Here is a 72,089-nt window from a genome sequence, read left to right as displayed (position 1 = left end):
TACCAGTACTGAGTCAATGTGCAGGGTACCAGGTAGTGGAGGTAATAATGAGTACCAGTACTGAGTCAATGTGCAGGGATACCAGGTAGTGGAGGTAATAATGAGACTATAAGGAGTACCAGTACTGAGTCAATGTGTAGGGGTACCAGGTAGTGGAGGTAATAATGAGACTATAAGGAGTACCAGTACTGAGTCAATGTGCAGGGATACCAGGTAGTGGAGGTAATAATGAGACTATAAGGAGTACCAGTACTGAGTCAATGTGCAGGGTACCAGGTAGTGGAGGAAATAATGAGACTATAAGGAGTACCAGTACTGAGTCAATGTGCAGGGATACCAGGTAGTGGAGGTAATAATGAGACTATAAGGAGTTCCAGTACTGAGTCAATGTGCAGGGTACCAGGTAGTGGAGGAAATAATGAGACTATAAGGAGTACCAGTACTGAGTCAATGTGTAGGTATACCAGGTAGTGGAGGTAATAATGAGTACCAGTACTGAGTCAATGTGCAGGGTACCAGGTAGTGGAGGTAATAATGAGACTATAAGGAGTACCAGTACTGAGTCAATGTGCAGGGATACCAGGTAGTGGAGGAAATAATGAGACTTTAAGGAGTACCAGTACTGAGTCAATGTGCAGGGATACCAGGTAGTGGAGGTAATAATGAGACTATAAGGAGTACCAGTACTGAGTCAATGTGTAGGAATACCAGATAGTGGAGGTAATAATGAGACTATAAGGAGTACCAGTACTGAGTCAATGTGTAGGGATACCAGGTAGTGGAGGGAACAAGGACTACCAGTACTGAGTCAATGTGCAGGGTACCAGGTAGTGGAGGTAATAATGAGTACCAGTACTGAGTCAATGTGCAGGGATACCAGGTAGTGGAGTTAATAATGAGTACCAGTACTGAGTCAATGTGCAGGGATACCAGGTAGTGGAGGTAATAATGAGTACCAGTACTGAGTCAATGTGCAGGGATACCAGGTAGTGGAGGTAATAATGAGTACCAGTACTGAGTCAATGTGCAGGGATACCAGGTAGTGGAGGTAATAATGAGTACCAGTACTGAGTCAATGTGCAGGGTACCAGGTAGTGGAGGTAATAATGAGTACCAGTACTGAGTCAATGTGCAGGGATACCAGGTAGTGGAGGTAATAATGAGTACCAGTACTGAGTCAATGTGCAGGGTACCAGGTAGTGGAGGAAATAATGAGACTATAAGGAGTACCAGTACTGAGTCAATGTGTAGGGGTACCAGGTAGTGGAGGTAATAATGAGAATATAAGGAGTACCAGTACTGAGTCAATGTGCAGGGGTACCAGGTAGTGGAGGTAATAATGAGACTATAAGGAGTACCAGTACTGAGTCAATGTGCAGGGATACCAGGTAGTGGAGGTAATAATGAGACTATAAGGAGTACCAGTACTGAGTCAATGTGCAGGGATACCAGGTAGTGGAGGTAATAATGAGTACCAGTACTGAGTCAATGTGTAGGGGTACCAGGTAGTTGAGGTAATAATGAGGCTATAAGGAGTACCAGTACTGAGTCAATGTGCAGGGATACCAGGTAGTGGAGGTAATAATGAGGCTATAAGGAGTACCAGTACTGAGTCAATGTGCAGGGATACCAGATAGTGGAGGTAATAATGAGACTATAAGGAGTACCAGTACTGAGTCAATGTGTAGGGTACCAGGTAGTGGAGGTAATAATGAGACTTTAAGGAGTACCAGTACTGAGTCAATGTGCAGGGTACCAGGTAGTGGAGGTAATAATGAGACTTTAAGGAGTACCAGTACTGAGTCAATGTGCAGGGGTACCAGGTAGTGGAGGTAATAATGAGACTATAAGGAGTACCAGTACTGAGTCAATGTGCAGGGGTACCAGGTAGTGGAGGTAATAATGAGACTATAAGGAGTACCAGTACTGAGTCAATGTGTAGTGGTACCAGGTAGTGGAGGTAATAATGAGACTATAAGGAGTACCAGTACTGAGTCAATGTGTAGTGGTACCAGGTAGTGGAGGTAATAATGAGACTATAAGGAGTACCAGTACTGAGTCAATGTGCAGGGGTACCAGGTAGTGGAGGTAATAATGAGACTATAAGGAGTACCAGTACTGAGTCAATGTGTAGGGATACCAGATAGTGGAGGGAACAAGGAGTACCAGTACTGAGTCAATGTGTAGGGATACCAGATAGTGGAGGGAACAAGGAGTACCAGTACTGAGTCAATGTGCAGGGTACCAGGTAGTGGAGGTAATAATGAGTACCAGTACTGAGTCAATGTGCAGGGATACCAGGTAGTGGAGGTAATAATGAGACTATAAGGAGTACCAGTACTGAGTCAATGTGTAGGGGTACCAGGTAGTGGAGGTAATAATGAGACTATAAGGAGTACCAGTACTGAGTCAATGTGCAGGGTACCAGGTAGTGGAGGTAATAATGAGACTATAATGAGTACCAGTACTGGGTCAATGTGTAGGGATACCAGGTAGTGGAGGTAATAATGAGACTATAAGGAGTACCAGTACTGAGTCAATGTGCAGGCATACCAGGTAGTGGAGGTAATAATGAGACTATAAGGAGTACCAGTACTGAGTCAATGTGCAGGGTACCAGGTAGTGGAGGAAATAATGAGGCTATAAGGAGTACCAGTACTGAGTCAATGTGCAGGGATACCAGGTAGTGGAGGTAATAATGAGACTATAAGGAGTACCAGTACTGAGTCAATGTGTAGGTATACCAGGTAGTGGAGGTAATAATGAGTACCAGTACTGAGTCAATGTGCAGGGTACCAAGTAGTGGAGGTAATAATGAGACTATAAGGAGTACCAGTACTGAGTCAATGTGCAGGGTACCAGGTAGTGGAGGAAATAATGAGACTATAAGGAGTACCAGTACTGAGTCAATTTGCAGGGATACCAGGTAGTGGAGGTAATAATGAGACTATAAGGAGTACCAGTACTGAGTCAATGTGCAGGGGTACCAGGTAGTGGAGGAAATAATGAGTACCAGTACTGAGTCAATGTGCAGGGTACCAGGTAGTGGAGGTAATAATGAGTACCAGTACTGAGTCAATGTGCAGGGTACCAGGTAGTGGAGGTAATAATGAGTACAAGTACTGAGTCAATGTGCAGGGTACCAGGTAGTGGAGGTAATAATGAGACTATAATGAGTACCAGTACTGAGTCAATGTGTAGGGATACCAGGTAGTGGAGGTAATAATGAGACTATAAGGAGTACCAGTACTGAGTCAATGTGCAGGGATACCAGATAGTGGAGGTAATAATGAGTACCAGTACTGAGTCAATGTGTAGGGTACCAGGTAGTGGAGGTAATAATGAGACTATAAGGAGTACCAGTACTGAGTCAATGTGCAGGGGTACCAGGTAGTGGAGGTAATAATGAGACTATAAGGAGTACCAGTACTGAGTCAATGTGTAGGGATACCAGATAGTGGAGGGAACAAGGAGTACCAGTACTGAGTCAATGTGCAGGGTACCAGGTAGTGGAGGTAATAATGAGTACCAGTACTGAGTCAATGTGCAGGGATACCAGGTAGTGGAGGTAATAATGAGACTATAAGGAGTACCAGTACTGAGTCAATGTGTAGGGGTACCAGGTAGTGGAGGTAATAATGAGACTATAAGGAGTACCAGTACTGAGTCAATGTGCAGGGTACCAGGTAGTGGAGGTAATAATGAGACTATAAGGAGTACCAGTACTGAGTCAATGTGCAGGGGTACCAGGTAGTTGAGGTAATAATGAGACTATAAGGAGTACCAGTACTGAGTCAATGTGCAGGGTACCAGGTAGTGGAGGAAATAATGAGGCTATAAGGAGTACCAGTACTGAGTCAATGTGCAGGGATACCAGGTAGTGGAAGTAATAATGAGACTATAAGGAGTACCAGTACTGAGTCAATGTGCAGGGTACCAGGTAGTGGAGGAAATAATGAGACTATAAGGAGTACCAGTACTGAGTCAATGTGTAGGTATACCAGGTAGTGGAGGTAATAATGAGTACCAGTACTGAGTCAATGTGCAGGGTACCAGGTAGTGGAGGTAATAATGAGACTATAAGGAGTACCAGTACTGAGTCAATGTGCAGGGTACCAGGTAGTGGAGGAAATAATGAGACTATAAGGAGTACCAGTACTGAGTCAATTTGCAGGGATACCAGGTAGTGGAGGTAATAATGAGACTATAAGGAGTACCAGTACTGAGTCAATGTGCAGGGGTACCAGGTAGTGGAGGAAATAATGAGTACCAGTACTGAGTCAATGTGCAGGGTACCAGGTAGTGGAGGTAATAATGAGTACCAGTACTGAGTCAATGTGCAGGGTACCAGGTAGTGGAGGTAATAATGAGTACAAGTACTGCGTCAATGTGCAGGGTACCAGGTAGTGGAGGTAATAATGAGACTATAATGAGTACCAGTACTGAGTCAATGTGTAGGGATACCAGGTAGTGGAGGTAATAATGAGACTATAAGGAGTACCAGTACTGAGTCAATGTGCAGGGATACCAGATAGTGGAGGTAATAATGAGTACCAGTACTGAGTCAATGTGTAGGGTACCAGGTAGTGGAGGTAATAATGAGACTATAAGGAGTACCAGTACTGAGTCAATGTGCAGGGTACCAGGTAGTGGAGGTAATAATGAGTACCAGTACTGAGTCAATGTGCAGGGATACCAGGTAGTGGAGGTAATAATGAGACTATAAGGAGTACCAGTACTGAGTCAATGTGTAGGGGTACCAGGTAGTGGAGGTAATAATGAGACTATAAGGAGTACCAGTACTGAGTCAATGTGCAGGGTACCAGGTAGTGGAGGTAATAATGAGACTATAATGAGTACCAGTACTGGGTCAATGTGTAGGGATACCAGGTAGTGGAGGTAATAATGAGACTATAAGGAGTACCAGTACTGAGTCAATGTGCAGGGATACCAGGTAGTGGAGGTAATAATGAGACTATAAGGAGTACCAGTACTGAGTCAATGTGCAGGGTACCAGGTAGTGGAGGAAATAATGAGGCTATAAGGAGTACCAGTACTGAGTCAATGTGCAGGGATACCAGGTAGTGGAGGTAATAATGAGACTATAAGGAGTACCAGTACTGAGTCAATGTGTAGGTATACCAGGTAGTGGAGGTAATAATGAGTACCAGTACTGAGTCAATGTGCAGGGTACCAAGTAGTGGAGGTAATAATGAGACTATAAGGAGTACCAGTACTGAGTCAATGTGCAGGGTACCAGGTAGTGGAGGAAATAATGAGACTATAAGGAGTACCAGTACTGAGTCAATTTGCAGGGATACCAGGTAGTGGAGGTAATAATGAGACTATAAGGAGTACCAGTACTGAGTCAATGTGCAGGGGTACCAGGTAGTGGAGGAAATAATGAGTACCAGTACTGAGTCAATGTGCAGGGTACCAGGTAGTGGAGGTAATAATGAGTACCAGTACTGAGTCAATGTGCAGGGTACCAGGTAGTGGAGGTAATAATGAGTACAAGTACTGAGTCAATGTGCAGGGTACCAGGTAGTGGAGGTAATAATGAGACTATAATGAGTACCAGTACTGAGTCAATGTGTAGGGATACCAGGTAGTGGAGGTAATAATGAGACTATAAGGAGTACCAGTACTGAGTCAATGTGCAGGGATACCAGATAGTGGAGGTAATAATGAGTACCAGTACTGAGTCAATGTGTAGGGTACCAGGTAGTGGAGGTAATAATGAGACTATAAGGAGTACCAGTACTGAGTCAATGTGCAGGGGTACCAGGTAGTGGAGGTAATAATGAGACTATAAGGAGTACCAGTACTGAGTCAATGTGTAGGGATACCAGATAGTGGAGGGAACAAGGAGTACCAGTACTGAGTCAATGTGCAGGGTACCAGGTAGTGGAGGTAATAATGAGTACCAGTACTGAGTCAATGTGCAGGGATACCAGGTAGTGGAGGTAATAATGAGACTATAAGGAGTACCAGTACTGAGTCAATGTGTAGGGGTACCAGGTAGTGGAGGTAATAATGAGACTATAAGGAGTACCAGTACTGAGTCAATGTGCAGGGTACCAGGTAGTGGAGGTAATAATGAGACTATAATGAGTACCAGTACTGGGTCAATGTGTAGGGATACCAGGTAGTGGAGGTAATAATGAGACTATAAGGAGTACCAGTACTGAGTCAATGTGCAGGGATACCAGGTAGTGGAGGTAATAATGAGACTATAAGGAGTACCAGTACTGAGTCAATGTGCAGGGGTACCAGGTAGTTGAGGTAATAATGAGACTATAAGGAGTACCAGTACTGAGTCAATGTGCAGGGTACCAGGTAGTGGAGGAAATAATGAGGCTATAAGGAGTACCAGTACTGAGTCAATGTGCAGGGATACCAGGTAGTGGAAGTAATAATGAGACTATAAGGAGTACCAGTACTGAGTCAATGTGCAGGGTACCAGGTAGTGGAGGAAATAATGAGACTATAAGGAGTACCAGTACTGAGTCAATGTGTAGGTATACCAGGTAGTGGAGGTAATAATGAGTACCAGTACTGAGTCAATGTGCAGGGTACCAGGTAGTGGAGGTAATAATGAGACTATAAGGAGTACCAGTACTGAGTCAATGTGCAGGGTACCAGGTAGTGGAGGAAATAATGAGACTATAAGGAGTACCAGTACTGAGTCAATTTGCAGGGATACCAGGTAGTGGAGGTAATAATGAGACTATAAGGAGTACCAGTACTGAGTCAATGTGCAGGGTACCAGGTAGTGGAGGTAATAATGAGTACCAGTACTGAGTCAATGTGCAGGGTACCAGGTAGTGGAGGTAATAATGAGTACAAGTACTGAGTCAATGTGCAGGGTACCAGGTAGTGGAGGTAATAATGAGACTATAATGAGTACCAGTACTGAGTCAATGTGTAGGGATACCAGGTAGTGGAGGTAATAATGAGACTATAAGGAGTACCAGTACTGAGTCAATGTGCAGGGATACCAGATAGTGGAGGTAATAATGAGTACCAGTACTGAGTCAATGTGTAGGGTACCAGGTAGTGGAGGTAATAATGAGACTATAAGGAGTACCAGTACTGAGTCAATGTGCAGGGATACCAGGTAGTGGAGGTAATAATGAGACTATAAGGAGTACCAGTACTGAGTCAATGTGCAGGGATACCAGGTAGTGGAGGTAATAATGAGACTATAAGGAGTACCAGTACTGAGTCAATGTGTAGGGGTACCAGGTAGTTGAGGTAATAATGAGACTATAAGGAGTACCAGTACTGAGTCAATGTGTAGGGGTACCAGGTAGTTGAGGTAATAATGAGACTATAAGGAGTACCAGTACTGAGTCAATGTGCAGGGATACCAGGTAGTGGAGGTAATAATGAGGCTATAAGGAGTACCAGTACTGAGTCAATGTGCAGGGATACCAGGTAGTGGAGGTAATAATGAGACTATAAGGAGTACCAGTACTGAGTCAATGTGCAGGGATACCAGGTAGTGGAGGTAATAATGAGTACCAGTACTGAGTCAATGTGCAGGGATACCAGGTAGTGGAGGTAATAATGAGACTATAAGGAGTACCAGTACTGAGTCAATGTGTAGGGGTACCAGGTAGTGGAGGTAATAATGAGACTATAAGGAGTACCAGTACTGAGTCAATGTGCAGGGATACCAGGTAGTGGAGGTAATAATGAGACTATAAGGAGTACCAGTACTGAGTCAATGTGCAGGGGTACCAGGTAGTGGAGGTAATAATGAGACTATAAGGAGTACCAGTACTGAGTCAATGTGCAGGGTACCAGGTAGTGGAGGTAATAATGAGACTATAAGGAGTACCAGTACTGAGTCAATGTGTAGGGATACCAGATAGTGGAGGGAACAAGGAGTACCAGTACTGAGTCAATGTGTAGGGATACCAGATAGTGGAGGGAACAAGGAGTACCAGTACTGAGTCAATGTGCAGGGTACCAGGTAGTGGAGGTAATAATGAGTACCAGTACTGAGTCAATGTGCAGGGATACCAGGTAGTGGAGGTAATAATGAGACTATAAGGAGTACCAGTACTGAGTCAATGTGTAGGGGTACCAGGTAGTGGAGGTAATAATGAGACTATAAGGAGTACCAGTACTGAGTCAATGTGCAGGGATACCAGGTAGTGGAGGTAATAATGAGACTATAAGGAGTACCAGTACTGAGTCAATGTGCAGGGTACCAGGTAGTGGAGGAAATAATGAGACTATAAGGAGTACCAGTACTGAGTCAATGTGTAGGTATACCAGGTAGTGGAGGTAATAATGAGTACCAGTACTGAGTCAATGTGCAGGGTACCAGGTAGTGGAGGTAATAATGAGACTATAAGGAGTACCAGTACTGAGTCAATGTGCAGGTATACCAGGTAGTGGAGGAAATAATGAGACTATAAGGAGTACCAGTACTGAGTCAATGTGCAGGGATACCAGGTAGTGGAGGTAATAATGAGACTATAAGGAGTACCAGTACTGAGTCAATGTGTAGGGATACCAGATAGTGGAGGTAATAATGAGACTATAAGGAGTACCAGTACTGAGTCAATGTGTAGGGTACCAGGTAGTGGAGGTAATAATGAGTACCAGTACTGAGTCAATGTGCAGGGTACCAGGTAGTGGAGGGAACAAGGAGTACCAGTACTGAGTCAATGTGCAGGGTACCAGGTAGTGGAGGTAATAATGAGTACCAGTACTGAGTCAATGTGCAGGGATACCAGGTAGTGGAGGTAATAATGAGTACCAGTACTGAGTCAATGTGCAGGGATACCAGGTAGTGGAGGTAATAATGGGTACCAGTACTGGGTCAATGTGCAGGGATACAAGGTAGTGGAGGTAATAATGAGTACCAGTACTGAGTCAATGTGCAGGGATACCAGGTAGTGGAGGTAATAATGAGTACCAGTACTGAGTCAATGTGCAGGGATACCAGGTAGTGGAGGTAATAATGAGTACCAGTACTGAGTCAATGTGCAGGGTACCAGGTAGTGGAGGTAATAATGAGTACCAGTACTGAGTCAATGTGCAGGGTACCAGGTAGTTGAGGAAATAATGAGACTATAAGGAGTACCAGTACTGAGTCAATGTGCAGGGATACCAGGTAGTGGAGGGAACAAGGAGTACCAGTACTGAGTCAATGTGTAGGGTACCAGGTAGTGGAGGGAACAAGGAGTACCAGTACTGAGTCAATGTGCAGGGTACCAGGTAGTGGAGGTAATAATGAGTACCAGTACTGAGTCAATGTGCAGGGATACCAGGTAGTGGAGGTAATAATGAGTACCAGTACTGAGTCAATGTGCAGGGATACCAGGTAGTGGAGGTAATAATGGGTACCAGTACTGAGTCAATGTGCAGGGATACAAGGTAGTGGAGGTAATAATGAGTACCAGTACTGAGTCAATGTGCAGGGATACCAGGTAGTGGAGGTAATAATGAGTACCAGTACTGAGTCAATGTGCAGGGATACCAGGTAGTGGAGGTAATAATGAGTACCAGTACTGAGTCAATGTGCAGGGTACCAGGTAGTGGAGGTAATAATGAGTACCAGTACTGAGTCAATGTGCAGGGTACCAGGTAGTTGAGGAAATAATGAGACTATAAGGAGTACCAGTACTGAGTCAATGTGCAGGGATACCAGGTAGTGGAGGAAATAATGAGTACCAGTACTGAGTCAATGTGCAGGGTACCAGGTAGTGGAGGTAATAATGAGACTATAAGGAGTACCAGTACTGAGTCAATGTGCGGGGGTACCAGGTAGTGGAGGTAATAATGAGACTATAAGGAGTACCAGTACTGAGTCAATGTGCAGGGATACCAGATAGTGGAGGGAACAAGGACAGGTACAGAGCCTTCAGAAACTATTCACACCCTTGTGAGGTTTTCCACATGTTGTTGTGTTACAGACATTTACATTTACATTTAAGTCATTTAGCAGACGCTCTTATCCAGAGCGACTTACAAGTTGGTGCATTCACCTTATGATATCCAGTGGAACAACCACTTTACAATAGTGCATCTAACTCTAAGGGGAGGGGGGGGGGTTAGAAGGATTACTTTATCCTATCCTAGGTATTCGAGGTATCCTAGGTACTCCATTAAGGCTGATGGGGTGTGAATACTTACTGAAGGCAGAGTAAGTAACCAAACAACTACCTCTTTACCTACTGTATTTATTTATTTATTTAGCTCCTTTGCACCCCATTATTTCTATCTCTACTTTTTCTATCTCTACTATCTCTACTCTACTTTTTTTTATTTTTTTACTTGCTATATTGTATTTACTTCGCCACCATGGTCTTTTTATATTTTTATTTATATATATATATATATTTTGTTTGCCTTCACCTCCCTTATCTCACCTCACTTGCTCATATTGTATATAGACTTATTTTTCACTGTATTATTGACTGTGTGTTTGTTTTACTCCATGTGTAACTCTGTGTTGTTGTATGTGTCGAACTGCTTTGCTTTATCTTGGCCAGGTCGCAATTGTAAATGAGAACGTGTTCTCAACTAGCCTACCTGGTTAAATAAAGGTGAAATAAAAATAAAATAAATAAAAAGTAGGGGTAAAATGGGATAGAGACGCAGAGTAGCAGCAGCATAGTGTGTCTATGTGAGAGAGAGAGAATGTGTGTGTGTGTGTGTGTGTGTGTGTGTGTGTGTGTGTGTGTGTGTGTGTGTGTGTGTGTGTGTGTGTGTGTGTGTGTGTGTGTGTGTGTGTGTGTGTGTGTGTGTGTGTGTGTGTGTGTGTGTGTGTGTGTGTGTGTGTGTGTGTGTGTGTGTGTGTGTGTGTGTGTGTGTGTGTGTGTGTGTGTGTGTGTGTGTGTGTGTGTGTGTGTGTGTGTGTGTGTGTGTGTGTGTGTGTGTGTGTGTGTGTGTGTGTGTGTGTGTGTGTGTTCATAGAGACAGTGCAAACTAAAGGAGGTCAATGCAAATGATCTGGGTAGCCATTTGATTCACTTTTCAGCAGTCTGATGGATTATGGGTAGAAGCTGTCAGGAACTTTTTGTCCCCAGACTTGGCGCTCCTGTACCACTTGCCGTGTGGTAACAGAGAAAACAGTCTATGACTTGGTTGGTTGGAGTCGTTGACCATTTTTAAGGCCTTCCTCTGACACCGCCTGGTATAGAGGTCCTGGATGGCAGGAAGCTTGGCCCCAGTGATGTACTGGGCCGTATGCACTACCCTCTGTAGCGCATTACGGCCAGATGCCAAGCTGTTGCCGTACCAAGCGGTGGTTCAGCAAGTCAAGATGCTGTCAGTGGTGCAGAACTGTTTGAGGATCCCGATGGCCAAATCTTTTCAGCCTCCTGAGGGGGAAGAGGCGTTGTCGTGCCCTCTTCACGATTGTCTTGGTGTGTTTGGACCATGATAGATCCTTAGTGATGTGAACAACGAGGAACATGAAACTCTCGACCTGCTCCACTACAGCCCCGGCGATGTGAATGGGGGCGTGCTCGGTCCTCCGTTTCCTGTAGGCCACGATTAACTTCTTTGTCTTGCTCACGTTGAGGGAGAGGTTGTTGTCCTGGAACCACACTGCCAGGTCTCTGACCTCCTCCCTATAGGCTGTCTTATCGTCGTCGATCAGGCCTACCACCGTCGTGTCGTCTGAAAACTTCATGATGGTGTTGGAATTGTGTGCGGCCATGCAGTCGTGGGTGAACAGGAAGTACAGGAGGGGATTAGGCACGCACCCCTGAGGTGCCCCTGTGTTGAGGGTCAGCATGGTGGACGTGTTAATGCCTACCCTCACCACCTGGGGGCGGCCCGTCAAGAAGTCCAGGATCCAGTTGCAGAGGGAGATGTTCAGTCCTAGGGTCCTTAGCTTAGTGATGAGCTTGGAAGCCACTAACGCTGAGTTGTAGTCAATTAACCACATTCTCAGGTAGGTGTTCCTTTTGTCCAGGTAGGAAAGGGCAGTGTGGAGTGCAATATAGATTGTGTCATCTGTTGATCTGTTGGGGCGGTATGCAAATTGGAGTGGGTCTAGGGTTTCTGGGATAATGGTGTTGATGTGAGCCATGACCAGCCTTTCAAAGCATTTCATGGCTAAAGATATTTGTGCTACGCTGCGATAGTCATTTACACAGGTTACCTTGGTGTTCTTGGGCACAGGAACTATGGGGTCTGCTTGAAACATGTAGGTATTACAGACTGTGTCAGGGAGAGGCTGAAATTGTCAGTGAAGACACTTGCCAGCTGGTCAGCGTATGCTCTGAGTATGCGTCCTGGTAATCCGTCTGGCCCTGCGGCTTTGTAAATGTTGACCTGTTTAAAGGAGTGTGATCACACAGTTGTCCGGAACAGCTGGTGCTCTCATGTATGGTTCAGTGTTGCTTGCCTCGAAACGAGCATAGAAGGCATTTAAAACCTGTTTGGGAAAGGGGGCAGTATTGTCACCTCCGAATGAGAAGCGTGCCCAAAGAAAACTGCCTGTTACTCAGGCCCAGAAGCTAGGATATGCATATAATTGGTAGATTTTGGATAGAAAACAGTTTCCAAAACTGTTACAACAATGTCTGTGAGTATAACAGAACTGATATGGCAGGCAAAAACCTGAGGAAAATCCATCCAGGAAGTGCTATTATTTTGAAATGTGTGTTTTTAAATTGAAAGCCTATCCACCATATAAAGGTATATGACCCAGATTGCGTTCTCTATGGCTTCCACTAGCTGTGAACAGTCTTTAGACATTGTTTCAGGCTTTTATTCTGAAAAACGAGGGAGAATGACCACTTTCAATGAATGGACAGTGGAAAGTCCCAGAGGTGTTTGGTGCGCACGACCTAGAGCGCACCTTTCGTTGTTTTTCTTTTATATTGACGACGCTATTGTCCGGTTGAAATATTATTGATTATTTAGACAAAAAACAACCTGAGGATTGATTATAAACATCGTTTGACATGTTTCTACGAACTTTACTGATACTATTTGGCTTTTTTGTCTGCCTGTTGTGACCGCCTTTGAGCCAATGGATTACTGAACAAAACGCGTCAACAAAACTGAGGTTTTTGGATATAAAGAGGGACTTTATCGAACAAAACATTTATTAATTTAACATGGAGTCTTGTGAGTGCAACCATATGAAGATCATCAAAGGTAAGTGATTAATTTTATTGCTATTTCTGACTTTCGTGACTAGCACGCCTTTCCCAAACAGGTTTTAAGCTCATCTGATAGGCTCGAGTCACAGGACAGCTCCCAGCTGCTAATTGAAATATATTTGTAGACGTGCAAACAGCAATTTTCAAGCAAGGAGACAGAGAGGAGCTCTGGGAGGTGGGAATCAGATGAGGTTTTCAACTGAGACTGTTTGTGCATGTTCCACCAAAGAAGCCCAGCTGTTAGCTGTCATGCCGTGTAAATTTAAAGAGTGACTGCCTTTGAAAACGGCATCTATATGAGACAGAAACAGTTATTCTAGTGTCAAAATTGACAAAAAAGTGTAAAATCAGGAAAATGTTTGGTCAAAGTCAGTCTGGTCTAAAATGGAGTTTGGAACATTTGTGCGTCACAATGGGCTCTGACGAAGGCCGTGAGACCGATACGTAAAGCTTATTAAATATCGGTGATACTATCAAGAGCAGTGTGCGGTTTCCTTTTTCCTTCATCTTGCATCACAATGGGTAAATGAAGGTTGGGTTTTGATTTGACGATGTTAATTTTCCAACTAACATGGGGTGAACAGCTGAGGTGATTGCTCTCTATCTAATAGCATAGTCAGTGAGACAGACCTGCACAGCAGTTCTGACTTTGTTTACATAAGACATTTCATGCATTTTTTTACTTGAGAAATACTGCACCAAACACCTTAGTAACTGTACAATTGCTCAACTAAAACATCCTCAGCAAAAACTTGAACATGTATTACAGATTTCTTAAGTATTTTTACATTTTTTATTTAACCTTTATTTAACCAGGTAAGACCTATTGAGGTTAAAAACCTATTTTGCGAGGGCGGCCTGGCAAGAATGCAAAACAGGGAAATAGTAGCATGTACATAGAATATTACAGGAAAATACTAAATAAACACAAAAGACAAAGTGTCACAAGTTACAGATACAATCGAAGATTAGAAACCACTGCAGCTATCACAAACAGTGTTGTCGATCAGGGTCTTAGAAACAGGCAATGACACAAACTCCCCTAAACTCGAATATCTTTTGAAGGGGCATTATGGGAAAAAGATTGCTTTCCCCATCTCAGTTCTAGCCTTTGGAACAGACAAGGACAGCAGAGACTGTGAAGGAAGACTGTATTGAGTGACTGATCTGGTCAGTAAAGAACAGAGATACGATGCTTTGTCCACAAAAGTGTACCAGTGCTTTAGCTTCCTGGTGGAGAGAGCGGTCCATTGCCCCACAGCATACAAATCACAGTGATGGGTAAGTGATCTAGCATTGGTAATACATCATAAAGCTCCATGATAGACTTTGTCCAGAGTTTACAAGGTACTTGCTGAGGCCTGCATATAGACAATATCACCATAATCCAACACTGATTAAAAAAAGTGCTTTGAACAAGATCCTTTCTGACTAACACAGAAAAGCAAGATGTGTACCTAAAAATAGAAACCCAATTTCAACTTCAGTTTCTTGGTCAAGTTAACAAATGTGCTGTTTAAAATTCAGCTTTTCATCAAACCAAATCCCAAGATACTTATAGGAGGTGACCCTATCTATTTGCTTGCCTTTTATAGTTAAAATCTGCAAGTGATTCCATCTGTTTGCTTTTATAAATGTTGTTTTCCAAGTTTCAGTTGGAAAAGCTGCCTTTGAATAACATCAGAAGCCAACTGTAGGTCCTGAAAAGTCTTCTCAATATTAGATTCATTATTGGGGATTTTGAAAAAGTGAAATAGGCTTCTTACAGTGTCTCATGAGGGACAAACATCATGAACCAAACGCAGAATCAGTCAGGAAACAGGACTGAATTCATATTTGTGGTCCCGTGTGGCTCAGTTGGTAGAGCATGGCGCTTGCAACGCCAGGGTTGTGGGTTCATTCCCCACGGGGGGACCAGGATGAATATGTATGAACTTTCCAATTTGTAAGTCGCTCTGGATAAGAGCGTCAGCTAAATGACTTAAAATGTAAAAATATTTTTATATTTTACCTTTATATAACTAGGCAAGTCAGTTAAGAACAAATTCTTATTTTACAATGACAGCCTACCCCGGCCATACCCTAACCCGGATGACGCTGGGCCAATTGTGCGCCGCCCTATGGGACTCCCAATCACGGCCGGTTGTGATACAGCCTGGAATCAAACCATGGTCTGTAACCATGGTCTGCCTCTATCACTGAGATGCAGTGCCTTAGACCGCTGCGCCCCTCCGGAGCCCCAGGACTGAAATCAAATTTTTCTAATTAGCGACAGAAAAACACATGACAATCGGCATGTTAGTCTTTAAATGTCTTTATTTTATCGCTAGGTAGCAAGATTTTTTTTCTTCTTTGTAATACGTTTTTGTAATTTATTGTTATTCAGACACTGTAGGTCCAACATTGTAGTCTGATGCTAGCTACCAAAATCAATTAGGTAAAGTTATTTTGCAAACTATTTTTAAGCTAGATAGCTTGATTCTGTATGGATTCATAGCTAGCTAGCATAATCATCGGACAGTTAATCATTCACCTGCTAAGACCTAGCAACTGACATACATCCCATGATTTATTGATCACCTAGTTATCTCTGGAGTTTGTTCAGCTTTGAACATCGGGCTGCATTCTGTGAATCTCTGCATTCTGTGAATCTCTACATTCTGTGAATCTCTGCATTCTGTGAATCTCTGCATTCTGTGAATCTCTGCATTCTGTGAATCTCTACATTCTGTGAATCTCTGCATTCTGTGAATCTCTACATTCTGTGAAACTCTACATTCTGTGAATCTCTGCATTCTGTGAATCTCTACATTCTGTGAATCTCTACATTCTGTGAATCTCTGCATTCTGTGAATCTCTGCATTCTGTGAATCTCTGCATTCTGTGAATCTCTACTGCCTTTTTGATTCATGTCAAACCCTGCCTATCTGAACAATTTACAACTGTCCGTCCGTCCGCCCCCCCCCCCCTCTCCAGGCTGTAATCCACTCCCAGTTAGACAGGGGTCTGTTCAGCCTCCGTCAGCTCCACGATGCCCATGGGGAACATGAAAAAACATCCAGAACTCTCCGGCAGAAGTTTGTAATGACTGGAGGTAAAGCATCAACAACCACTGAGAACCTAAAGGATGTCAAATATGCAGGGATGCAACACAGTCAGCTAGGCTCAGCCGTGGTGAACCTGAAGAATACATTGGGGATAACAAGTATTTGATACACTGCCGATTTTGCAGGTTTTCCTACTTACAAAGCATGTAGAGGTCTGTAATTTTTATCATAGGTACACTTCAACTGTGAGAGACGGAATCTAAAACAAAAATGCAGAAAATCACATTGTATGATTTTTAAGTAAATAATTAGCATTTTATTAATATTTAGCTCAGCCGTGGTGAACCTGAAGAATTCTTATTCAGCTACACCATTAAATGCCACTTTGATTGGGAACATTATTGTTGTCGGCTCGCATTGCATTTGATGTGACATTTGTGTATTCATATTTCTCCTCCCTTCCTGTGCGACGCCTGCGATGGGGGGCAGACATGCCGTTACTGATAGACCTGTCACGATAGCCTAGGAGTGGTGGGTGTGGAGTCAGGCGCAGGGAGCAAGGTGTCCAAATGAGACGTATTTATTCCAAGCTGGGTCAAGCCAAAACAACAGACACAATGACCACAACGGGACAGCAAACAATCCGTATAGGAACAAAACACAAACATCCACTGACAGAAAGGAAATGAGCCCTGAAGTCTTAAATAGCCCCGAATAAACAACAAATAAGGTATAGCTGAAAACAATCAAGACCAAACCAACAGAAAAGAGAAAAGGAATCGGTGGCAGCTAGTAGACCGGTGACGACGATCGCCGAGCGCCGCCCGAACAAGGAGAGGAGCCACCTTCGGTGGAAGTCGTGACAAGACCAAGCCGAGCCACCGCCAACCTGATGAACCTGGAGTGCTTCGAGGAATGACCTCGGGTACGACCAGTAACGAATGGGCAGCGAGAACACGCACAACCTCATATGAAACACGTTTGACAAGGTGCAGGATGATGACGGTCACATCGAGTTATTATTAGTTATTAGTTATTAAAGACCAACACGGTTGCAGGAAGACCAGCTTCCTCTCTCAGCCTTCCACAGTCCAACATCACAAAATGGCTGCACAATGGAAAAAGGAAAAAGGGGGATACCCAGGGAGTTGCACAACTGAATGTATTCAACCAAAAAAAAGGGTCTTCCGCATTTAACCCGACTCTTCTGAATCAGAGAGGGCCTGCCATAAATCGACATCATCTGCACACGGGGAACAGTTTGTTGTTGGGAGTTAAATGACTTGCTCATGGGCAGAACGACAGATTTGTACCTTTTCGGCTCGGGGATTCGATCCAGCAACCTTCCAGTTACTGTCCCAACACTCTAACCACCAGGTTACTGTCCCAACACTCTAACCACCAGGTTACTGTCCCAACACTCTAACCACCAGGTTACTGTCCCAACACTCTAACCACCAGGTTACTGTCCCAACACTCTAACCACCAGGTTACTGTCCCAACACTCTAACCACCAGGTTACTGTCCCAACACTCTAACCACCAGGTTACTGTCCCAACACTCTAACCACCAGGCTACTGTCCCAACACTCTAACCACCAGGTTACTGTCCCAACACTCTAACCACCAGGTTACTGTCCCAACACTCTAACCACCAGGTTACTGTCCCAACACTCTAACCACCAGGTTACTGTCCCAACACTCTAACCACCAGGTTACTGTCCCAACACTCTAACCACCAGGTTACTGTCCCAACACTCTAACCACCAGGTTACTGTCCCAACACTCTGACCACCAGGTTACTGTCCCAACACTCTAACCACCAGGTTACTGTCCCAACACTCTAACCACCAGGTTACTGTCCCAACACTCTAACCACCAGGTTACTGTCCCAACACTCTAACCACCAGGTTACTGTCCCAACACTCTAACCACCAGGTTACTGTCCCAACACTCTAACCACCAGGTTACTGTCCCAACACTCTAACCACCAGGCTACTGTCCCAACACTCTAACCACCAGGTTACTGTCCCAACACTCTAACCACCAGGTTACTGTCCCAACACTCTAACCACCAGGTTACTGTCCCAACACTCTAACCACCAGGTTACTGTCCCAACACTCTAACCACCAGGTTACTGTCCCAACACTCTAACCACCAGGTTACTGTCCCAACACTCTAACCACCAGGTTACTGTCCCAACACTCTGACCACCAGGTTACTGTCCCAACACTCTAACCACCAGGTTACTGTCCCAACACTCTAACCACCAGGTTACTGTCCCAACACTCTAACCACCAGGTTACTGTCCCAACACTCTAACCACCAGGTTACTGTCCCAACACTCTAACCACCAGGTTACTGTCCCAACACTCTAACCACCAGGTTACTGTCCCAACACTCTAACCACCAGGTTACTGTCCCAACACTCTAACCACCAGGTTACTGTCCCAACACTCTAACCACCAGGTTACTGTCCCAACACTCTAACCACCAGGTTACTGTCCCAACACTCTAACCACCAGTTTACTGTCCCAACACTCTAACCACCAGGTTACTGTCCCAACACTCTAACCACCAGGTTACTGTCCCAACACTCTAACCACCAGGTTACTGTCCCAACACTCTAACCACCAGGTTACTGTCCCAACACTCTAACCACCAGGTTACTGTCCCAACACTCTAACCACCAGGTTACTGTCCCAACACTCTAACCACCAGGTTACTGTCCCAACACTCTAACCACCAGGTTACTGTCCCAACACTCTAACCACCAGGTTACTGTCCCAACACTCTAACCACCAGGTTACTGTCCCAACACTCTAACCACCAGGTTACTGTCCCAACACTCTAACCACCAGGTTACTGTCCCAACACTCTAACCACCAGGTTACCTGCTTCCCTGCAAACATGCAGTTAGAAAGATCAGCATGACTAGTCTAGTTATAGTTAGATCAACCAGTACATCATCATGACTAGCCTAGTTATAGTTAGATCAACCAGTACATCATCATGACTAGTCTAGTTATAGTTAGATCAACCAGTACATCATCATGACTAGCCTAGTTATAGTTAGATCAACCAGTACATCATCATGACTAGTCTAGTTATAGTTAGATCAACCAGTACATCATCATAAGTAGTCTAGTTATAGTTAGATCAACCAGTACATCATCATGACTAGCCTAGTTATAGTTAGATCAACCAGTACATCATCATGACTAGTCTAGTTATAGTTAGATCAACCAATGCATCATCATGACTAGTCTAGTTATAGTTAGATCAACCAGTACATCATCATGACTAGCCTAGTTATAGTTAGATCAACCAGTACATCATCATGACTAGTCTAGTTATAGTTAGATCAACCAATGCATCATCATGACTAGTCTAGTTATAGTTAGATCAACCAGTACATCATCATGACTAGCCTAGTTATAGTTAGATCAACCAATGCATCATCATGACTAGCCTAGTTATAGTTAGATCAACCAGTACATCATCATGACTAGACTAGTTATAGATAGATCAACCAGTACATCATCATGACTAGCCTAGTTATAGTTAGATCAACCAATACATCATCATGACTAGCCTAGTTATAGATAGATCAACCAATACATCATCATGACTAGCCTAGTTATAGATAGATCAACCAGTACATCATCATGACTAGCCTAGTTATAGATAGATCAACCAGTACATCATCATGACTAGCCTAGTTATAGTTAGATCAACCAATACATCATCATGACTAGCCTAGTTATAGATAGATCAACCAATACATCATCATGACTAGCCTAGTTATAGATAGATCAACCAGTACATCATCATGACTAGCCTAGTTATAGATAGATCAACCAGTACATCATCATGACTAGCCTAGTTATAGTTAGATCAACCAATGCATCATCATGACTAGCCTAGTTATAGATAGATCAACCAGTACATCATCATAAGTAGTCTAGTTATAGTTAGATCAACCAATGCATCATCATGACTAGCCTAGTTATAGATAGATCAACCAGTACATCATCATAAGTAGTCTAGTTATAGTTAGATCAACCAATGCATCATCATGACTAGCCTAGTTATAGATAGATCAACCAGTACATCATCATAAGTAGTCTAGTTATAGTTAGATCAACCAATGCATCATCATGACTATCCTAGTTATAGATAGATCAACCAGTACATCATCATGACTAGCCTAGTTATAGTTAGATCAACCAATGCATCATCATGACTAGCCTAGTTATAGATAGATCAACCAGTACATCATCATGACTAGCCTAGTTATAGTTAGATCAACCAATGCATCATCATGACTAGCCTAGTTATAGATAGATCAACCAATGCATCATCATGACTAGCCTAGTTATAGATAGATCAACCAATGCATCATCATGACTAGCCTAGTTATAGATAGATCAACCAATGCATCATCATGACTAGCCTAGTTATAGATAGATTGTGGACTACAGGAAATGGAGGACATAGCACGCCCCCAGTCTCATTGACGGGGCTGTAGTGGAGCAGGTTGAGAGTTTCAAGTTCATTGGTGTCCACATCACCAACAAACTAACATGGTCCAAACACACCAAGACAGTCGTGAAGAGGGCACGACAAAACCTATTCCCCCTCAGGAGACTGAAAAGATTTGGCATGAGTCCACAGATCCTCAAAAGGTTCTACAGCTGCACCATCGAGAGCCTCCTGACCGGTTGCATCACCGTCTGGTATGGCAACTGCTCGGCCTCTGACCGCAAGGCACTACAGAGGGTAGTGCGTACGGTCCAGTACATCACTGGGGCCAAGCTTCCTACCATCCAAGACCTCTATACCAGGCGGTGGCAGAGGAAGGCCCTAAAAATGGTCAAAGACTCCCGTCACCCAAGTTATAGACTGTTCTCTCTGCTACCTCATGGCAAGCGGTACCGGAGCGCCAAGTCTAGGACCAAAAAGCTTCTTAACAGCTTCTACCCCCAAGCCATAATACTCCTGAATAGCTAATCAAATGGCTACCCATTTGCATTGTGCCCCCCGAATTACCTCGACCAACCAATGCCCCCGCACATTGACTCTGTACCGGTACACCCTGTATATTATTTTTTACCTATCTGTTTTTTACTAAAAACGTATTTTTCTTAAAACTGCATTGTTGGTTAAGGGCTTGTAAGTAAGCATTTCACTGTAAGGTCTACCTACACCTGTTGTATTCAGCATTTCACTGTAAGGTCTACTACACCTGTTGTATTTGGCGCATGTGACACATTTGATTTGATTGGACCTACCACAACTGTTCAAGGAGAGAAGAGACATATTTCTGATACGTTGCTGCCATCTGCTGGCCATGTAGTGCAACTACACAACACAAGTTCGGGAGCTTGATTGTTTTTTATCCCCAGCGAGCTGTGTCCTGTAACTAACCGCACCATTCAAAAGGCCTCCTGTAACTAACCTCACCATTCAATAGGCTTCCTGTAACTAACCTCACCATTCAATAGGCCTCCTGTAACTAACCTCACCATTCAATAGGCCTCCTGTAACTAACCTCACCATTCAAAAGGCCTCCTGTAACTAACCTCACCATTCAATAGGCCTCCTGTAACTAACCTCACCCTTCAAAAGGGCTCCTGTAACTAACCTCACCATTCAATAGGCCTCCTGTAACTAACCTCACCATTCAATAGGCCTCCTGTAACTAACCTCACCATTCAATAGGCCTCCTGTAACTAACCTCACCATTCAATAGAACTCCTGTAACTAACCTCACCATTCAATAGGCCTCCTGTAACTAACCTCACCATTCAATAGGCCTCCTGTAACTAACCTCACCATTCAATAGGCCTCCTGTAACTAACCTTACCATTCAATAGGCCTGTAACTAACCTCACCATTCAATAGACCTCCTGTAACTAACCTCACCATTCAATAGGCTTCCTGTAACTAACCTCACCATTCAATAGGCCTCCTGTAACTAACCTCACCATTCAATAGACCTCCTGTAACTAACCTCACCATTCAATAGGCCTCCTGTAACTAACCTCACCATTCAATAGGCCTCCTGTAACTAACCTCACCATTCAATAGACCTCCTGTAACTAACCTCACCATTCAATAGGCCTCCTGTAACTAACCTCACCATTCAATAGGCCTCCTGTAAGTAACCTCACCATTCAATAGGCCTCCTGTAACTAACCTCACCATTCAATAGACCCTTTGTAACTAACCTCAGAGTTTTCAACATTTAATTTTTGGGGGGTTGAAGAAGTACAGTATTTAGCTCGTCAACATGATATTGTGATGTCTGGTTTGATATTCTGGATTTATATTCTGGTTTGATATTGTGATGTCTTTGTTTATAACAGTATTTTCCTTGTCATGTTACTCTCTCCTCTATTCAGCTGTTAGTCCTTACTGAATAAAAAATAAAAAAAATCCATGAAGCTTTGACTTGACATTCATTTGAATGAGATTTTCCATCAAGCTTGTTGACTCTAATCCACTCAGTTGATAATGCTTTCGTCTTGTCTCATACTTACGGACCATTTCCACCTGAGACTTACCCCACTCCAGTGTGTCACCATGTTCATGTAAACTCCAGTGTTATATTTTGGGGAACTGTGTTTGTCATCAGCGGTGTGACACTAACGACTTGGGAGGAGGGAATAAACTAGATATCATGTCTCAGTTGCTTGGTGACAAGATGTTAACCATGGAAGATGTTCTGTTAACCATGGCGAACTGTGAACATGGGTTATGTAAATGCCAGCTGAAAAAGTACCAGTGGCCAGACCTTGGCCACCAAGTCAGAGCAGTTCCACTGAGACCGTGGCCCAGTGAGACACAGGTCTGTGAGTTGGGAACATACAAGGCTGAGCGTTTCTGTTTAAAACACCAGGGTGTCTGAGTTGGAAAATGTCCCATTTAGCGTTTCAAGACCACCAATGTCCCATTAGTGTTTCAAGACCACCAATGTCCCATTAGTGTTTCAAGACCACCAATGTCCCATTAGTGTTTCAAGACCACCAATGTCCCATTAGTGTTTCAAGACCACCAATGTCCCATTAGTGTTTCAAGACCACCAATGTCCCATTAGCGTTTCAAGACCACCAATGTCCCATTAGCGTTTCAAGACCAACAATGTCCCATTAGTGTTTCAAGACCACCAATGTCCCATTAGTGTTTCAAGACCACCAATGTCCCATTAGTGTTTCAAGACCACCTAAAGTGAGACCGATTCAAGACCAAGTTAATAGTAAAACGTTTGCTATTTCTGACGTCATAGTTTGAAGGAGCATCATTTGAAAATGTTTTAGTCACTCTGTTATTAATCATACACTGGGAGACATACAAATGACTAATGTAATCTTATTAAATACGGAAAGGGACTATTTTTAATCCTGTTTGCTTTAAAAACCAACTGTCTGATGCTGGCTATAGCTTTAATAAGTGTGTAAGGTGATATCTTCCCTCTTTTAATATGTGTCCCAAATGGCACACCTGTTCCCTATATAAGTCCTGGTCGAAAGTAGTGCACTACACAGGGAATAGGGGGACCATTTGGAACATTAGTCTCTATATCCCCTGGGCTCAAAACTCACTCCATTAGCTTCTGTCATTGTTTAAAACATTCCACCGTGTTGGCCTTATATGGACACCTTCCTTCTCGCTTGGTTGGGCCTTCCCAAATGGCACTCTGTTCCCTGAGTGCACTACTTTTGACACCGGGCCATGGTCAAAAAGTAGTGCACTATGTAGAGGATAGAGTGCAATTTGGGATGCGGTCCCTGTGTTCTGACTAATGGCAGTGAACTGCTCACCAACACTCAAGATAGTTTAGAGTTTAAAAGAACACAACACCTTTTTTTTTTTTTTCACGACCGCAATGTTCTCCAAAAAAGAAATACAAAAAAAATCACATCTATCTTCAAACTGTTCCAGAACCTTCTGCTCTACAGATGTTTAACAATGTCTAAATATAGAATGATGATGATGTCGTTGAGATTTTGGTGTTTAAGACCTCTTTCCCAAACCTGATTGGTAACTCAGGTTTCAGCTGCCAGTGTACGAAACAGCCATTTTGTTTTTTTTTCCTTTAATAAAATATAACCTATTCAGTGTCTCTCTCTTATCGTTCCAGATAACTCACACATGCATCTGAAAAGTATAGAAAAGTCTATCTGTAAAGAAGGTTATATTAGAAGTGACTGTGTACAGAGAAAGGGCAGTCCGCCTCGTTACCTAAAACTGACTTACAGCGAGTGGACAAAACATTATGAACACCTGCTCTTTACACTGAGTGGACAAAACATTATGAACACCTGCTCTTTACACTGAGTGTACAAAACATTATGAACACCTGCTCTTTACACTGAGTGTACAAAACATTATGAACACCTGCTCTTTACACTGAGTGGACAAAACATTATGAACACCTGCTCTTTACACTGAGTGGACAAAACATTATGAACACCTGCTCTTTACACTGAGTGGACAATACATTATGAACACCTGCTCTTTACACTGAGTGGACAAAACATTATGAACACCTGCTCTTTACACTGAGTGGACAATACATTATGAACACCTGCTCTTTACACTGAGTGGACAAAACATTATGAACACCTGCTCTTTACACTGAGTGTACAAAACATTATGAACACCTGCTCTTTACACTGAGTGGACAAAACATTATGAACACCTGCTCTTTACACTGAGTGGACAAAACATTATGAACACCTGCTCTTTACACTGAGTGTACAAAACATTATGAACACCTGCTCTTTACACTGAGTGGACAATACATTATGAACACCTGCTCTTTCCATGACATAAACTGACCAGGTGAATCCAGGTGAAAACTATGATCCCTTATTGATGTCACCTGTTAAATCCACTTCAGTCAGTGTAGATGAAGAAGAGGAGACAGGTTGAAGAAGGAGTTTTAAGCGTTGAGACAATTGAGACATGGATTGTGTATGTGTGTCATTCAGAGGGTGAATGGACAAGACAACATATTTAAGTGCCTTTTCAACAGAGTGTGGTAGTAGGTGACCAGGCGCACCGGTTTGTGTCAAGAACTGCAACGTTACTGGGTCGTTTACGCTCAACAGTTTTTCATGTGTATCAAGAATGGTCCACCACCCAAAGGACATCCAGGCAACTTGACACAACTGTGGGAAGCATTGGAGTCAACATGGGCCAGCATGCCTGTGGAACGCTTCAACACCTTGTAGAGTCCATGACCCGATGAATGTAGGCTGTTCTGAGGGCAAAAGGGAGGGGGGTGCAACGCAATATTAGGAAGGTGTTCTTAATGTTTTGTACACTCAGTGTAAAGAGCAGGTGTTCATAATGTTTTGTACACTCAGTGTACTTCTATTTGTCCCAGTGGTCATGTTTCCTCCTTCACACTGGCTAGATCATTCTTGTTACTGTCCTCGACAATGCCTCTGTAAGGAGAAAATACAAAGCACCAGATCACAGTCAACATTTACAACATTGTTAACCATGTTATAAGCTAGTGATGTATCATTTTAAATGAACTGATTTTAATAGCCAAAATGCTGATATTATTTGTTGGATGTGTGGTAAAATTCTGGAAAGGTTGAATTAGGAGCGTGAAACGGTCAATTGTCCTCACCTGTACAGGTAGAGTTCTTTAGTAAGACTGTCTCTCAGTTCCTCCATCTCCTTGGTTTTCCTTTTCTGCATTTGTAGCTCCATCTTCTGCTCTCTGCTACTCTCCTCCAGCCTGTCCACTGTCTCCTGTTGGGGAGAGAGACAAGGTTTTATAAACCTGACATAGAGTTTATAATGTATTAAAAGAATGGTGTTTTAATCTATGTCTGTGTGTGTTGGAGGTGCCTTGATTTGTTATGAGTGTGAAGCATTTCTGGACAGCCTTGTAATTCCAACCCTGTCTACTGGCCCTTATTCCATCTCTCCCCTTCGTCCCTTCGTACCCTGTACTGCTCCACGTCCTCTCTCCTGTGGGTCTCCATCAGTTTGAGTCTCTCCTCCAGGCAGGCTCTCTGCAGCCCCAGCCTCTGTCCCTCCTCCCTCAGGGGTCCCCGACGGGCCCTCAGCTCCTGTGCCTGCTGTCTGGCCTTCACCAGGGCCTCTGACGTCCCCTCCCTCCGCTTCAACAGGGCCAGAAGCATTGGCTCATATCTGAGGGAGGAGGAGAGAGGATAATGCATTTCGCTGCACCTGACAAAACATATGCAAATCTATGTACGTGATCAAATCAAATTGTATTTGTCACATGCGCCGAATACAACAGGTGAATACAACAGGTGTAGTAGACCTTACAGTAAAATGCTTACTTACAAGCCCTTAACCAACAATGCAGTTTTAAGAAAATACCAAACAAAAGTAAGAGATAAGAATAACAAATAATTAAAGAGCAGCCATAAAATAACAATAGAGGGGCTATTGGAATTTGGTATCATGATATATAATTCATGATCACAGTACCAATCATGATAAGTGCGTACATCATAATTGCTGTGTCAATCCTAGTGCCATGCTTGACTAGAGATCACCTTTGAGTTATGATAACGCCTGGCAATGTTGAGTTATGATAACGCCTGGCAATGTTGAGTTATGATAATGCCTGGCAATGTTGAGTTATGATAACGCCTGGCAATGTTGAGTTATGATAACGCCTGGCAATGTTGAGTTATGGTAACGCCTGGCAATGTTGAGTTATGATAACGCCTGGCAATGTTGAGTTATGATAACGCCTGGCAATGTTGAGTTATGATAACGCCTGGCAATGTTGAGTTATGATAACGCCTGGCAATGTTGAGTTATGATAACGCCTGGCAATGTTGAGTTATGATAACGCCTGGCAATGTTGAGTTATGATAACGCCTGGCAATGTTGAGTTATGATAACGCCTGGCAATGTTGAGTTATGATAACGCCTGGCAATGTTGAGTTATGATAACGCCTGGCAATGTTGAGTTATGATAACGCCTGGCAATGTTGAGACAGAATACCTTTCCTCCAGGGTTTTGAGCCCTCCCTGCAGGTACTGCTGTATGTCCCCACAGGAGTTCCTCTTGCTCTGGGTCAGCTCCTCTATGGGCTTGGGTGTCTGGCTGCGGGTCTGGAGCTGGGACTGCAGAGTGGAGAGCTGGGACTGGTGGGTGGAGCGGAGCTGAGACACCTCCTCAGTCAGCTTGATGATCAGTGCGTCAAGTTCCATCTGGGGAAGAGACAGAGAGACAGAGCGAGGGAGAGACAGAGGGACAGAGAGACAGAGGGACAGAGAGACAGAGAGACACAGAGACACAGAGACACAGAGACACAGAGCGAGGGAGAGACAGAGGGAGAGAGAGACAGAGAGACACAGAGACAGAGCGAGGGAGAGACAGAGGGAGAGACAGAGAGACAGAGGGAGAGAGACAGAGAGACAGAGACAGAGCGAGGGAGAGACAGAGAGAGACAGAGAGACACAGAGACAGAGAGACAGAGAGACAGAGCGAGGGAGAGACAGAGCGAGAGATAGAGGGAGAGACAGAGGGAGAGACAGAGGGAGAGACAGAGGGAGAGAGACAGAAGAACCTGCATTGCCTTTTGAGCTCTGATGAACGCAGCATATGTTCTGGATCACTTAGAGGGTTCTGGAACACTCAGTGTTCTAGAACATTTAAAATGCTCTAGAACACTCATACAATATTCTGGGGGTTCAGGATATACATAATGATATACATGTACACAGCCCATCTGTAAATAGCCCATCCATCCATCCAACCAACTACCTACCTCATCCCCATATTGTTTTTGTTTTTCTGCTCTTTTGCACACCAGTATTTCTACTTGCACATCCTCATCTGCACATACAGTGGGGAGAACAAGTATTTGATACACTGCCGATTTTGCAGGTTTTCCTACTTACAAAGCATGTAGAGGTCTGTAATTTCTATCATAGGTACACTTCAACTGTGAGAGACGGAATCTAAAACAAAAATCCAGAAAATCACATTGTATGATTTTTAAGTAATTAATTTGCATTTTATTGCATGACATAAGTATTTGATACATCAGAAAAGCAGAACTTAATATTTGGTACAGAAACCTTTGTTTGCAATTACAGAGATCCTACGTTTCCTGTAGTTCTTGACCAGGTTTGCACACACTCCAGCAGGGATTTTGGCCCACTCCTCCATACAGACCTTCTCCAGATCCTTCAGGTTTCGGGGCTGTCGCTGGGCAATACGGACTTTCAGCTCCCTCCAAAGATTTTCTATTGGGTTCAGGTCTGGAGACTGGCTAGGCCACTGCAGGACCTTGAGATGCTTCTTACGGAGCCACTCCTTAGTAGCCCTGGCTGTGTGTTTTGGGTCGTTGTCATGCTGGAAGACCCAGCCACGACCCATCTTCAATGCTCTTACTGAGGGAAGGAGGTTGTTGGCCAAGATCTCGCGATACATGGCCCCATCCATCCTCCCCTCAATACGGTGCAGTCGTCCTGTCCCCTTTGCAGAAAAGCATCCCCAAAGAATGATGTTTCCACCTCCATGCTTCACGGTTGGGATGGTGTTCTTGGGGTTGTACTCATCCTTCTTCTTCCTCCAAACACGGCGAGTGGAGTTTAGACCAAAAAGCTCTATTTTTGTCTCATCAGACCACATGACCTTCTCCCATTCCTCCTCTGGATCATCCAGATTTTCATTGGCAAACTTCTGACGGGCCTGGACATGCGCTGGCTTGAGCAGGGGGACCTTGCGTGCGCTGCAGGATTTTAATCCATGACGGTGTAGTGTGTTACTAATGGTTTTCTTTGAGACTGTGGTCCCAGTTCTCTTCAGGTCATTGACCAGGTCCTGCAGTGTAGTTCTGGGCTGATCCCTCACCTTCCTCATGATCATTGATGCCACACAAGGTGAGATCTTGCATGGAGCCCCAGACTGAGGGTGATTGACCGTCATCTTGAACTTCTTCCATTTTCTAATAATTGGGCCAACAGTTGTTGCCTTCTCACTAAGCTGCTTGCCTATTGTCCTGTAGCCCATCCCAGCCTTGTGCAGGTCTACAATTTTATCCCTGATGTCCTTACACAGCTCTCTGGTCTTGGCCATTGTGGAGAGGTTGGAGTCTGTTTGATTGAGTGTGTGGACAGGTGTCTTTTATACAGGTAACGAGTTCAAACAGGTGCAGTTAATACAGGTAATGAGTGGAGAACAGGAGGGCTTCTTAAAGAAAAACTAACAGGTCTGTGAGAGCCGGAATTCTTACTGGTTGGTAGGTGATCAAATACTTATGTCATGCAATAAAATGCAAATTAAATACTTAAAAATCATACAATGTGATTATCTGGATTTTTGTTTTAGATTCCGTCTCTCACAGTTGAAGGGTACCTATGATAAAAATTACAGACCTCTACATGCTTTGTATGTAGGAAAACCTGCAAAATCGTCAGTGTATCAAATACTTGTTCTCCCCACTGTATATCACTCCAGCGTAAATTGATAATTTGTAATTACTTCGCCACTATTGGCCTATTTATTGCCTTACCTCCTTACTTCAATTGCACACACTGTGTACAGATGTTTCTATTGTGTTATTGACTGTACGTTTGTTTATGTGTAACTCTGTGTTGTTGTTTTTGTCGCACTGCTTTGCTTTATCTTGGCCAGGTGGCAGTTGTAAATGAGAACTTGTTCTCAACTGGCCTACCTGGTTAAATAAAGGTGAAATAACTAGCCTACCTGGTTAAATAAAGGGTTAGGGTTATATATATAATATATAAATACCTGGTTAAATAAAGGGTTAGGGTTATATATATAATATATAAATACCTGGTTAAATAAAGGGTTAGGGTTATATATATAATATATAAATACCTGGTTAAATAAAGGGTTAGGGTTATATATATAATATATAAATACCTGGTTAAATAAAGGGTTAGGGTTATATATATAATATATAAATACCTGGTTAAATAAAGGGTTAGGGTTATATATATAATATATAAATACCTGGTTAAATAAAGGGTTAGGGTTATATATATAATATATAAATACCTGGTTAAATAAAGGGTTAGGGTTATATATATAATATATAAATACCTGGTTAAATAAAGGGTTAGGGTTATATATATAATATATAAATACCTGGTTAAATAAAGGGTTAGGGTTATATATATAATATATAAATACCTGGTTAAATAAAGGTGAAATAAATAAAAATAATTAAAAAGGTGCTGGAACACCCAGAAGTTTAATGGATACTCAGAAAGTTCTGGAATGGTCAGAAGAACACTCCAGCCCCTACCTGTTCCTTGTTGAGCTGGGCAACGTCACGCTGCTGGGTTGCCAGGATGACCTGGTTGTGAGCACACTCCCTGGCGACAGAGAACAGCCTCCTCTTCAGCCTCCTCATCTCCTCCTGAAGACCCTGCCTCTCCAGACGCACACTGGACAGCCTCCTCTGCTCCTCACTCCTCTCAGCCCTCAAAGACTGCCACTCCCTCATCCGCGCCTCCCTCCTCCCATCGGCCTCAATATTCAGCACCTGGCTTAGCTGTGCCGCCTGGCCTCCTTCACTCCCTTCCTCTGTCCCCGTCTTCTCCTCCCTTAGTGCCTGTAGCTCTCCCATCAGTTCATTCCGTCTCTTCTCCAGTTTCTCCACCTCCTCGATGCACCCCTCTAGCACAGTACCCAACACCTCCAACTCCTGCATGGATCCCCCCAGCCCTGTCTCTAGTTGTTGGCCCCACATAATGTGAGCCTCTGTGTCCCCAACAGAGACACCGGAGACATGTCCTTCTGTGTCCTCGTCACACACCGTGGACATGGACACTCTTGTGTGTGTATCTCCACAGTCTCCTAACTCATCCGAGTGTCTTTCTGTGGAGATAGCTTGATAGCTCGGGGGCTCAAATTGGCCAAAGGTACTTCCCAAATATGGCTTCAGATCCACACATCCCACAGACTCCTTGTGTCCATGTGTTGCTCCTCCTCTCTCCATGTGTCCTTGTGTTGCTCCTCCTCTCTCCATGTGTCTGTCTTGTGTTACCTTATTCATGTTGGGGTTGGGTTGGCCATATCCTTTGGGTAAACTAGGGTAAGTCCACTCTAAAGGGTCAAAGGTAATCCCTGCCTCCTCCATACAGTTCTCTAACATGGCCAGCATCGCCATTAGCTCTGTCTGATACTCAGCCATAGTGCCACTCAGCTGAGTGCCTGCAGAGGTAAGAGGAGGCAACTGAGGCTGGACAGCGGCTCCTGTGGCTCCACTCTGATCCAAAATGGATTCCACCTCCTTCAGGTGACTTTGGCACTGGTTCCTAGACTCCTCCATGTGTGTGTCTGTGTAGGTCAGGATGGAGCCACCTGTGTGACAGTCATTACCACCACAGCTCCCCATCATAGCAACCATCTTCTGTATGTCTGACTGGTTCTGGTTCTGAGCTGGTCCAGTCAGGTGTGTGTCTGTGTACCTGGTGGACAGGCAGGAGGCGATGGACACACCTGTCATGTCCTCACAACTCTTCAATAGGTCATCCATCTCCCTCAGGTGTGGTTGAATCTGTCCTAACCCACTAAGGTGTTGTTGAATCTGTCCTAACCCACTAAGGGGTGGCTGGATCTGTCCTAACCCACTAAGGTGTGGCTGGTTCTGTTCTAACCCACTAAGGTGCGGCTGGTTCTGTCCTAACCCACTAAGAGGTGGCTGGTTCTGTCCTAACCCACTAAGGTGTGGCTGGTTCTGTCCTAACCCACTAAGGTGTGGCTGGTTCTGTTCTAACAAACTAAGGTGCGGCTGGTTCTGTCCTAACCCACTAAGGGGTGGCTGGTTCTGTCCTAACCCACTAAGGTGTGGCTGGTTCTCTCCTAACCCACTAAGGTGAGGCTGGTTCTGTCCTAACCCACTAAGGTGCGGCTGGCTCTGTCCTAACCCACTAAGATGTGGCTGGATCTGTCCTAACCCACTAAGGTGTGGCTGAATCTGTCCTAACCCACTAAGGGGTGGCTGGTTCTGTCCTAACCCACTAAGGTGAGGCTGGATCTGTCCTAACCCACTAAGGGGTGGCTGGTTCTGTCCTAACCCACTAAGGTGAGGCTGGATCTGTCCTAACCCACTAAGGTGAGGCTGGATCTGTCCTAACCCACTAAGGGGTGGCTGGATCTGTCCTAACCCACTAAGGTGCGGCTGGATCTGTCCTAACCCACTAAGGGGTGGCTGGATCTGTCCTAACCCACTAAGGTGCGGCTGGATCTGTCCTAACCCACTAAGGTGAGGCTGGTTCTGTCCTAACCCACTAAGGGATGGCTGGATCTGTCCTAACCCACTAAGGTGAGGCTGGTTCTGTCCTAACCCACTAAGGGGTGGCTGGATCTGTCCTAACCCACTAAGGTGTGGCTGGTTCTGTCCTAACCCACTAAGGGGTGGCTGGATCTGTCCTAACCCACTTATGTGTGGCTGGTTCTGTCCTAACCCACTAAGGTGTGTGTTAGTTTGGGCCGTCGTCGACAGGTGAGACCCAAAAGAGTCTGTAGTTTCTCCTACACAACTCCTAAACATGGTGTCCGTGTCCTTTAACTGTGCTCGTGTCTCATCCAGGTGTGTCTCTCTGTAGGTATCCGACAGGGAGGACTGACTGTGAGCTGAGCCCGTCAGGAGTGTGTTTGTACTGGTAACTCCCAGTAGAGGCTGGAATGAAGCACCCGTCTCCTCTTCAACACCATCATCCCCATACTTATCTTCCTCATCGATGAACAGCGGATCGAAGCAGATTTCCGGGTCCATCGGCAGCTCAGACTCTTGGTCCTCCATGCCCTGTGATGAAGAGGAGGAAGACGAAGAGTGAACAGAAGTTGTGAGTAATATTGTAAACCTAATAATATTACATTGTAGAAAAGCCAGCTGCGACCATATAGGTGGACAGGCATTCCAACCACAGAGTCTATAGGTGAAACACAGTCAACAGACTGGGTGGTGTTGTCTTCGAACAGGATGTTTTAGTCAACTGGAACAGGGGAAGAGGCCATGCGGGGTAGGGGTTACGGTGAGGTGGGGTGCATTACAGCAATAAGCCTAAAGAACGTCAGTCACCACAGGACAGCTGCCCTAGCCTAGCACCAACCGACAGCTGGGATCAGACACACACACACACACACGGACACATTTGACACACACACACACGGACACACTTGACACACTTGACACACACACACAGACACACTTGACGCACACACACACACACACACACACTTGATGCACACACACACACACACACACACACACACACACACACACACACACACACACACACACACACACACACACACACACACACACACACACACACACACACACACACACACACACACACACACACACACACACACACACACTTGACACACACACACACACACACACACAGACACACTTGACGCACACACACACACACACTATGTGCGTTTACTCTTATTCTTATGGGGACACACATTGACTTGTATCCTAGTACACAGGCATTCACAGAAACACTGTGACACCCTCTAGCCTGGCTCATAGCCTGTGGCTCTAACGCTTTAGCAACTGGCATGACATAGAGTACATTACAGAGTACATCATCAGAACATGTCATGTACCAGTCGATGGACAAGCTATTCATACTGCGTCAGGGAGACTAAGCTAAGTGTTTAGCTGTAATGACTCTGCTTGTTAAGCTAGCCAGAGCTAGCTTTAGCCTACTCTGTAAGACTCAGTTATTACTTTACTGGACACCACTCGTTGTTGAGTCACATCGTAACGTTTTAGTGTTTTCTTGTGAACCCAACCAAGTAAACAAAACCAACTGTTCTTGTCAGGACCAATCTTTAGAGGCAACCCCCCGCAAAAAAGAATGAGCTGCTGTATACCAGTACCATATGTGTCAATTTATGTACATTTGAAATATGTGAATACGTGAGGACCACTGTTTTCAGTGCCAGTCTCTCTGCAGTGTCGCCGGTGCCCTGGGATTGACAGTTACCGGCATGGCAGGGGCACCAGCTGTCTCTCTCTTCCTGCCTGGGCAGGGTACGCATGGAGAAGACACATTCCTACAGAGCCTCCGTCATGAGCCTCTCGCTTATGTCTGCCATGTACAAACTGCCCACGGTTTTCAGAGTGTTGATCTGTAAAGCAGAGACACAGTTATTTATGTCCTGATAAAGTAGTTGTTTGGTCAATGCAGGTTTGTACCTCTGAATCTGAAGTCTGTTGACTGCCCACAAACGGCCGTACAGTTGACTGCCCACAAACTGCCGTACAGTTGACTGCCCACAAACGGCCGTACAGTTGACTGCCCACAAACAGCCGTACAGTTGAATGCCCACAAACTGCCGTACAGTTGACTGCCCACAAACTGCCGTACAGTTGACTGCCCACAAACTGCCCTACAGTTGACTGCCCAAACTGCCCTACAGTTGACTGCCCACAAACTGCCGTACAGTTGACTGCCCACAAACGGCCCTACAGTTGACTGCCCACAAACGGCCGTACAGTTGACTGCCCACAAACGGCCGTACAGTTGACTGCCCACAAACTGCCGTACAGTTGACTGCCCACAAACGGCCCTACAGCAGACTATTCAGATTCAGAGAGGTACAAACCTGCATTGACCAAACAACTACTTTATCAGGACATAAATAACTGTGTCTCTGCTTTACAGATAAACACTCTGAAAACCGATCCATGAAACATACTTTAAGTAGCTGTTTGACCACGATCTCAAAAAACACACAGACTTGTTGAAGTTGATGTTATTAGATTTGTTTGATAAACCTACCATTCAGCAGATCCTTTCTCTCCAATCCCTTTCTCCTCTCCTCCGTCCTTAGACAGTATATCCACAGGATGAAACTGAGACAGTGACTCTGGAGAAAAGAGAGTGAGGGGAGGATAAGAGAGAAAGGAAGAGGGATGAAAAGAGAAAGAGAAAGAGAGAAAGAGAGAGAGAGAAAGAGAGAGAGAGAGAGAGAGAGAGAGAGAGAGAGAGAGAGAGAGAGAGAGAGAGAGAGAGAGAGAAAGAGAGAAAGAGAGAAAGAGAGAGAGAGAGAGAGAGAGAGAGAGACAGAGAGACAGAGAGAAAGAGAGAGAGAGAGAGAGAGAGAGAGAGAGAGAGAGAGAGAGAGAGAGAGAGAGAAAGAGAGAAAGAGAGAGAGAGAGAGAGAGAGAGAGAGAGAGAGAGAGAGAGAGAGAGAGAGAGAGAGAGAGAGAGAGAGAGAGGATTGACTCTGCCTCCTCTCCAACAGTCAGTGGGCTGCTATGCGTTGCCCTGGCGACTCTGATTCGGTTTACATGTATTAATAAACACTTGTCTGTAGGGAGAAAGAGGAGACAGAGTGGACCGGCTCTGTCATAGACAGAAGTTGGTTCCCAAATGGCTTGCCTAAGTAGTGCATTACATTTGACCAGGGCCCAGAGGACACACAGACTACAGCTTAACAATAGATCATTTTAGCCTTCATTTAATTGGCACCATGTTGGAACCAATGTTCCATGACAGTTACATTCCATGAGAATGCAAATTAGAACGCTTGACCAGTTGTTTGACAAAGTTCTTTTTGGGGAGGGGCCATAGCGGCAATATCCAATAGGAGAAGCGAGAAGGCGGGGATGACTCAATAGGAGGAAGTGTGTGTGTGTGTGTGTGTGTGTGTGTGTGTGTGTGTGTGTGTGTGTGTGTGTGTGTGTGTGTGTGTGTGTGTGTGTGTGTGTGTGTGTGTGTGTGTGTGTGTGTGTGTGTGTGTGTGTGTGTGTGTGTGTGTGTGTGTGTGTGTGTGTGTGGTGAGCGGGCCGTGGATTCCTCCAATGCCTGTTCATTATCGAGCCATCTTTTTATAGCCCCTGTGCACTTTGCCTGCCCTAACACAAGATATCAGAGAACAGGGTTGGTTTCCCCCCCAAATCTCTGGGGATATACATGATGGAACACAGGTGTTCCTCCCTGCGGTCTGTCTGTCTTGAGAAGAGAGAATCTATCACGCGTTCTTTTATTGTAAAAGTAATGGAATTTATATCTAAGTTGATAATTAACTGACTGATCTGATGTTAACATAATATATGCCATCTAGCAAACACTTTTCTCCAAAGTGACTTACATGCATGCATGCATACGTCTTAGTTATGGGTGATCCCAGGAATCGAACCCACTAACCTGGCATTGCAAGCACCCATTCCCTAACAACTGAGCTACAGAAGACTACATGTTCACATTATTAAAGTCACCACAAGGTGGAGCTAAACTCTCAATAAAAGTCATCTTGGTCTGTCTGTAACTCCGTGGGTGGTGTGGAAAAATACAACTGGACATTTTACAGTTATTATATCAGTTAGGTATAAAGTCCTCAGTCTGTCATAGTCATGGTTTCTCCTTGGCCAGACTCTGTGTCTGTCTCTTTCTCTAAACAGTGGTTCAGATGAATCAAGCCCATTCTTTAAACATGTATAAACATACAGTATCCTCCTTTACATGATATTATACTGAGGGGCCCGATTCAATCAGAGCCACTTTAGCTGGATTTTCCCATGACTGTGTTAGAGATGTGTCCACAAGCGTCTCCCGGCATTATACATAAAGCGGACAGTGCCATTGGCTGCACCAAGTAGCCTTGGAATGTGAGATGTAATCTACACCTCCATTAGGATGATAGATGTAATCTACTCCTCCATTAGGATGATAGATGTAATCTACTCCTCCATTAGGATGATAGATGTAATCTACACCTCCATTAGGATGATAGATGTAATCTACTCCTCCATTAGGATGATAGATGTAATCTACTCCTCCATTAGGATGATAGATGTAATCTACTCCTCCATTAGGATGATAGATGTAATCTACTCCTCCATTAGGATGATAGATGTAATCTACTCCTCCATTAGGATGATAGATGTAATCTACTCCTCCATTAGGATGATAGATGTAATCTACTCCTCCATTAGGATGATAGATGTAATCTACTCCTCCGTTAGGATGATAGATGTAATCTACTCCTCCATTAGGATGATAGATGTAATCTACTCCTCCATTAGGATGATAGATGTAATCTACTCCTCCGTTAGGATGATAGATGTAATCTACTCCTCCATTAGGATGATAGATGTAATCTACTCCTCCATTAGGATGATAGATGTAATCTACTCCTCCATTAGGATGATAGATGTAATCTACACCTCCATTAGGATGATAGATGTAATCTACTCCTCCATTAGGATGATAGATGTAATCTACACCTCCATTAGGATGATAGATGTAATCTACACCTCCATTAGGATGATAGATGTAATCAACACCTCCATTAGGATGACAGATGTAATCTACTCCTCCATTAGGATGATAGATGTAATCTACACCTCCATTAGGATGATAGATGTAATCTACACCTCCATTAGGATGATAGATGTAATCTACTCCTCCATTAGGATGATAGATGTAATCTACTCCTCCATTAGGATGATAGATGTAATCTACACCTCCATTAGGATGATAGATGTAATCTACACCTCCATTAGGATGATAGATGTAATCTACACCTCCATTAGGATGATAGATGTAATCTACTCCTCCATTAGGATGATAGATGTAATCTACTCCTCCATTAGGATGATAGATGTAATCTACTCCTCCATTAGGATGATAGATGTAATCTACTCCTCCATTAGGATGATAGATGTAATCTACTCCTCCATTAGGATGATAGATGTAATCTACTCCTCCATTAGGATGATAGATGTAATCTACTCCTCCATTAGGATGATAGATGATAGATGTAATCTACTCCTCCATTAGGATGATAGATGTAATCTACTCCTCCATTAGGATGATAGATGTAATCTACACCTCCATTAGGATGATAGATGTAATCTACACCTCCATTAGGATGATAGATGTAATCTACTCCTCCATTAGGATGATAGATGTAATCTACACCTCCATTAGGATGATAGATGTAATCTACACCTCCATTAGGATGATAGATGTAATCTACTCCTCCATTAGGATGATAGATGTAATCTACACCTCCATTAGGATGATAGATGTAATCTACTCCTCCATTAGGATGATAGATGTAATCTACACCTCCATTAGGATGATAGATGTAATCTACACCTCCATTAGGATGATAGATGTAATCTACTCCTCCATTAGGATGATAGATGTAATCTACACCTCCATTAGGATGATAGATGTAATCTACACCTCCATTAGGATGATAGATGATAGATGTAATCTACACCTCCATTAGGATGATAGATGTAATCTACTCCTCCATTAGGATGATAGATGTAATCTACACCTCCATTAGGATGACAGATGTAATCTACACCTCCATTAGGATGATAGATGTAATCTACTCCTCCATTAGGATGATAGATGTAATATACTCCTCCATTAGGATGATAGATGTAATCAACACCTCCATTAGGATGATAGATATAATCTACACCTCCATTAGGATGATAGATGTAATCTACTCCTCCATTAGGATGATAGGTGTAATCTACACCTCCATTAGGATGATAGATGTAATCTACTCCTCCGTTAGGATGATAGATGTAATCTACTCCTCCATTAGGATGATAGATGTAATCTACTCCTCCATTAGGATGATAGATGTAATCTACTCCTCCGTTAGGATGATAGGTGTAATCTACACCTCCATTAGGATGATAGATGTAATCTACTCCTCCATTAGGATGATAGATGTAATCTACTCCTCCATTAGGATGATAGATGTAATCTACACCTCCATTAGGATGATAGATGTAATCTACTCCTCCATTAGGATGATAGATGTAATCTACTCCTCCATTAGGATGATAGATGTAATCTACTCCTCCATTAGGATGATAGATGTAATCTACTCCTCCATTAGGATGATAGATGTAATCTACTCCTCCATTAGGATGATAGATGTAATCTACTCCTCCATTAGGATGATAGATGTAATCTACTCCTCCATTAGGATGATAGATGTAATCTACACCTCCATTAGGATGATAGATGTAATCTACTCCTCCATTAGGATGATAGATGTAATCAACACCTCCATTAGGCTGATAGATGTAATCTACTCCTCCATTAGGATGATAGATGTAATCTACTCCTCCATTAGGATGATAGATGTAATCAACACCTCCATTAGGATGATAGATGATAGATGTAATCTACTCCTCCATTAGGATGATAGATGATAGATGTAATCTACACCTCCATTAGGATGATATATGTAATCTACTCCTCCATTAGGATGATAGATGTAATCTACACCTCCGTTAGGATGATAGATGTAATCTACACCTCCATTAGGATGATAGATGTAATCTACTCCTCCGTTAGGATGATAGATGTAATCTACACCTCCATTAGGATGATAGATGTAATCTACTCCTCCATTAGGATGATAGATGTAATCTACACCTCCATTAGGATGATAGATGTAATCTACACCTCCATTAGGATGATTGATGTAATCTACACCTCCATTAGGATGATAGATGTAATCTACTCCTCCATTAGGATGATAGATGATAGATGTAATCTACACCTCCATTAGGATGATAGATGTAATCTACACCTCCATTAGGATGATAGATGATAGATGTAATCTACACCTCCATTAGGATGATAGATGTAATCTACACCTCCATTAGGATGATAGATGTAATCTACACCTCCATTAGGATGATAGATGTAATCTACTCCTCCATTAGGATGATAGATGTAATCTACACCTCCATTAGGATGATAGATGTAATCTACACCTCCATTAGGATGATAGATGTAATCTACTCCTCCATTAGGATGATAGATGTAATCTACACCTCCATTAGGATGACAGATGTAATCTACACCTCCATTAGGATGATAGATGTAATCTACACCTCCATTAGGATGATAGATGTAATCTACTCCTCCATTAGGATGATAGATGTAATCTACACCTCCATTAGGATGATAGATGTAATCTACTCCTCCGTTAGGATGATAGATGTAATCTACTCCTCCATTAGGATGATAGATGTAATCTACTCCTCCTTAGGATGATAGATGTAATCTACACCTCCATTAGGATGATAGATGTAATCTACTCCTCCATTAGGATGATAGATGTAATCTACTCCTCCTTAGGATGATAGATGTAATCTACACCTCCATTAGGATGATAGATGTAATCTACTCCTACATTAGGATGATAGATGTAATCTACACCTCCATTAGGATGATAGATGTAATCTACTCCTCCATTAGGATGATATATGTAATCTACACCTCCATTAGGATGATAGATGTAATCTACTCCTCCATTAGGATGATAGATGTAATCTACACCTCCATTAGGATGATAGATGATAGATGTAATCTACACCTCCATTAGGATGATAGATGTAATCTACTCCTCCATTAGGATGATAGATGTAATCTACACCTCCATTAGGATGATAGATGATAGATGTAATCTACACCTCCATTAGGATGATAGATGTAATCTACACCTCCATTAGGATGATAGATGTAATCTACACCTCCATTAGGATGATAGATGTAATCTACTCCTCCATTAGGATGATAGATGTAATCTACTCCTCCATTAGGATGATAGATGTAATCTACACCTCCATTAGGATGATAGATGATAGATGTAATCTACACCTCCATTAGAATGATAGATGTAATCTACACCTCCATTAGGATGATAGATGATAGATGTAATCTACACCTCCATTAGGATGATAGATGTAATCTACTCCTCCATTAGGATGATAGATGTAATCTACACCTCCATTAGGATGATAGATGTAATCTACTCCTCCATTAGGATGATAGATGTAATCTACTCCTCCATTAGGATGATAGATGTAATCTACACCTCCATTAGGATGATAGATGTAATCTACACCTCCATTTGGATGATAGATGTAATCTACACCTCCATTAGGATGATAGATGTAATCTACACCTCCATTAGGATGATAGATGTAATCTACTCCTCCATTAGGATGATAGATGTAATCTACTCCTCCATTAGGATGATAGATGTAATCTACACCTCCATTAGGATGATAGATGTAATCTACACCTCCATTTGGATGATAGATGTAATCTACACCTCCATTAGGATGATAGATGTAATCTACTCCTCCATTAGGATGATAGATGTAATCTACTCCTCCATTAGGATGATAGATGATAGATGTAATCTACACCTCCATTAGGATGATATATGTAATCTACTCCTCCATTAGGATGATAGATGTAATCTACTCCTCCGTTAGGATGATAGATGTAATCTACACCTCCATTAGGATGATAGATGTAATCTACTCCTCCATTAGGATGATAGATGTAATCTACTCCTCCATTAGGATGATAGATGTAATCTACACCTCCATTAGGATGATAGATGTAATCTACACCTCCATTAGGATGATAGATGATAGATGTAATCTACACCTCCATTAGGATGATAGATGTAATCTACACCTCCATTAGGATGATAGATGTAATCTACACCTCCATTAGGATGATAGATGTAATCTACACCTCCATTAGGATGATAGATGATAGATGTAATCTACACCTCCATTAGGATGATAGATGTAATCTACACCTCCATTAGGATGATAGATGTAATCTACTCCTCCATTAGGATGATAGATGTAATCTACACCTCCATTAGGATGACAGATGTAATCTACACCTCCATTAGGATGATAGATGTAATCTACACCTCCATTAGGATGATAGATGTAATCTACTCCTCCATTAGGATGATAGATGTAATCTACACCTCCATTAGGATGATAGATGTAATCTACACCTCCATTAGGATGATAGATGTAATCTACTCCTACATTAGGATGATAGATGTAATCTACACCTCCATTAGGATGATAGATGTAATCTACTCCTCCATTAGGATGATATATGTAATCTACACCTCCATTAGGATGATAGATGTAATCTACTCCTCCATTAGGATGATAGATGTAATCTACACCTCCATTAGGATGATAGATGATAGATGTAATCTACACCTCCATTAGGATGATAGATGTAATCTACACCTCCATTAGGATGATAGCTGATAGATGTAATCTACACCTCCATTAGGATGATAGATGTAATCTACACCTCCATTAGGATGATAGATGTAATCTACTCCTCCATTAGGATGATAGATGTAATCTACACCTCCATTAGGATGATAGATGTAATCTACTCCTCCATTAGGATGATAGATGTAATCTACTCCTCCATTAGGATGATAGATGTAATCTACTCCTCCATTAGGATGATAGATGTAATCTACTCCTCCATTAGGATGATAGATGTAATCTACACCTCCATTAGGATGATAGATGTAATCTACTCCTCCGTTAGGATGATAGATGTAATCTACTCCTCCGTTAGGATGATAGATGTAATCTACACCTCCATTAGGATGATAGATGTAATCTACTCCTCCATTAGGATGATAGATGTAATCTACTCCTCCGTTAGGATGATAGATGTAATCTACTCCTCCGTTAGGATGATAGATGTAATCTACTCCTCCATTAGGCTGATAGATGTAATCTACACCTCCATTAGGATGATAGATGTAATCTACTCCTCCATTAGGATGATAGATGTAATCTACTCCTCCATTAGGCTGATAGATGATTGATGTAATCTACACCTCCATTAGGATGATAGATGATAGATGTAATCTACACCTCCATTAGGATGATAGATGTAATCTACTCCTCCATTAGGATGATAGATGTAATCTACTCCTCCGTTAGGATGATAGATGTAATCTACTCCTCCATTAGGATGATAGATGTAATCTACACCTCCATTAGGATGATAGATGTAATCTACTCCTCCATTAGGATGATAGATGTAATCTACTCCTCCATTAGGATGATAGATGTAATCTACTCCTCCATTAGGATGATAGATGTAATCTACTCCTCCATTAGGATGATAGATGTAATCTACTCCTCCATTAGGATGATAGATGTAATCTACACCTCCATTAGGATGATAGATGTAATCTACTCCTCCATTAGGATGATAGATGTAATCTACACCTCCATTAGGATGATAGATGTAATCTACACCTCCATTAGGATGATAGATGTAATCAACACCTCCATTAGGCTGATAGATGTAATCTACACCTCCATTAGGATGATAGATGTAATCTACTCCTCCATTAGGATGATAGATGTAATCTACTCCTCCATTAGGATGATAGATGTAATCTACTCCTCCATTAGGATGATAGATGTAATCTACTCCTCCGTTAGGATGATAGATGTAATCTACTCCTCCGTTAGGATGATAGATGTAATCTACTCCTCCATTAGGCTGATAGATGTAATCTACTCCTCCATTAGGATGATAGATGTAATCTACTCCTCCGTTAGGATGATAGATGTAATCTACACCTCCATTAGGATGATAGATGTAATCTACTCCTCCATTAGGATGATAGATGATAGATGTAATCTACTCCTCCATTAGGATGATAGATGTAATCTACTCCTCCATTAGGATGATAGATGTAATCTACTCCTCCATTAGGATGATAGATGTAATCTACTCCTCCGTTAGGATGATAGATGTAATCTACTCCTCCATTAGGATGATAGATGTAATCTACACCTCCATTAGGATGATAGATGTAATCTACTCCTCCATTAGGATGATAGATGTAATCTACTCCTCCATTAGGATGATAGATGTAATCTACTCCTCCATTAGGATGATAGATGTAATCTACTCCTCCATTAGGATGATAGATGTAATCTACACCTCCATTAGGATGATAGATGTAATCTACACCTCCATTAGGATGATAGATGTAATCTACACCTCCATTAGGATGATAGATGTAATCTACTCCTCCATTAGGATGATAGATGTAATCTACTCCTCCATTAGGATGATAGATGTAATCTACTCCTCCGTTAGGATGATAGATGTAATCTACTCCTCCATTAGGATGATAGATGTAATCTACTCCTCCATTAGGATGATAGATGTAATCTACTCCTCCATTAGGATGATAGATGTAATCTACTCCTCCATTAGGATGATAGATGTAATCTACTCCTCCATTAGGATGACAGATGTAATCTACACCTCCATTAGGATGATAGATGTAATCTACTCCTCCATTAGGATGATAGATGTAATCTACTCCTCCATTAGGATGATAGATGTAATCTACTCCTCCATTAGGATGATAGATGTAATCTACTCCTCCATTAGGATGATAGATGTAATCTACACCTCCATTAGGATGATAGATGTAATCTACTCCTCCATTAGGATGATAGATGTAATCTACTCCTCCATTAGGATGATAGATGTAATCTACTCCTCCATTAGGATGATAGATATAATCTACACCTCCATTAGGATGATAGATGATTGATGTAATCTACTCCTCCATTAGGATGATAGATGTAATCTACACCTCCATTAGGATGATAGATGATTGATGTAATCTACTCCTCCATTAGGATGATAGATGTAATCTACACCTCCATTAGGATGATAGATGTAATCTACTCCTCCATTAGGATGATAGATGTAATCTACACCTCCATTAGGATGATAGATGTAATCTATTCCTCCATTAGGATGATAGATGTAATCTACTCCTCCATTAGGATGATAGATGTAATCTACTCCTCCATTAGGATGATAGATGTAATCTACTCCTCCATTAGGATGATAGATGTAATCTACACCTCCATTAGGATGATAGATGTAATCTACACCTCCATTAGGATAACAGATGTAATCTACTCCTCCATTAGGATGATAGATGTAATCTACTCCTCCATTAGGATGATAGATGTAATCTACACCTCCATTAGGATGATAGATGATAGATGTAATCTACTCCTCCATTAGGATGATAGATGTAATCTACACCTCCATTAGGATGATAGATGTAATCTACTCCTCCATTAGGAGGTATTTCTATATAGGTAATTATTTCTATATAGACGACTTCTTTTTGCTCTTAACTTCTAACACAAGTGGGGCGTACGGGGTGATTTCAAACACAAAAACTCTGTTTGAATTCAATATTTTTGAATTTGTAGTTAGATATTGAATTTTAATTTAATATTGTCAAATTTGGAATGCACAAATTGAACGATTGAATTCAGAAAATGAACTTGAATGTCACAAGACTGTGTAAGCACCCTTAGCTGAAGCCCATAGGGATGAGTTCAGGAAGCTAACACAAGTCTTCAAGTCTTCAGGTTACTCATCAAAAGAGCATGGACCTCGGTTGCATTTCACCCCCCCGCCCCCCTCACCCCCCCCCCTTTGACCTCATACTCAGAGATCTGGGCACCAATAGAACTGACTGTGTTCCAACTCAGGCCTACTGCACATTCATCACTTTCTGTGGCAAACAGAAGCAGATGTATCTATGTAACTATGTATCTGTATCAGATGTAACCCCAATCAGAGTGCAACATATGAGGTGTGGCGATTCATGCATGTGATGAGCAACCTTGCCTGAGACATGAAGACATGTTAGTTTGACTGAAATGGTTCTCACCCAGGTCTCCTTGGTTGCCAGACAATGTAGCTTTTTTCAGACCTGACATGTTATTCATAACACAAGCGTGGTCCCTGAACCACCTGTGTTACTCTTCAGCCCTCGTTGGCCTCCTCCATGAGACACATCCAAGTCACAGAACCAAGGCTTTAGCCCAGCAGGCTAACACAGTCAGTCACATGTTACCCATGTAATGAGTACCCTGGCTGGAGACTCGAAACTACCGCGCCTCTACTGTACCAACCGTGGGTTGTCGCCGGAGGCACCGGACTGTGGATCGTCGCCGGAGGCTCCGGACCGTAGACCGTCTCAGGAGGTTCCGGACAGTAGGCCGTCTCAGGAGGTTCCGGACCGTGGACAGTCTCAGGAGGTTCCGGACCGTGGACCGTCTCAGGAGGTTCCGGACCGTGGACCGTCTCAGGAGGTTCCGGACCGTAGACCGTCTCAGGAGGTTCCGGACCGTAGACCGTCTCAGGAGGTTCCGGACCGCGGACCGTCTCAGGAGGTTCCGGACCGTGGACCGCCGTTGGAGGTTCCGGACCGTGGACCGTCGTTGGAGTTTCCGGACCGTGGACCGTCGTTGGAGGTTCCAGACTGCGAAACGTCGCCGGAGGCTCGGGACTGGGAACTGTCGCCGGAAGCTCTGGACTGGGAACTGTCGCCGGAAGCTCTGGACTGGGAACTGTCGCCGGAAGCTCTGGACTGGGAACTGTCGCCGGAAGCTCTGGACTGTGAAGGCGCACTGGAGGCCTGATGCGTGGTGCCGGCGCTGGTGGCACCGGGCTGATGACATGCACCTCAGGTCGAGTGCGGAGAGGAGGCACAGGACGCACTGGACTGTGGAGGCGCACTGGAGGTCTAGAGCGCAGAGCTGGCACAACTCTTCCTGGCTGAATGCCCACTCCAGCCCGGCAACTGTGGGGAGCTGGAACAGAGCGCACCGGGGTATGAATGCGTACTGGAGACACCGTGCGCATCACTGCATAACACGGTGCCTGACCAGTCACATGCTCCCCACGGTAAGCACGTGGAGTTGGCTCAGGTCTAAACCCTGACTCCGCCAATCTCCCCGTGTTCCCCCCCAAAAAAATAATTTTGGGGCTGCTTCTCCTGCTTGCTCTGTTGAGCTATCTCCTCGTATCGTCGCCTTTCCACTTTCGCTGCCTCTATCTCCTCAGGACGGCGATACTCCCCGGCCTGCGTCCAGGGTCCTTTTCCCTCCAGGATCTCCTCCCAAGTCCACTCCTCCTGTACACGCTGCTTGGTCCATTTGCGATGGTGCGATCTTCTGTCACGTTCGTCGTAATGATCGGACCAAGGCGCAGCGGGAGTAGAGTTCCACATATTTTTTATAAACTGAAAACTCTCCAAAACAAAACAATAAAGCACAAATGATACGAGAAGCTACAAAATAGTGCAAACAGGCAACTAAACATAGTCAAGATCCCACAAACACAAAAGGGAAATGGCTACCTAAATATGATCCCCAATCAGAGACAACGATAAACAGCTGTCTCTGATTGGGAACCATATCAGGCCAACATAGGCATACAAACACCTAGATGACGCACCCAAGTCACTATCACGCCCCAACCAAAACAGAGGAAAAAAAAGCTTAATATGGTCAGGGCGTGAGAGAATGCGATATTTCCCATATTGAAATGGAATATATAAATTATTGAATTTGAATATTCAATTAAATTGAAAATGTATTTTAAAAACAAATTCATTAAATTCAGTTTCAAATCAGGCAATACAAGTAAAGTTTTTGAATTCAATAAAAAATATATATTGTATATTATTCAAATACAGTTTCTGTTGGAACTGAAATCGCTCTATAAGGGCGCTACAACACCATATTTAGGTTTGCCGATGACACAACAGTGGTTGTCACCGACAACGATGAGACAGCCTATAGGGAGGAGGTCAGAAACTTGGCCGTGTGGTGCCATGAAAACAACCTCTCCCTCAACGTGATCAAGACAAAGGAGATGATTGTGGACTACAGGAAAAGGAGGACTGAGCATGCCCCAATTCTCATCGACGAGGCTGTAGTGGAGCAGGTTGAGAGCTTCAAGAACCTTGGTGTCCACATCACCAACAAACTAACATGGTCCAAGCACACCAAGACAGTCGTGAAGAGGGCACGACAACACCTATTCCCTCTCAGGAGACTGAAAAGATTTGGCATGGGTCCTCAGATCCTCAAAAGGGTCTACAACTGCACCATCGAGAGCATCCTGACTGGTTGCATCACTGCCTGGTGTGGCAACTGCTCGGCCTTCAACTGCAAGGCACTACAGAGGGTAGTGCGTACGGCCCAGTACATCAATGGGGCCTCTATACCAGGCAGTGGTATAGGACCTCTATACCAGGCAGTGTCAGAGGAAGGCCCTAAATATTGTCCAAGACTCTAGACCCCCTAGTCATAGACTGTTCTCTCTGCTACCGCAGGGCAAGCAGTACCGTAGTGCCAAGTCTAGGTCCAAGAGGCTTCTACCCCCAAGCCATAAGACTCCTGAACATCTAGTCAAATGGCTACCCAGACTATTTGCATTGCCTGACCCCCCCCCCCCCACGCTGCTGCTACTCTCTGTTGTTATTATCTATGCATAGTCACTTTAATAACTCTACCTACATGTATATATTGCCTCAATTACCTCGACTAACCGATGCCCCCGCACATTGACTCTGTACCGTAACACCCTGTATATAGCCTCCACATTGACTCTGTACCGTAACACCCTGTATATAGCCTCCACATTGACTCTGTACCGTAACACCCTGTATATAGCCTCCACATTGACTCTGTACCGTAACACCCTGTATATAGCCTCCACATTGACTCTGTACCGTAACACCCTGTATATAGCCTCCATATTGACTCTGTACCGTAACACCCTGTATATAGCCTCCATATTGACTCTGTACCGTAACACCCTGTATATAGTCTCTCTATTGTTATTTTACTGCTGCTCTTTAAATACTTGTTACTTTTATTTCTTATTCATTTATTAATATATTTATATATATATATATATATATATAATTTTTAACTGCATTATTGGTTAGGTGCTTGTAAGTAGGCATTTCACTGTAAGGTCTACACCTGTTGTAATCGACGCATGTGACCCATACAATTTGATTTGATTTGATCTGTGGCTTTGTGACAATGACCCCAAGAGCAGCTGCTCATCGATTTGACTCCAAAACAGTTCCACCTCCGACAAGCCAAAACATCCGCTATGTCTGTTATCGCTGATTAACGCTTTGATCTGATTGGATCTAGACCTGAGTGTTCAACAGCACGGTCTGTCGAGGAGGTACCGTACCTCCAGTATGGTCCTTTGTTGGATTCAGCATTTATCGTAGAACAATAAAAAAGCTTTAACATTTAATAGCTTGTTCTACGGGCATAACCAAGAGTCAATTTGTATGTTGCTCAAACTTGTGTATTCTGTTTCATCAAGGTCTCTCATCATGTAATTCTCCACTATCTCCCCTCATAGACACCACCTTATAAATCTGTCTCTCTCCTCTCCCGGCCCTTCAGTATCTCTATCATAAGCTCTCCATCTCTCTCTCCGATGATGATAGAGGGATGGGAGAGATAGAGTAAAGGCGGAATGAAGCGCTGTGTTTTAAGTTAGATGAGTCAACATCTCAAGATGAAAATAACATGACGTAGGGCTACTTCACCCACTTCCTCACTCTTAGGTACAGATCTAAGATTATATCTGCCTCTTCCGTGACTTTATATTCCTGTTTTCTGTTTTTACATAACATATTCCGTGTAACAGATGCTTTTATCCAAACCCGTTGACCCTTGAATTACTAATGCCATGATCTACCAAGACAGGGACCGTTACATATATCATGTCTTCCTTTTTCTTCTACTGTCTTAAATGGTTTCAGTCTGAGGTAACTTCTACAGGGATCCTCCCCAGGTCAGTGAGACCAAGTACAGACACTGGTTAATTCTTCAAGCTCTGTCAAGTTGGTTGTTGATCATTGCTAGATAACTATTTTCAAGTCTTGACGTAGATGTTCATGCCGATTTACGTCAAAACTAACTACTGTAGGCCACTCAGGAACATTCACTGTCATCTTGGTGAGCAACTCCAGTGTAGATTTGGCCTTGTGTTTTAGGTTATTGTCCTGCTGAAGGGTACGTTTGTCTCACAGTGTAGGAAAGCAGACTGCACCAAGTTTTCCTCTAGGATGTTGCATGTGCTTAGCTCTATTCCGTTTATTTTTATTAGAAAAACCTCTCTAGTCCTTGCCAATGACAAGCATACCCATAACATGATGCAGCCACCACCATGCTTGAAAATATGAAAAGTGGTACTCAATGATGTATTGTCTTACATTTGCCTCAAACATTCAGGACATACATTTCTTCGCCATATTTTTTGCAGTTTTACTTTAGTGCCTCATTGCAAACAGGATGCATGTTTTGGAATATTTTCATTCTGTACAGGCTTCCTTCTTTTCACTCTCAATTAGGTTAGTATTGTGCAGTAACTCGAATGTTGTTGATCCATCCTCCTTTTCCTCCTATCACAGCTATTAAATGCTGTAACTTTTTCAGAGTCACCACTGGCCTCATGATGAAATCCCTGAGCAGTTTCCTTCCTCTCCGGCAACTGAGTTAGGAAGGACGCCTGTATCTTTGTAGTGACTTGGTGTATTGATACACCAATCAAACTGTTGTTAATAACTTCACCATGCTCAAAGGGATATTCAATGTCTGCTTTTTTTTTTTTAATTTATTACCCATCTACCAATAGGTTTCCTTCTTTGCGAGGCATTGGAAAACCTCCCTGGTCTTTGTGGATGAGTCTGTGTTTGAAATTCACTGCTCGATTGAGAGACCTTACACATTATTGTATGTGTGGGGGTATAGAGATGAGATAGTCATTCAAAAATCATGTTAAACAATATTATTGCACACAGAGTGAGTCCATGCAACTTATGATGTGACTTGTTAAAGCACATTTTTACCCCTGAATTGATTTAGGCATTGCCATAACAAAGGAGTTGGTATTTAATGATTTAAGACATTTCAGCTTTACATTTATTATTAATTTGGAAACATTTCTAAAAACATAACTACACTTTGAAATGATGGGGTATTGTGTGTAGGCCAATGACACAAAACATCACATTTTAAACACAACAACGTCCAGGGGTGTGAATATTTTCTGAAGGCACTGTCATACTGCAGTATATTATATCAGTTTAATAGTACTGATGTCATACTGCAGTATATTATATATCAGTTTAATAGTACTGATGTCATACTGCAGTATATTATATATCAGTTTAATAGTACTGATGTCATATTGCAGTATATATTATATCAGTTTAATAGTACTGATGGCATACTCCAGTATATTATATATCAGTTTAATAGTACTGATGTCATACTGCAGTATATTATATCAGTTTAATAGTACTGATGGCATACTCCAGTATATTATATCAGTTTAATTCCAATTTGTAAGTCGCTCTGGATAAGAGCGTCTGCTAAATGACTTAAATGTAAATGTAATAGTACTGATGGCATACTGCAGTATATATTATGTTAGTAGTAGAGATGTCATAGTGCAGTATATATTATGTTAGTAGTAGAGATGTCATACTGCAGTATATATTATGTTAGTAGTAGAAGTGTCATACTGCAGTATATATTATAACAGTTTAATTGTACTGATGTCATACTCCAGTATATTATATCAGTTTAATAGTACTGATGTCATACTAAAGTATATATTATGTTAGTAGTAGAGATGTCATACTGCAGTATATATTATGTTAGTAGTAGAGATGTCATACTGCAGTATATATTATGTTAGTAGTAGAAGTGTCATACTGCAGTATATATTATAACAGTTTAATTGTACTGATGTCATACTGCAGTATATATTATGGTAGTAGTAGAGATGTCATACTGTAGTATATATTATGTTAGTAGTAGAGATGTCATACTGCAGTATATATTATAACAGTTTAATTGTACTGATGTCATACTGCAGTATATATTATGGTAGTAGTAGAGAGGTCATACTGCAGTATATATTATGTTAGTAGTAGAAGTGTCATACTGCAGTATATATTATAACAGTTTAATTGTACTGATGTCATACTGCAGTATATATTATGGTAGTAGTAGAGATGTCATACTGTAGTATATAGTATGTTAGTAGTAGAGATTTCATACTGCAGTATATATTATGGTAGTAGTAGAGGTGTCATACTGCAGTATATATTATGTTAGTAGTAGAGATGTCATACTGCAGTATATATTATGTTAGTAGTAGAGATGTCATACTGCAGTATATATTATGGTAGTAGTAGAGATGTCATACTGCAGTATATATTATAACAGTTTAATTGTACTGATGTCATACTGCAGTATATATTATGGTAGTAGTAGAGATGTCATACTGTAGTATATATTATGTTAGTAGTAGAGATTTCATACTGTAGTATATATTATGTTAGTAGTAGAGATGTCATACTGCAGTATATATTATGGTAGTAGTAGAGGTGTCATACTGCAGTATATATTATGTTAGTAGTAGAGATGTCATACTGCAGTATATATTATGGTAGTAGTAGAGATGTCATACTGCAGTATATATTATAACAGTTTAATAGTACTGATGTCATACTGCAGTATATGCTATGTTAGTAGTAGAAATTTCATACTGCAGTATATATTATGTTAGTAGTAGAGATGTCATACTGCAGTATATATTATGTTAGTAGTAGCGATTTCATACTTCAGTATATATTATGTTAGTAGTAGAGGTGTCATACTGCAGTATATATTATATTAGTTTAAAGTACTGATGTCATACTGCAGTATATATTATGTTAGTAGTATAGATGTCATACTGCAGTATATATTATGTTAGTAGTAGAGATGTCATACTGCAGTATATATTATGTTAGTAGTAGAGATGTCATACTGCAGTATATATTATATCAGTTTAAAAGAATGCTGTGACATCTCCTCTCCTCTCCTCTCCTCTCCTCTCCTCTGGGCTACACATTAAGGAAGAAGCATTAAGTCTCAAAACATTTTGTCCTGGCATTATCACGTCGAGGACAATGTTGAAACAGTGTCCAGAACTAGAAACACACTCACACACACACACACACACACAGACACAGACACACACACACACACACACACACACACACACACACACACACACACACACACACACACACACACACACACACACTGACCAGCTGTGACTAAACTAAACTCCACTCTGACAGCCAAACAATGGCTGTCAGAGTTACTATGGTTACGATAATTCCATGCCTTGACTCGCAGAGGGACACAGACACACTCTCTCTCCCTGCCTCTCTCTCTCCCTGCCTCTCTCTCTCCCTGCCTCTCTCTCTCTCTCCCTGTCTCTCTCTCTCCCTGTCTCTCTCTCTCTCCCTGTCTCTCTCCCTCCTTGTCTCTCTCTCCCTGTCTCTCTCTCTCTCCTTGTCTCTCTCTCCCTGTATCTCTCTCCCAGTCTCTCTCTCCCTGTCTCTCTCTCCCTGTCTCTCTATCCCTGCCTCTCTCTCCCAGTCTTTCTCTCCCTGTCTCTCTCTCTCCCTGTCTCTCTCTCCTTGTCTCTCTCTCCCTGTCTCTCTCTCCCTGCCTATCTCTCCCAGTCTCTCTCTCCCTGTCTCTCTCTCTCCCTGTCTCTCTCTCCTTGTCTCTCTCTCCCTGCCTCTCTCTCCCAGTCTCTCTCTCCCAGTCTCTCTCTCCCAGTCTCTCTCTCCCTGTCTCTCTCTCCCAGTCTCTCTCTCCCTGTCTCTCTCTCCCTGTCTCTCTCTCTCCCTGTCTCTCTCTCTCTCCCTGCCTCTCTCTCCCTGTCTCTCTCCCAGTCTCTCTCTCCCTGTCTCTCTCTCTCTCTGTCTCTCTCTCTCTCCCTGTCTCTTTCTCCCAGTCTCTCTCTCCCTGTCTCTCTCTCTCTCTCTCTCTGTCTCTTTCTCCCAGTCTCTCTCTCCCAGTCTCTCTCCCTGTCTCTCCCTCTCTCTCTCTCTCTCTCCCTTTCTCTCTCTCTCCCTGTCTCTCTCTCCCTGTCTCTCTCTCCCTGTCTCTCTCTCCCTGTCTCTCTCTCTCCCCGTCTCTCTCTCTCCCTGTCTCTCTCTCTCCCTGTCTCTCGCTCTCCCTGTCTCTCTCTCCCTCTCTCTTACTATCTCTCTCTCTCCCTCTCTCTCTCTTTCTTACATACACTCAAAACATATAGTAGAGCCATGAGGGCCTAGCAGAGAAAGTCCCTCCTCCAATTTTCCTCTCCTGTTAGTTAATATCATCCCTTCTCTACCTTGATTCCCTCTCTTTCCTCTGTTTTCTTTTCGTTCCTCTCCCTGTGTTGGATGGTGAGATCATCTGTCTGTGGGGGTGTGGGGGGGGGGGGTAATCAGGACTTTAGGAAACTAAATATTTGTTGAGGTAGAAGTTACTGAGTGTCCCACTGAGACAGAACATATGTGGGAGTAGAAGTATACTAAATTAATACATTGAGGTAGAAGTTACTGAGTAACGATCCTCTCTGTTGGTTCAGTCACAGTGTCTCTGTGGGTTTAGTGTGACTGTCAGGAGCATTGTGATAAAGAGTCAACAGTGAAGCAAGAGATAGAGAAAGACATATTTATAGCTTATCCTCGTCTTTGGTTGGAGATCCTAGATCGTGAAGGTTCATTGAAGGGTTGGATGTTGTTGACGAGTTGGTAGTGTGTGTGTGTGTGTGTGTGTGTGTGTGTGTGTGTGTGTGTGTGTGTGTGTGTGTGTGTGTGTGTGTGTGTGTGTGTGTGTGTGTGTGTGTGTGTGTGTGTGTGTAATTACTTGGAAGAAGAGAGGCACTGGAGAAGCCAATCAGATTGATGGAGTGTCTGAGAATGTCCCCAGAATGGGAGAGGGTGTAACATATTGGTATACCGAGAGATGGAGAGAGATGGAGAGAGAGAGAGAGAGAGAGAGAGAGAGAGAGAGAGAGAGAGAGAGAGAGAGAGAGAGAGAGAGAGAGAGAGAGAGAGAGAGAGAGAGAGAGAGAGAGAGAGAGAGAGAGAGAGAGAGAGAGAGAGAGAGAGAGAGAAGACAGGCTGTGTGCACACTTCTCACAAAATGAGGTGGAAACTAAGCTGCACTTCCTAACCTTCTGCCAAATGTATGACCATATTAGAGACACATATTTCTCTCAGATTACACAGATCCACAAAGATTTCGAAAACAAACCCAATTCTGATAAACTCTACTGGGTGAAATACCACAATGTGCATCACAGCAGCAAGATTTGTGACCTGTTGCCACAAGAAAACGTCAACCAGTGAAGAACAAACACCATTGTAAATACAACCCATATTTATGCTTATTTATTTTCCCTTTTGTACTTTAACTATTTGCACACCAGCATTCCTCTGTTGTTACTCACCCCTCTCTTTCTCTCTCTCTCTGTCTCTCTGTCGCGCTCTCTCTACTCTCTCTCTCTCTCTGTCTCTCTCTCTCTCTGTATCTCTGTCGCTCTCTCTCTCTGTCGCTCTCTCTCTATCTCTCTACTCTCTCTCTTCTCTCTCTTCTCTCTCCTCTCTCTCTCTCTCTCTCTCTCTCTCTCTCTACTCTCTCTCTACTCTCTCTCTACTCTCTCTCTACTCTCTCTCTTTAGGTGACATATTTCACCCCCCCCCCCTCCCTTGAGCTGAACCACGTAATCCAACCACACCTTTGCTCTAGGGCTGCGTTCCAAATGACCCCGTATTCCCCTGGAGTTGTACTACCATGTACACCAGTCTCACAGGTAGAACACACTGCTGTGTGTGTGTGTGTGTGTGTGTGTGTGTGTGTGTGTGTGTGTGTGTGTGTGTGTGTGTGTGTGTGTGTGTGTGTGTGTGTGTGTGTGTGTGTGTGTGTGTGTGTGTGTGTGTGTGTGTGTGTGTGTGTGTGTGTGTGTGTGTGTGTGTGTGTGTGTGTTAGATTCAGGGGAACACCATCCATACCAGGCTAAATGTACAATCCTTAATGACAGTTTTAGAGCCTCTAATGATGTACAGTACGTGTTAAAAAAAAGTTAAAATATATTCTAGATGTTGTGATGGGGTCATTTTCAGGGTGAATTTGGGATCCAAATAGAGCCTACATATAGCGGCACATATAATGTTATTAGTCGTTTCCTGTGTCCATCGTCCACACCCTTTTTGATTTAATAAAGTTCAGTTGAGAGAGATCAGAGGTCACATCATACGTACATCCTGATTGTGATGTCACTGTCCTGTGTAATGACCCCCCCCCCCCCCCCCCTGTGGAGAGAATGGAACCGGCATGTTAGTTCCTGGAGAGAGGAGAGAGAGGGAGGAGAGGAGAGAGAGAGGAGGAGAGAGAGAGAGGGAGAGGGAGGAGGAGAGAGAGAGGGAGAGGGAGGAGGAGAGAGAGGGAGGGAGGGAGGGAGGGAGGGAGGGAGGGAGGGAGGGAGGAGAGAGAGAGAGAGAGAGAGAGAGAGGGAGAGGGAGGAGGAGAGATAGAGGGAGAGGGAGGAGGAGAGAGAGGGAGGGAGGGAGGGAGGGAGGGAGGGAGGGAGGGAGGGAGGGAGGGAAGAGAGGAGAGAGAGAGAGAGAGAGAGAGAGGGAGGGAGGAGGAGAGAGAGGGAAGAGAGAGAGAGGGAGGGAGGAGGAGAGAGAGGGAAGAGGAATACTGGGTGGATGGAAAACAGATCCCAAACAACACATGGAGCCACACCCTTCAGGATGTTCAATACCAAAACATTTCATGTTAATGTTTTTGACCCCAAAGTTCATCTACTTTACTCCAGTGTTTTATCGATCATTAAACACACATTGGGATCTACACAACACTGTATATACGACCGGTCCAAAGTTTTAGAGCACCTATTCATTCAAGGGTTTGTCTTTATTTTTACTAGTTTCCACATCTTAGAATAATAGTGAAGACATCAAAACTATGAAATAACACATATGGAATCATGTAGTAACCAAAAAAGTGTTGTATATTTGAGATTTTTCAAAGTAGCCACCCTTTGCCTTGATGACAGCTTTGCACACTCTTGGCATTCTCTCAACCAGCATCATGAATAGAATAGACTAGAATAGAATAGAACAGAATAGACTAGAATATAATAGTACAGAATTGAATAGAACAGAATAGAACATAGTAGAACTGAACAGAACAGAATAGAATATCATTGAACAGAATAGAACAGAACAGAATAGAATATCATTGAACAGAATAGAATAGACTAGAATATAATAGAACAGAATATATCAGAACACATCCGCCACGCTGATCCTCAACACTGGGGCCCCTCAGGTGTACGTGCTCAGTCCCCTCCTGTACTCCCTGTTCACCCATGACTGCGTGGCCAAGCACGACTCCAACACCATCATTAAGTGTGCACAACAGTGGTAGGCCTGATCACCGACGAGACAACGATGAGACAGCCTAAAGGAAGGAGGTCAGAGACCTGGCAGTGTGTTGCCAGGACAACAACCTCTCCCTCAACGTGATCAAGACAAAGGAGATGATCGAGGACTACAGAAGAAGGAGGACTGAGCACGCCCCCATTCTCATCGACGCGGCTGTAGTGGAGCAGGTTGAGAGCTTCAAGTTCCTTGGTGTCCACAACACCAACACAACACCAAAGAACTAATGAACTATCTGTCACGATCGTGTGGAGGAGAGACGGACCAAAACGCAGCATGAGGAAAATAAGCCATCTTCTTTTAATTAAACGAACGAAGATGAACATGAAACGAAAACACTATTACAAACAAACAAAACAACAAATGATCGTGAAGCTAAATAACGCAAGTGCCCAGACAAGCAACAAACGTTAAACAAGACAACTACCCACAAAAGCCTACTGCCTATGGCTACCTTAAATATGGCTCCCAATCAGAGACAAATGAATGACAGCTGTCTCTGATTGAGACCCAATCTAGGCAGCCATAGACATAACTAGACAACCTAACAAACTCTATCCCATACACATACAACACCCATAGACTAACCAAAACACACACAACATACAATGCCCACCCCAACTCACGCCCTGACCAACTAAACAATAATCAAAATAACATAAAAATAGGTCAGGAACGTGACACTATCACAGTCGTGAAGAGGGCATGACAAAGCCTATTCACCCTCAGGAGACTGAAAATATATGTCATGGGTCCTCAGGACCTCAAAAGATTCTACAGCTGCACCATTGAGAGCATTCCGACTGGTTGCATCACTGCCTGGTATGGCAACTGCTCGGCTTCCGTCCTCAAGGCGCTACAGAGGGTAGTGCGTAAGGCCCAGCACATCACTGGGGCCAAGCTTCCTGCCATCCAGTACCTCTATACCAGGCGGTGTGAGAGGAAGGCTCTAAAAATTGCCAAAGACTCCAGGCACCCTAGTCATAGATTGTTCTCTCTGCTACCACGTACGGTAAGCGGTTCCGTAGCACCACGTCTAAATCCAAAAAGCTTCTTCATAAGGATCGGACCTTTTTTGTTAATATTTGCCTAAAATGGCATACCAAAATACAAATCTAACTGCCTGTAGCTCAGGACCTGAAGCAAGGATATGCATATTCTTGATACGATTTGAAAGGAAACACTTTGAAGTTTGTGAAAATGTGAAATTAATGTAGGAGAATATAACACATTAGATCTGGTAAAAGATAATACATTTAAAAAACGTGTTATTTTTTCATATATTTTTTCATCATCTTTGAAATGCAAGAGAAAGGCCATTATCTGACCTAGAACTCTAGGCCCAATTTAGATATTGGCCACTAGATGGCGGCAGTGTATATGCAACTGTTTAGACTGATCCAATGAACCATTGCATTTCTGTTCAAACAGTTGTATCAAGACAGCCCAAATGTGCCTAATTGGTCAATATATAAATTTTCGATTACAAAACTGTGCACTCTCCTCAAACAATAGCATGGTATTACTTCACTGTAATAGCTACTGTAAATTGGACAGTGCAGTAAGATGAACAAGAATTTAAGCTTTCTGCCAATATCAGATATGTCTATGTCCTGGGAAATGTTCATGTTACTTACAACCTCATGCTAATCACATTAGCGCACGTTAGCTCAACCGTCCCGAAGGTAGGAGCTTCTACCCTCAAGCCATAAGACTCCTGAACAACTAATAGAATGGCTACCCAGACTGGTTGCATTACCACCCCCTATGCTGCTGCTACTTTCTGTTATCATCTATGTATAGTCACTCTACCTCCACCTACATGTACATACTACCACAACTAACCGGTACCCCCTGTATATAGTCTCCACATTGACTCTGTGCCGGTACCCCCTGTATATAGTCTCCACATTGACTCTGTGCCGGTACCCCCTGTATATAGCCTCCACATTGACTCTGTATCGGTACCCCCTGTATATAGCCTCCACATTGACTCTGTATCGGTACCCCCTGTATATAGCCTCCACATTGACTCTGTACCGGTACCCCCTGTATATAGCCTCCACATTGACTCTGTATCGGTACCCCATGTATATAGCCTCCATATTGACTCTGTACCGGTACCCCCTGTATATAGCCTCCACATTGACTCTGTACTGGTACCCCCTGTATATAGCATCCACATTGACTCTGTACTAGGACCCCCGGTATATAGCCTCCACATTAACTCTGTACCGGTACCCCCTGTATATAGCCTCCACATTGACTCTGTACTAGTACCCCCTGTATATAGCCTCCACATTGACTCTGTACTGGTACCCTCTGTATATAGCCTCCACATTGACTCTGTACCGATACCCTCTGTATATAGCCTCCACATTGACTCTGTACCGGTACCCCCTGTATATAGCCTCCACATTGACTCTGTGCCGGTACCCCCCTGTATATAGCCTCCACATTGACTCTGTACCGGTACCCCCTGTATATAGCCTCCACATTGACTCTGTGCCGGTACCCCCCTGTATATAGCCTCCACATTGACTCTGTACCGGTACCCCCTGTATATAGCCTCCACATTGACTCTGTACCGGTACCCCCTGTATATAGCCTCCACATTGACTCTGTACCGGTACCCCCTGTATATAGCCTCCACATTGACTCTGTACCGTAACACCCTGTATATAGCCTCCACATTGACTCTGTACTGGTACCCCCTGTATATAGCCTCCACATTGACTCTGTACCGGTACCCCCTGTATATAGCCTCCACATTGACTCTGTACCGGTATCCCCTGTATATAGCCTCCACATTGACTCTGTACCGGTACCCCCTGTATATAGCCTCCACATTGACTCTGTACCGGTACCCCCTGTATATAGCCTCCACATTGACTCTGTACCGTAATACCCTGTATATAGCCTCCACATTGACTCTGTACCGGTATTTTTAACAGTATTTTTCTTAAAACTGCATTGTTGGTTATTAAGGGCTTGTAAGTAAGCATTTGACCGTAAAGTCTACACCTGTTGTATAAAGTCTACACCTGTTGTAAAAAGTCTACACCTGTTGTAAAAAGTCTACACCTGTTGTAAAAAGTCTACACCTGTTGTAAAAAGTCTACACCTGTTGTATAAAGTCTACACCTGTTGTATAAAGTCTACACCTGTTGTATAAAGTCTACACCTGTTGTATAAAGTCTACACCTGTGGTATAAAGTCTACACCTGTGGTATAAAGTCTACAACTGTTGTATAAAGTCTACACCTGTTGTATAAAGTCTACACCTGTTGACAATTAGATTTTTAATTTTAGTTGATCTGACTATCACCAACCAAATAAGAAAACTGATTTATAAATTAAGGTTATTTTAGGAGACACTTCGCTAGATAGTTAGCTAACTAACTATAGATGGCTAACTAAAGCTACTATAGCTAACTATAGCTAACTATAGATGGCTAACTAAAGCTACTATAGCTAACTATAGCTAACTATAGATGGCTAACTAAAGCTACTATAGCTAACTATAGCTACTGAAACAGACGTCATTTCGCTATGTTTTTGGGGGAGAACATTGTTTGCATCTATCAGCTAGCTAGCTTTGTTTCTGACTGACACCGTCCCAGAGCTTGGGGAGGTGTGTCTTTGACCAGCAACCTCCCCTCTCTCCCCCCTAATACCGCACCTTCTCTCTCCCCCCTAATACCGCACCTTCTCTCTCCCCCGGTAAAACAGCACCTCTCCCTCCACCGTAATACTGCACCCCCTCTCTTCCACCTAATATTGCACCCCTCTCTCTTCCCCGTAATACTGCACCCCCTCTCTTCCCACTAATACAGCACCCCCCTCTCTCCCCCCTGAATCTGCACTCCCCTCTCTCCCCCGTAATACTGTAACCCCCTCTCTTCCCCCTATTACTGCACCGCCTCTCTCCCCCTAATTCTGCACCCCCCTCTCTCCCCCTAATTCTGCACCCCCCTCTCTCCCCCTAATTCTGCACCCCCCTCTCTTCCTCCTAATACTGCAACCCCGTCTCTTCCCCCCCTCTTCCCCCTGCATTTCTCTCCCTCCCTGCCTCTCTTTCTCTCCTCTCTCCCCCCTCCCTCCCTGTCCCTCCTCTCTCTCTATGCCTCCCTCTCCCCCCTCCCTATCCCTCCCCCCTCCCTCTCTATGCCTCCCTATCCCCTCCCCCTCCCTCACTCTCCCCCCTCTCCTCCCTCCCTCTCCCTCCCTATCCCCTCCTTTCTCTCTATGCCTCCCTCTCCCCCCTCCCTCTCTCCCCCTCCCCCTTCCCTCTCCCCCTCCCTCTCCCTCCCTATCCCCCCCTCCCTCTCTATGCCTCCCTCTCCCCCCTCCATATGTCTCCCTTTCCCTCCCTATCCCCCCCTCCCTCTCCCTCCCCCTCCCTCTCTATGCCTCCCTATCCCCTCCCCCTCCCTCCCTCTCCCCCTCTCCTCCCTCCCTCTCCCTCCCTATCCCCTCCTTTCTCTCTATGCCTCCCTCTCCCTCCCTCCCTGTCCCCCCTCCCTCCCTATCCCCCCTCCCTCTCTATGCCTCCCTCTCCCCCCTCCCTCTCCCTCCCTCTCTCCCCTCCCTATGTCTCCCCCTCCCCCTTCCCTCCCTCTCCCCTTCTCCTCCCTCCCTCTCCCTCCCTATCCCCTCCTTTCTCTCTATGCCTCCCTCTCCCTCCCTCCCTGTCCCCCCTCCCTCCCTCCCTATCCCCCCTCCCTCTCTATGCCTCCCTCTCCCCCCTCCCTCTCTCCCCCTCTCTCCCCTCCCTATGTCTCCCTCTCCCCCTCCCTCCCTCCCTCTCCCTCCCTCTCCCTCCCTATCCCCCCCACCCTCTCTATGCCTCCATCTCCCTCCCTACCCCCCCTCCTCCCTATCCCCCCTCCCTCCCTATCCCTATCCCCCCTCCCTCCCTCTCCCTCTCCCTCCCTACCCCCCCCTCCCTACCCCCCCCCTCCCTCCCTCTCCCCCCTCCCTCTCCCTATGTCTCCCTCTCCCTCCCTATCCCCCCTCCCTCCCTCCCTCTCCTCCCTCCCTCTCCCCCCTCCCTATGTCTCCCTCTCCCTCCCTATCCCCTTCCCTCCCTACCCCACCCTCTCCCTCCCTATCCCCCCCCTCTCCCTCTCCCCCCTCCCTCCCTCTCCTCCCTCCCTCTCCCCCCTCCCTATGTCTCCCTCTCCCTGCCAGTCCATTGTGTAGGACAGAAAGAGCAGGGTGCAGGAATGCAGAGGGAGATTGAGTGGTTCAGGGTGTCATAACTTCACAGGGAACAGAGAGAGAGAGCGAGAGAGAAAGAGAGAGAGAGAGAGAGAGAGAGAGAGAGAGAGAGAGAGAGAGAGAGAGAGAGAGAGAGAGAAAGACAGAGAAACAGAGAGAGACAGAGAGTGTGTGTCTTAATTGAGTTTTCCCCTATCCAAACCACACACAATCTGTCACTGTGACCTGTACAGACAAAGCAGTCTGCTGTGCGGTAAGATTCATTCTCTCTGGTTTACATATGAATATCCCCTTGGAGTCTCTCCCTCTACTAATGCAGCCCAGTAAACTAGTATTACTACCATTCACAATCTATGTCTCTCTCTCTCTGTCTCTCTCTCTCGCCCTCTCTTTCTCGTTCTCTCTCTTTATCTTGCTCCCTATGCATCTCTCTCTCCCCTCAGCTCCCATCTATCCTTCGTTCATTTGATCAAAGTTATAAATAACCAGCAGATAGTTGAATGTGTTCAGGCTCTTTACAGAAATGCCTGTGATGTACCTTGCGGTTTTAGACTGTGTTCTTAATTAAGAGTCCATGTTTTGTGTGTGTGTGTGTGCGTGTGCGTGTGCGTGTGCGTGTGTGTGTGTGTGTGTGTCTGTTCCAGAAAGAGCTGGTTGTTGGTGCAGAAAGTATTCCGTTTGTGAGAGGAAAGGACAAAGGCAAGTTGGGAATGCAGAGTTGTGAGAGGAAGGCTTATCCTAACCGGCAGTCTGGATTTCCTGCCCTCTGTTGCATCAACCCTGGTCAGTTAGTGCCAAAGCTGGTACGCACACACACACACACACACACACACACACACACACACACACACACACACACACACACACACACACACACACACACACACACACACACACACACACACACACACACACACACACACACACACACACACACACACGCACGCAGAGACACACACACAATGCCACCCGCCCCACACACACACATCACCTTTCCTCAAGAGAGATGACAATGATTCACCCATTTGCATTCGTCAGTCCTGCTCTCATTGTTCACTCAGTTGAAGGACTTTTCTCCATGTCACAGATTTAGTTCAATGGCAGGGTCTCTTTTCAACAATAGGCCGGACGTTAAAGAGCTGTACGAGGGCCTCCTGAGTGGCGCAGTGGTCTAAGGCACTGCATTGCAGTGCTAGCTGTGCCACTAGACATTCTGGGTTTGAGTACAGGCTCTGTCGGCAGGGATGTCCTTGTCCCATCGCGCACTAGCGACTCCTGTGGCGGGCGGGGTGCAGTGCACGCTGACACGGTCGCCAGGTGTTGGTGCGGCTGGCTTCCGGGTTAAGTGGGCATTGTGTCAAGAAGCAGTGCGGCTTGGTTGTGTTATGTTTAAGGGGGACGCACGGCTCTCGACTTTCGCCTTTCCCGAGGCTGTACGGCAGTTGCTGCGATGAGACAAGCCTGTAACTACCAATTTGATACTACGAAAAAGGGGTCAAAAAATGTTGAAGAGCTCTAAGGTGAACATTTTAGGACATCCGAGGTGTGTTGATTGACTCAAGCTAGGGTGAGGCATAAGGTTTGAGGCTGTCCTAAAAATGTACACTGTAGACATGACTGGCTAGTTTCTCCTAGTCCTAGTTTCCAAGCTGACTTATCCCAGGGTCTGTCCGGTCTCCATAGTAACTGGGAATGGAATGTTGGGCCAGCGGTTGGCAGGAGAATGAGAATACCTTGGGGTTCTCTGAGAATACTCTCACTGCTCGTAGCTGATCTATAAATCCACTTACACACACGGACTGGTCAAGGAGGACTTTAAATAATGTTTTTGTGCCAGTGTGTTTCCCAACATATAGTCATACTCAGTATTTTGTGTGTGTATATAAAATCAGAGGAGCTTTATTTCATGAACCTGTAAAACATCCCTGTGTTTAAAAAGGGGATACAGCGTATTCGATACTGCAGAATATAGTACATCTTAATGTATATGACTGGTATACAGCTATGTTTCTAAACAACTAACTGACAACTAGACAGAGTAATAGTAAAGAACATGTTAGGCCAAACTGATTCTCTCTCTCTCTGTGTCTCTGTGTGTGTCTCTGTGTGTGTCTCTGTGTGTGTGTCTCTGTGTGTGTGTGTGTGTGTGTGTGTGTCTCTCTGTGTGTGTGTGTGTGTGTGTGTGTGTGTGTGTGTGTGTGTGTGTGTGTGTGTGTGTGTGTGTGTGTGTGTGTGTGTGTGTGTGTGTGTGTGTGTGTGTGTGTGTGTGTGTGTGTGTGTGTGTGTGTGTGTGTGTGTGTGGTGTTAGTTGGAATACCAGCCGTGGTGGTAAATTCCCCAGTAGACTCACACTGTGCTGGTGGTTAAATTATTCTGTTTCACTCTGAGACACACACACACAGAGACACACACACACAGAGACACACACACACACACAGAGACACACACACACACACACATACAGTGCCTTCAGAAAGTATTCATACCCCTTGACTTATTCCACAGTTTTGTTGTTACAGCCTGAATTCAAAATGGATTCTCACCCATCTACACACAATACCCGAAAATTACAAGGTTTTTGCACATTTATTGAAAATGGAATAGAGAAATATCAGAAGTATTCAAACGCCTGAGTTCATATTTTGTAGAAGCACCTTTGGCAGGGATTACACCTGTGAGTCTTTCTGGGTAAGTCTCGAAGTGCAGCGAGTCTTTCTGGGTAAGTCTCGAAGAGCTGCGAGTCTTTCTGGGTAAGTCTCGAAGAGCAGCGAGTCTTTCTGGGTAAGTCTCTAAGAGCTGCGAGTCTTTCTGGGTAAGTCTCTAAGAATTCTGCACACCTGAATTTTACGATATTTGCACATTATTATTTTAAAAATTCTTCAAGCTCTGTCAAGTTGGTTGTTGATCATTGCTAGACAACCATTTTCAAGTCTTGCTTTAGATTTTCAAGCCAATGTAAGTCTAAACTGTAACTAGGCAACTCAGGAACATTCAATGTTGTCTTTTAAGCAACTCCAGTGTATATTTGGCCTTGTGTTTTAGGTTATTGTTCTGCTGACAGGTGAATCTCCCAGTGTCTGGTGGAAAGCAAACTGAACCAGGTCTTCTAGGATTTTGCCAGTGCTTAGCTCTCTTCCGTTTATTTTCATCCTAAAAAACTCTGTAGTACTTGCCGATGACAAGCATACCCATAATATGATGTAGCCACCACCATGCTTGAAAATATGAAGAGTGGTACTCAGTGATGTTTTGGATTTGCCCCAAAAATCAGTTTTCTCAGATCACAGCCATTCAACTCTTTAGCAGTTTCAAAGTCACCATTGGCCTCGTGGTGAAATCCCTGAGCAGTTTAATCTCAGTCATTTAGCAGACGCTGTTACTCAGAGCAACTAGGCTTAAATGTCTTGCTCAAGGGCACATAGACAGATTTTTTTGCCTGGTCGTCTTGGAGATTTGAACAAGCAACCTTTCGGTTACTGGGCAAACGCTCTTAACCGCTAGGCTACCTGCCGCCCGGTTTCTTTCCTCTCCAGCAACTGAGTTAGGAAGGACGCCTGTAGCTTTGTAGTGACTGGGTGTATTGACACCATCCAAAGTGTATTTAATAACTTCACTATGCTCAAAGATATATTCAATGTCTGCTTTTATTATTGTTTTACCCATCTACCGATAGGTGCCCTTCTTTGCGAGACATTGGAAAACCTCCCTGATCTTTCTGGTTGAATCTGTGTTTGAAATTCACTGCTCGACTGAGGGACCTTACAGATGTGTGGGGTACAGAGGTGAGTTAGTCATTCAAAACTCATGTTGAACACTATTATTGCACACAAAGTGAGTCCATGCAACTTGTTATGTGACTTGTTAAAAACTTCTTCAGGATTGGTGGGTCCCCTGAGGGACGGTTGAGCTAACGTAGGCTAATGCGATTAGCATGAGGTTGTAAGTAACAAGAACATTTCCCAGGACATAGACATATCTGATATTGTCAGAAAGCTTAATAATTAACAAATTCTTGTTAATTATCTGTCCAATTTACTGTAGCTATTACAGTGAAATAATACCATGCTATTGTTTGAGGAGAGTGCACAGTTTTTAACACGAAAACTTATTGATGAACAAATTAGGCACATTTGGGTAGTCTTGATACAACATTTTCAACAGAAATGCAGTGGTTCATTGGATCAGTCTAAAACATTGCACATACACTGCTGCCATCTAGTGGTCAAAATCTAGGCTGGGCTGGAATAATACATTATGGCCTTTCTCTTGCATTTCAAAGATGATGGCACAAAAAAATACAAAAGAACGGTTGTTTTTTTCTTTGTATTACCTTTTACCAGATTTATTGTTCTATTTTCATACAATCCTTTCACATTTCCACAAACTTCAACGTGTTTCCTTTCAAATGGTACCAAGAATATACATATCCTTGCTTCAGGGCCTGAGCTATAGGAAGTTAGATTTGGGTCATTTTAGAAGAAGAAAAAAATACTCCTGAACTTGTTTATGTTTGCCAAAAACAAAGGAGTTGAATACTTATTGACTCATAGGAATTTCAGCTTTTCATTTTTTATTAATTTGTAAACATTTCTAAAAACACAATTCCACTTTGACATTATGGGGTTTTGTGTTTGACACAAACATCTAATGTAATCCATTTTAAATTCAGGCTGTAACACAACAACATGTGGAATAAGTCTGGAGCTCGTGGCTCCCTCATACACACTGAGCTCTCTTATGTTAAATCACAGCAGTTTGGGGCAGTAGAAAGTTAATGTTTTCGTGTCATGTTGCCATGGAGATGTTTAAACATCTCAATCTGTTCTGCATGACTAAACTAAAGTCTGATTCATGGTTACCACACCCTAACACACACACACACACACACACACACACACACACACACACACACACACACACACACACACACACACACACACACACACACACACACACACACACACACACACACACACACACACACACACACACACACACACACACACACACACACACACACACACACACACACACACACACACACACACACACACACACACACACACACACACACACACACACACACACACACACACACACACCCTAACACACACACACACACACACACACACACACACACACACACACACACACACACACACACACACACCCTAACACACACACACACACACACACACACACACACACACACACACACACACACACACACACACACACACACACACACACACACACACACACCCTAACACACACACACACACACACACACACACACACACACACACACACACACACACACACACACACACACACACACACACACACACACACACACACCCTAACACACACACACACACACACACACACACACACACACACACACACCCTAACACACACACACACACACACACACACACACACACACACACACACACACACACACACACACACACACACACACACACACCCTAACACACACACACACACACACACACACACACACACACACACACACACACACACACACACACACACACACACACAGGGATATAACACATTGACACTGTACATTTCTTCAATACAAACACACACTTACAGACACCGACATTACAGACACCGCCTGCCAGACTAGATACAAGAGACACCACCTACTATATATATCAGTACACCCTACTCTATATATATCAGTACACCCTACTATATATCAGTACACCCTACTCTATATATATCAGTACACCCTACTCTATATATATCAGTACACCCTACTATATATCAGTACACCCTACTATATATATATCAGTACACCCTACTATATATCAGTACACGCTACTATATATCATTACAGCCTACTATATATCAGTACACCCTACTATTTTTATCATTACAGTCAACTACACTAGACACAACAGGCCTAAGCTGAGACCAAGTTGGTGGGATTCCAAAAGAAGCCCAGACTATCAGTTGTTGGTGGGATTCCAAAAGAAGCCCAGACTATCAGTTGTTGGGGGGATTCCAAAAGAAGCCCAGACTATCAGTTGTTGGGGGGATTCCAAAAGAAGCCCAGACTATCAGTTGTTGGTGGGATTCCAAAAGAAGCCCAGACTATCAGTTGTTGGTGGGATTCCAAAAGAAGCCCAGACTATCAGTTGTTGGTGGGATTCCAAAAGAAGCCCAGACTATCAGTTGTTGGGGGGATTCCAAAAGAAGCCCAGACTATCAGTTGTTGGTGGGATTCCAAAAGAAGCCCAGACTATCAGTTGTTGGTGGGATTCCAAAAGAAGCCCAGACTATCAGTTGTTGGTGGGATTCCAAAAGAAGCCCAGACTATCAGTTGTTGGGGGGATTCCAAAAGAAGCCCAGACTATCAGTTGTTGGTGGGATTCCAAAAGAAGCCCAGACTATCAGTTGTTGGGGGGATTCCAAAAGAAGCCCAGACTATCAGTTGTTGGTGGGATTCCAAAAGAAGCCCAGACTATCAGTTGTTGGTGGGATTCCAAAAGAAGCCCAGACTATCAGTTGTTGGTGGGATTCCAAAAGAAGCCCAGACCATCAGTTTTCCATGATGGGTTTCTCAAGGGGATTCCCGAAAGGAGCCCCATGTTTACTGTATGTTATGACTCATCTACAACTCCCATCCAACATGCAGTTAATCTATGTAGTATGGCTGCGTCTCAAATGGCACTCTATTCCCTATAGGCTCAGGTCAAAAGTAGTGCACTAAATGGCACTCTATTCCCTATAGGCTCAGGTCAAAAGTAGTGCACTAAATGGCACTCTATTCCCTATAGGCTCAGGTCAAAAGTAGTGCACTAAATGGCATTTAGCAGACACTTTTACCCAAAGAGACTTACAGTCATGCGTGGATAGCGTCTTGTATGAGTGGCTTCGGTGATGCATCCTATGACTGATCTGGAACGTCATTCCAACAGTTAATCCTGGTGTAGTGAACGATATCCTTATCTGATCTGTGAAATCATTAAAAAGCCAGAGCTTCCTCCTGCGGCCCGGACCCTAGGGCTGCATGGGCCTGGTTAGACGTAGTGCTCGAACAAAGGGAATGTAGATGACACCTCATAGCTCACATAAACTATATCACATAAACAGTGCTTAGTGAAAACGTCTACACACTCCTTTGCACCGTTTTCACATTTTGATACGTTAAAATGACATTAGAAAATCGATTCAAGTAGATTTTTGTCTGTACAGCTGTGCACAACCTACTCCAACATTTACAAAGTGAATGAAAAAATGTAGAATCTTTTCCAAATGTATTTATTTTTTTAACTAAAAATGAAGATGAGCTGATTGTGTATGTCTTCACCCCCAGAGTTCATATGTGGTGGAAGGATCTTTGACAGCCATTACAGCTATGCAACACTTTGAATTAAGATTCTACCAACTGTGCAGAGCTTTCTTTCTTTCTCTCTTTCTTCCTGTCTTTAAGCCATTGCATTGCATAAGACGCGATTAAAACCAGGACGTGGTTGGTTCCAGGAATCGAAAGGGTTCCACAGGTTCCAACCTTTATGTTCTAGAATAGAATGATTAGAATCCCCTTGGACCAGTAATTAGGGTGGTATGTCAAAAAGTTAAATTATGAAGCTATCTGGTCCTGGACTCCTGACAGCTAATGACTGGGCCCCTGTCAAAGAGATGCCTGGTCCTGGACTCCTGACAGCTAATGACTGGGCCCTGTCAAAGAGATGCCTGGTCCTGGACTCCTGACAGCTAATGACTGGGCCCTGTCAAAGAGATGCCTGGTCCTGGACTCCTGACAGCTAATGACTGGGCCCCTGTCAAAGAGATGCCTGGTCCTGGACTCCTGACAGCTAATGACTGGGCCCTGTCAAAGAGATGCCTGGTCCTGGACTCCTGACAGCTAATGACTGGGCCCTGTCAAAGAGATGCCTGGTCCTGGACTCCTGACAGCTAATGGCTGGGCCCTGTCAAAGAGATGCCTGGTCCTGGACTCCTGACAGCTAATGGCTGGGCCCTGTCAAAGAGATGCCTGGTCCTGGACTCCTGACAGCTAATGACTGGGCCCTGTCAAAGAGATGCCTGGTCCTGGACTCCTGACAGCTAATGACTGGGCCCTGTCAAAGAGATGCCTGGTCCTGGACTCCTGACAGCTAATGACTGGGCCCTGTCAAAGAGATGCCTGGTCCTGGACTCCTGACAGCTAATGACTGGGCCCTGTCAAAGAGATGCCTGGTCCTGGACTCCTGACAGCTAATGACTGGGCCCTGTCTAAGAGATGCCTGGTCCTGGACTCCTGACAGCTAATGAATGGGCCCTGTCTAAGAGATGCCTGGTCCTGGACTCCTGACAGCTAATGACTGGGCCCTGTCAAAGAGATGCCTGGTCCTGGACTCCTGACAGCTAATGACTGGGCCCTGTCTAAGAGATGCCTGGTCCTGGACTCCTGACAGCTAATGACTGGGCCCTGTCAAAGAGATGCCTGGTCCTGGACTCCTGACAGCTAATGACTGGGCCCTGTCAAAGAGATGCCTGGTCCTGGACTCCTGACAGCTAATGACTGGGCCCTGTCTAAGAGATGCCTGGTCCTGGACTCCTGACAGCTAATGACTGGGCCCTGTCAAAGAGATGCCTGGTCCTGGACTCCTGACAGCTAATGACTGGGCCCTGTCAAAGAGATGCCTGGTCCTGGACTCCTGACAGCTAATGACTGGGCCCTGTCAAAGAGATGCCTGGTCCTGGACTCCTGACAGCTAATGACTGGGCCCTGTCAAAGAGATGCCTGGTCCTAGACTCCTGACAGCTAATGACTGGGCCCTGTCTAAGAGATGCCTGGTCCTAGACTCCTGACAGCTAATGCCTGGTCCTGGACTCCTGACAGCTAATGACTGGGCCCTGTCAAAGAGATGCCTGGTCCTAGACTCCTGACAGCTAATGACTGGGCCCTGTCTAAGAGATGCCTGGTCCTGGACTCCTGACAGCTAATGACTGGGCCCTGTCAAAGAGATGCCTGGTCCTGGACTCCTGACAGCTAATGACTGGGCCCTGTCAAAGAGATGCCTGGTCCTGGACTCCTGACAGCTAATGACTGGGCCCTGTCAAAGAGATGCCAGAGCAGACTGCTGAGACTGCAGGGGTAGGTCTATATGTCGGACTCTTCTTTGTTAGCTAACACTTTACTGCTTGACCTCCAGATGCTGCTTTTCAATGTTGCTACAGATTAAATCCATCTATTGAAGTGTTGCTGAGCTATTTTAGATATACGATACAAGATATATCACTGTTGTAGAATATCAGCCATTTAAATCCCTGAAGTAGTTCGTTTGTAAGTCCATCTGATTACTAAACACTCTCCCTAGCCTTTTCTCCTACTGTTCTCTCCTTCACCTCCCCCTAGCCTTTCTCCTCCTGTCCTCTCCTTCACCTCCCCCTAGCCTTCCCCTCCTGTCCTCTCCTTCACCTCCCTCTAGCCTTTCTCCTCCTGTCCTCTCCTTCACCTCCCCCTAGCCTTTCTCCTCCTGTCCTCCCCTTCACCTCCCCCTAGCCTTTCTCCTCCTGTCCTCTCCTTCACCTCCCCCTAGCCTTTCTCCTCCTGTCCTCTCCTTCACCTCCCCCTAGCCTTTCTCCTCCTGTCCTCCCCTT

General features: G+C 43.9%; 1 protein-coding gene across 2 annotated transcripts; it reads right to left on the bottom strand.

The window, feature by feature from the left end:
- Positions 1-24,273: 24,273 nt before the first annotated feature.
- On the bottom strand, positions 24,274-35,428 carry sync (syncoilin, intermediate filament protein). 2 transcript variants are annotated; one of them, XM_071369034.1, is made up of 7 exons: positions 34,985-35,428; positions 34,187-34,331; positions 30,481-32,988; positions 27,201-27,409; positions 26,161-26,368; positions 25,839-25,963; positions 24,274-25,647 (listed from the first exon to the last, which is right to left on the bottom strand). In XM_071369034.1, the coding sequence occupies exons 2-7, from the start codon at positions 34,190-34,192 to the stop codon at positions 25,590-25,592; spliced, it is 3,114 nt and encodes a 1,037-aa protein (XP_071225135.1). In that variant the 5' UTR covers positions 34,193-34,331; positions 34,985-35,428; the 3' UTR covers positions 24,274-25,589. The 2 variants fall into 2 exon arrangements, with proteins under 2 accessions (XP_071225135.1, XP_071225136.1); XM_071369035.1 differs by lacking the exon at positions 34,187-34,331 and having other exon boundaries at positions 34,985-35,266.
- Positions 35,429-72,089: the final 36,661 nt, after the last annotated feature.

Source organism: Salvelinus alpinus, chromosome 26 (assembly GCF_045679555.1).
Source record: "Salvelinus alpinus chromosome 26, SLU_Salpinus.1, whole genome shotgun sequence".
NCBI classification, from domain to species: Eukaryota; Metazoa; Chordata; class Actinopteri; order Salmoniformes; family Salmonidae; genus Salvelinus; species Salvelinus alpinus.
Note: the sequence above shows the minus strand (reverse complement) of the source record. Positions and strands in the feature narration are given on the sequence as shown.

Bases quoted from the DNA above. Each gene is read 5' to 3' on its own strand.
- sync (XM_071369034.1), bottom strand. The intron at 26,369-27,200 runs GTATTCTGTCTC...CTCCTCCCTCAG, and splicing joins CTCAAAACCCTGGAGGAAAG to ATATGAGCCAATGCTTCTGG. The intron at 25,648-25,838 runs GTGAGGACAATT...TTCTCCTTACAG, and splicing joins AAAGAACTCTACCTGTACAG to AGGCATTGTCGAGGACAGTA.